This window comes from Dermacentor andersoni, chromosome 3 (assembly GCF_023375885.2).
Source record: "Dermacentor andersoni chromosome 3, qqDerAnde1_hic_scaffold, whole genome shotgun sequence".
NCBI classification, from domain to species: domain Eukaryota; kingdom Metazoa; phylum Arthropoda; class Arachnida; order Ixodida; family Ixodidae; genus Dermacentor; species Dermacentor andersoni.
The window spans coordinates 24,540,001-24,595,000 of record NC_092816.1 but is presented as its reverse complement, the minus strand read 5'-3'; the positions used below and the strand labels follow the sequence as shown (position 1 = coordinate 24,595,000).

The following is a 55,000-nucleotide window of genomic DNA, read 5'->3' as shown; positions in this document are numbered from 1 at the left end:
AGTGTTTAGAAGATAAAAATATAGCACTTGCGGTACCTTTAGCGTCTCTGTATTCGCATACGTACGTAAAATTTTGGACAGCCACACATTTCATGCTATCACTGCAGGACTATAAAAATTGTCTCTACCGCATTCTCAGTTGTATACATAATCTTCATCTAAATAGGTATATACATTCGACAATCTGTGTATACGTGACTATTCGTTCATCTGTAGCGTCCGTTCTTTAGTGGCCTAAATAGCAATCCTATAAATCAGTCGAGCAGTTTTCCGAAAGCTTGCCGTGCTTAGTGCTCCTTTCTTGTATGTTATCATCCTAGTGGAATTTTGGTGTCAACGTAGCTCGCATTTTGACATCGCTACTTGCTGGAATACACTTTTTCTAAAGATATCTTCTCTGATTTGCTATTGTACCACGTAAACTATGTGCGCTCAATTTGAGGTGAAGCTTCCTCATCGAGTCTTCCTGGATTTCTTTGACATATAGCAAACATCAAAAATGAATGTTGGACGAGAAACATGACAGCTTCCTGACTAATTTTATCCTATTCGCTGTGAAAAATACTGGACAGGTTACAAACATTAAAAATAAACCGACGATTACGATACTCCCTAATGTGAACTTTGAGCGCAGCTCTATAGGAGATTTCATTTTGTGCTATATGGGCTTGCGCGGACGATCTGTCTCATGCGGCAGGTTGTAAACGGAGAGAAGTGTGGCCCGACGGCTTCCCTAATCGGCGCATCACGAGAAGCAGCGCGTGGGCGACACGCGAGCGCGAGTCACAGCAACCAGCGCAAACAGACATCTGCTCATGCAACGCTTCGTTTCCCTATATGGTATCGGTGCCGTCGTTCGCTCTATCATCTTTCGCTGTGCCGTTCGCTCGGTTACGCTGAGGACGTGGAAGCTGACCGCAGGAACGGCCACCTGAGAACTGTGCTCTAAAATTGACCGAGACGACAACCAACACTTCAGCCGTCTGTTTGAGAGCTCCACAAAAAAATTGACAGGAATTATAGCTGTTGATGTTTGTAAAGCTTCCAAAAATCTTCGAAACAAGGGTTGTGGATAAAAGGGAAATGCCCATTTAAGTGCTTGTTATAATATCTTATTGCCCATTTTCAGCATTACTGTATGTGAGCTTGCGTCAGCCGGCCGAAGATTTGAAAGGTGGAGCCCTTATTTGGCAGCGCAAGAATATTTTTACCTGACTTAATAGGAAAAAAAGGAAAAAACGTAGCACTGGAATGTAACATGCAAGGTGCACCCACAAACTAACATAATCCCAATAACAGAGTCTATTTCTGTCAGGGTATACAATCATCGGAGTTGATGTGTCCTCCGCTGGATAATTTATGAAAAAATATCTATGCAGCCTGTTTAGTGCTAATGGTACATATATTGTGCACTTCCTTAGCGAACACAATGAATAACAGCATGGTTGTCAATGCTAAACCGTTTAAAAGGAATGTAAATATTTGATTTAAAAAAAAACTCTTCATCTCTTACTTTTTGTAACAAAATTCACGTGGTAACCAACGTGCAGAATTTGAAAATTCTTAATACGAAACTAAACTGACACTTATGTTCGCAACGCGCGGCATCTTAGGGAATAGATTTTATTATACTGTCTACCTTGCTTTTCCCCCAAAAAAATAGTGAGCTATGCAACTCAGCAAGCATTATTAATTTGTGGCAAAAGCATTGCTAATTCGCGACGCAATGACTACAGTGTGAGTAATCTATCACGTGGCACATTTACAATAGGCTAGATGAAGGCTTGCGGTATATAAACCACCAAGAGTAAAATCAAGTAGATTAGCAGAAAGCACGCTCGAAATACCGCACAACAAAGTGCGCAAGACATTTCCTTAGTGTATCGGCGAAGTTGAAGTTGAAGCCTGCCTCGCACGACGACTCACTAAAAGCAAAGTTGTTGTCTGTTGTAATAATAACAATTGGCACAACCTCTGCGATTGCCTCAATGACACACTAAGTAGTTCCAAAACGGGGTCCTTGCTCAGAGCACTACTCAACCCAACGCACACAAAAACGCACACAAAAACGCACACAACCAACACCGTCCGCCCTATCATCCACAAAGAACACTTGAATGGTGACGCGCTCCTCCACATACTGCAACAAAGATACATTGCTACAGGTCACCGACCGGAGTACAAAGACTATAAACACGAGAAAGAAACCCAATTGTACGGCGATATTACAGAGACAGAAGTGAGGGCAGCCCTACACGGCATAAGACGTAACACGGCGCCCGTAGCAGACGGCATTCACTATGCACGGCTACGCAACCTCGACGATCAGGCCATACGGCAACTCACTGCATACTACAACGACAATTGGAAAAACGGAACGCTTCCACAGGAATGGCGACAGGCCGATATTACCTTAATACCGAAACCCGGGAAACCGCTGTCCCTCCAAAATCTCAGACCCATTTCCCTGACTTCGTGTATTGGAAAACTGTTCGAGCACGTAGTTCTAATGCGCCTCCAGCCTCACATCAAAGGGAACCAATTCTTCCCCAATACCGTATTCGGCTATCCACCAGGTCTGTCTGCGCAGGACATACTCCTACAACTTAAGGAGGATGTTATGGATAGTCCAAGTAAAGCTCAAACAAGAGCCATTCTGGTGTTGAACCTCAAAGGGGCCTTCGATAAGGTCTCACATGACCTCATTCTAAACAATCTTGCATTATCCCGATGCGGGAAACGCACCTACGTTTATGTCCGAGCCTTTTTATCTGACCGCACAGCCACCATCGGCCTAGGTGATATTCGGTCGGATATCATAAAGCTTTCCGGCAGAGGGACTCCCCAGGATTCGGTTCTCTCACCCACCCTGTTCAACGTGGCGATGGCAAAGCTACCACCGCTCCTCGACACGCTTCCGAACGTGCAGCATGCCCTGTACGCCGATGATGTTACAATCTGGGTGACCAGAGGGTCAGACGGCGCCATTCAAGACGCACAAACAGGAACCAGTAAATATAGTACAAGATTATGCAACAGCCAGAGGACTCACCTGCGCAGCTGAGAAGTCGAAGTTCCTGCTTGTATTCAAAAAACGCAATAAGGCCGATATTCCACCAGCCATCACATTGCATCTCAATGGCAACGTTATTCCAAGGGTAGACAGACTACGTGTGCTAGGCTTTCACATACAACACAACGGGAATGCCACACATACCCTACACGTGCTCCGCCGACAACTTAACCAAGTAGTGCACATGATAAAGCGCATAACAAACCGCTGAAAAGGACTCCAAGAAAAAGACGTACTCCGAATTGTGGAAGCCCTCATAGTTAGCGGATTAACCTACCATTTCTCCTATCATAATCTGACTCAGACTGAGATGCACCAGCTGGACACCCTCCTCCGTACTTCACTAAAAGCAGCGCTTGACTACCCCAACATGTGTCTACGCAGCTCCTACTACGACTGGGGGTGCACAACACCATCCGCGCACAAGAGTTGCTCAGCGTTCTCCTGCAGTTTTATATAGCAGTGGTTCCCTATCTGGACTTATCTATCAGCCACATGTTTGTTTCTTGGAGCTCGCCATTCACTCCCAGCTTACTTTTTTCATCAACAGATGCTGAGAGAGAGTTGTAAAACTAAATGACCGTTTCAGCGTTGTCTTTTCTTAGTTGCGGATCACATGGTCATGCCTCTTCTAAACGGCAGAGAAAGAAACATATCCTCGCAGTATCCCGACATTACACCTTTAATTCACCTCAATCGGTGGCCTATTGATGAAAAGGCAGATGTTCCCGGAGCACGAAGTGGAAGCTGTGATAGGTCTATGATGATAAATAAGCAGAGCGCGCTAACCCAACAGAGGAAATATCAGGATGCACGGAACAAGGGAACCGAGACACGAAGACTCGCGGATGACTTATTTTAGGTCAGGGGCTTGTTTGTCGGTCTTTTCTAGCTTTGAAAAAGAGAGGAAAGCGCAGAATTTTGAAAAAGAAAGTTGCAGTTTCGCCCGAAAGGCGAAGCATCGATTGCGATACGAAAATAATAGACATTTACACGAAGTAAGAATAGCAGTGTGATTGGCCGTATAAACTTGGAAATGTTCGCTCGGGTCGCCATTGTTCGCTCGGATCGCCATCACCTGCAGTGATGACAAATAATAGCGCGTAGATCTTCGTGATCGAGATCGACAATAAGCGGCACAAAGGCTTGACATAGCTTATTTTGTTCTTCAAGTTGCTGATGAGCACTATACATGTCAGGCTCAGCGGCTATTCCGCCTGTTTGTGAGTACAGGTAATAAATTCGGTTCTAGCCCGCGGTGGCCGCATTCGATCGTCTGGGCGGAATATGCGAAACCGCTCGAGCGCCCGAAAAGCCTTACGTCTCAATTTCACCCCGGAGCCATTTCTGGTTTCTGTATTCCTATGCCCGGAAAGCGCAAAAACGTTTTTGTCAGTCATGCGCTGAACTTATTTAAACAAGGCTTGAGCGTTATTTCTGAGTAAATATGAATTTTGAAGTGTTTGCGGTGGAGGCTTGCCTCTTCGAACTAGAGCACAACTACCCAAGCTAAGGGTAACTGCGTGAACGTGTCCGAACGTTTATACAGGCAAGGACGTGTGGCCAGTCCATCGTGCACGTCTTGCGGTTGCAGCGAGACACTTCAGCATCTGATATTGGAGTGTCCTGCTTTCATTGCTTCGCGCACGTCGCGAGTGAGGGACTATCATCGCCTTGGCCTACGGTGTACGACGCCGTTTGTTTGAATGTTTGTGCCCCAGTGGTTGTGTGTCTCAATGCATCAGGCGCATCGCCCTCTTCTCATTTTCCTAGAAGGAACTAACTTAGGTTCATGTTTGTAGCCTATTTTTATTTTTCAACTGACAATACCTCAGACACTATGCTAACATTCTTTAGCAGCCTGACCTGCAGTGACTGGCTCTACCGTGTGCGACCTATATGCTGTGTGTGACATGTGCTGCGTTTGTTCTGCTTTATTCTTTTAGATTTGTCATATTACACTTTCTTTTTTTTCTTTCCTCCCCTTCTTCCTATCGTCCATTTCTATGTTTCTGTGTCCTCCTTTCTGAAGAGTAGGCAGGCGTTGTTCCTTTTCCGGTGGCAGTTTCCAGCCTACTCCCCGCTTTCCCTTTCCTGCCATTTGTTTATATGCTTTCAAATCAAATTATAATAATAATAATAACTTTGAAGACAATTGTGAATATAGACTTCATCTGATCGAGCGTTCCCTCTTTGCTGGCGAAAATGCTTACAACAGCAATGAAGAGAAACAGGCACATTATACATATAGTACTCGAGCGTGTCTCATGCAGTGGACAATAGGAAAGAGAGAGAAAGTGAACAGTGTACTGACTGGGTAGTCCATGGTGTAGTGGGTAGAGCACCGCGGTGCTTATTTGACGGAAGTGGGTTCGCAACCAACCGTCTAACCAACCTAACCTAACCTAACCTAACCTAACCTAACCAACGTGACACTGGGTATGCGCCACTGGGTATGTGCCGCTCTTCGGTGTCACAAAAAGTCCCTTAAACTTCACCTGGTGCTGGACAGCATTAAACCCGAACTTAAGGTATGCGCAGGTACGCTCTATACGCGTGGTCTTCGCGGTGACGGCGCAAGATGACGCCGTGTGTTCCGAGGGGAAGTGCGAGAACGGAACCCGGCTGCAGTGCACGCCTCATGCATGACGCGTTTTTGGGTCCGTGTGTAGATGCCTTGCTTCACTTCTAATCGCATTAATGCCGACAGTCAGTGTCAGATGTGTTCTGCCGAATTATATTGCTGTGAAAATGTTTAGCTCTTTACTCCATATACTCGTATATGGGCGTTCAAACGTACGGACACGCTCGAAACTTCCCTCTTCTTTAAGCGAGTCTTGCTAAATGTCCTCCCACTCCCGCCTCCCGTTTCCCCCTCTCCCCGCTTTCGAGTCCTCTCTAGTGCAGAAATGGAACTTTTTATTCTCTCGCTTGTTGAAGATGGCATTTGCCAATACCCCATTTTCTTTAATCCCTGTCAGATGGCTAACATTCTGCTACCGTCATATGTACATTCTTTGTTTTTATGTGAGCACCGCTTTCGCAATAACTGGCTCTCGCATAACGAAAAACCGTCTTTTTTAAGTCTTTCTGACCTCACGCGCGCTCTTCGGGTTTCAGGTAAAGGATTTTGAAGAAAGAAAATATATTGTCCATAAACGTCTTTCATAACGTATATGTGTTCTTCAAGGTCACCCCCCAAATAAAATTTCTGTTCTGTTTTCCAAATTCAGGCGAAAGCGCTCCATTTTACAAAGAAGGAAGCCTTCAGAACAAGCTTAGCGAATCTAGTAAAAACGTAACATGACCGTTCGAACTTACGCCGGCACGTGTCAATTAGTCATATGCAATCATACTAGCATTTTTCATTATCAGCTGCAAGGTTCTCGACTTAAATCATCAATTTGAAACTATGTTTTTTTTTAAATGCTATAAGCGTTTTCGGGTCGTAAGCAACCTCGATTCTGCCCTCTTGCAGTCTCTCTTTTCTAATAATATGGCGACCAAGCGACCCTCTGATCTTAAACGTCATAGAGGAATTCGCATCAGGAGATGACAAAAAACAAAGGGTGCACAACATCTTGCTTCAAAAGAGAAGGAAAAAAGGAAAGAAAGAAGGAAAGAAAGAAGGAAAGAAAGAAGGAAAGTCTGAACTAAAGGGCAAATGCTGGTGGCGTCCTTCATGTCGCGTTATAGGTACTCATGTACAAACGTATTGTTACCGGTCCACAGAGCCTCGCTCCAACGACACGACGGCGTTGGCTCATGAATGCAGCCTATACACGCTACATGCGTTGAAAGCATTGATTTCAGATTGTCGCCAATGAGTAAATGTGCACTAGCTTTGTCAGTTGCACTGCTGCTGCTGCAACGCGTTCGGATAAGGTAACAAAATAAATAAAAGCCGATAACTGGGCAAGCGAATCTGGCGTCGCATGCCGCCTCTTTGTCTCCCTGGCTTTTAGTTTCAGCATAGTATTTGATAACGACTAATACACTGGCAGAGACACGACACTGACGTGTTGACTGAATGCGCGTCCCTTTAACGTTACGAGACGGGCTGCAAGCGACTGTGTTAGCGCATCACAAAGTTATTGGCATCCCTAAGGGGCTGAGATTTTTGGAGGCCCGATCAATTTCGACTTTCATGACATTAAAGGGTTGGTGCAGCCACGGCAGCAAATGGTTGTGTTTCTCCTAAAAGCATAACGATGTTTACGGCAGCGTGATTCTTCTTTTGCATGAAGTCTCGATTTCTGTTGGACCTCTCTCGCAGCCTTCCACAGTAGCAGCTTTGCGCGCGGTGGCCTATTGTGTGGCAGAAACCGGCTGACCTGAGTGCGCGCACGTTCATTTTCAGCTTGTGCTCGACAAGATTCAAAGGTCTATTATTCATGTCACATAATCATCGGAGTGAGAAGTGGCTACAAAGAAGATGTTGCGGTGACAACACCGCGTGCTGTGGTTACTTAGGCGCATTGTTCTAGTCAGACAACATAGGTATGTTGCATTTATTCGCATGAACCTATAGTACTTGTAGATAATGGTGCAGCATTTGTATAATACTGCGTAAAAAAGGCAGGAAATTAAACGCTTAGTTGCCCCCACCTCACCCTGCGCTTCTACGCAGTCGCAATTATTTTTTCTTCTATAAGAATGCTGTGGAGAGAAAGGGTTAGATGGACACGCTGAATGAAAACAAAAGAAGCATTTTGAAAGCTTAACTGCTTAACCGTCGATAGAGATTGTGAGATGGTGTTGCAAGCTTTCGGTGCATCGTGGAAGCGTTTAGTCCGCACAAAGTCAAGGTAAAAAATATAAAATAAAAGAGAACGGTCGAAAGGTCATCCGTGCGTGTCTTGGGAATCACGTAAAGGATGGGCAGTACTTGTCAGGAGCTGAAAGAATACACAGAAAAGAAAATTCAATTTGAGAGACAAGAAAGGCATAGCCCCTAAAGCTTGTGCGGGAAACCGCGCGGCTCGCTGACAGGCTTTCCATGATACCACAGTTCCTCGACGTACGTCGCGTGCGTTGTCACCAGCGCGAAACTCTGAACATCAATTTTCGTGTCCCCTGGACGGGTGAACGAGTGCGTCAGGTTAGAATTTTCTTTTTTTTTTGCTCCACGGCCGAACCACCTTCTAGTTTTATTTTGTAAAATTGAAACAAGAAACCTGCTCCGTGACTGTCATGTTCCCGTCGCTCCCAATTATGGATTGGTTAGGGCTTCGCTTCGCCGCACACCGCAGACTTGTGCTTATCCTTTTTTTATTCGCTCTCTGAAAATGAGAAGTTAAAGCGATACAGAAGGGCAACCTTTCGTGTGTAGACTTCTTTAGCTTATAATGGGCGCCGCATGGGATCAATGAATCACAATAACGGTGCACACATTCGTTGCAGAAGCGCGGTGACATCCGGTGGCGCCACATATTTCTGCTTGGCCGCCATACACGGTGCGCCAGTACGGAAAAAGGGACAATTCACAGCAACATCGAGGTTTAGCTGGCCACCATAGTTCAGCGTAGTGCTGTAGGTTGCCGCATGCTTTTCTAACAGTAAGCTTTTCTAACAGCGCCCGGGAAAACTGCTGCTGCGCGGCAGAAACAGCACCCTGAAAGTTACGAGGGGTTTCGCAACGCTCACGTGATGAGGAGCACCACCAGCGGCGCTGCAAGCCTTGTACCCCAATGGTACACGAGACGACGAAAGCCTTGGAGATCTGTCAGCGCCCAAATAGAGGATCAGGTAGTTTTAGCTAGACGACTGCCATCCGTTCCGCCCAGACGTGTAGCTCGGCAGGAACGAGGCTGCACACGTGAGCCAGTTTATTCATTTTTGAATGCGCGGGCATTATCAGTGATGGCAGTTTCTTTATCGAAGCCTCATTGCGCAACCTCATTCGCGCATAGGTTGCCGAAAAGTGGCCTCACTTTTCATACACATGATAGTTTTTGAAATGCGGCCTTTAGCAAGATCGGTCGGCTTCTGACGGGCCAACCCTGCTTTGAAAATGGGATATGCCTTGTACTCTAGCTATCGGCGCGCTCGTGAACAACAGTGCCCCGTGTCGCCATTTTGCCCGTCTGGCCAACATACATACATACATACATACATACATACATACATACATACATACATACATACATACATACATACATACATACATACATACATACATACATACATACATACATACATACACACATGTATGTATGTATGTATGTATACAGAAAACTGCACCTGGAGTGCCCATATAATGCACGCAGCATCAGTGTGAACCAGAGTATGTATCCGGCGCCAACTTAAAACACCAACTACCCTTGCGCCAAATGAGCGCCAAATCAATTCGAAATGACTGCCGACAGATCAGAGTTCGCCGCTCTTAAGCGATCGATCATTGATCTCGTCATTCCTACAGAGCGTTTAAATTCTACATACCCACTGATAGTACACGCAGAGGCTTACGATATAAAAAAAAAGAATTAAAGGGGCATTTAGTTATTCCTACGTTGATGAATGTGAAAGAATTGTGGTCATATCAGCAGAGAAAGAGAGAGATAAAACAACTTTATTGAAAAGTTCCTGCTGGGATCGAAAGGGGAACAGAGAGGCTGGGAGGCTAGCCCCGCAGAAGCGCGGCGACATCCGGTGGCGCCACTGGCGAAGTCACGTGACTCGAGCGGCCACGTCAGCAGAACCGTCGCGACGTCACGTGACCAAGGGTGTTTGCCAAAAAGTGTGCACAATGCAAGGTCGTGGGTTCGACTCCCACCAGATATAGAGGATTAGACTTCCAACGAAATTAAGTAGGCTCAAATTTTTTTATTAATTGTACATTAATTAGCGGTGACCTAATTAGCTTCGACCTAATTAACACGAAATGTCGTGGGTTCGAGTGCCTTAACTCTATCGTATACTTAACTGTCTTAATTAACTGCATCTAACTTAACACCGAAGGTCTAGGGTTCGACTTCCACCTAAGGTTGTGGTTTCTAGTGCCTTAATATACTATATCTTAATTAGCTGTATCTTAATTACATTCATCTGTAATTAACACCAGATGTCGTAGGTCCGAGTGTCCTAATTGGCACTACATTAATTATTTGTTTTAACATAACCTTGATTACCACCGAATGTCCTGCGTTCGAGTGCCTTAATTAACACCAAAGGTCATGGGTTCGACGCCCACCAAAGGTGGAGTGTTGGACAGCCGATTTCGGTGCCATTGAATTTTGGTGCCATTACGTGGGATGGTGAAATTTTCGACCCGTGGCCATCTAAGGCGTCCGCCTTAATAATCTCCTTATCGTCGATGAGGAAGCATAGGCAAGAACTTGCCTGAGATAAAGAATGCAACCTCTGCAGCAGCTTATTCCATGTGAAAGGCTTATACGCCTTTCTATACGCTATACGCTATACGCAAATGGACGCTCATGTTTAGCTGAAGCTCTGGTCTTAGCACAAAACACAAAAACAAGCTCACCATACAGAACCACAAACGATGACTATTCTGAACCTTTGGCGATCACGATCGATAAAGCTGCAGCTTCTGTTCGACTCGATGCCCGTAAGAGACGTAAAACGCCTTCGGCCAGGGCAGGCCAGGCTCATCGATTCGGAGAGCAGCTGGCGTTCAAGCAGCATGTAGCCACATGCGCCTAGCGTTTATGGTGGACCAGCTGGCTTATCCACCCATGACAGCGTAGAAAACAAGTAAGCGATAGTTGCCTTCTGCACTGCTGCGCCCTTGATCACGTCAGCCTCGCCAAGACGTCACAGTCACACTGTGCTGCTCGCTGCCATCCCTCGCTCGCCAGCTCGCTTATACTCCACCACACTACCTGCACGTAGTGCAAGAAAAGCTGCCAGTTGCGTCTGTCAGCCAGGAAGGAGAATCGGAAAAAGAAGGGCTCTTCAATTAGTCTACCTCTTTTGCACTCCGAGTGGAGCTTACTGAATGGAAGATTCACAAAAGGATCAGCAGCCCTCAATGGGCGATCCCATTCTCCCGTCTCAAAAACACGCAGCCTGTTCTGGACCTGCATTTACAGAAATCTCTTACGCTTAGACTGTTTGTGAGAGAACATTCCCGCCAATTCTAGCGCTGGACATATCATTAGCGAAGACGACCGGCCAGTGACAAACAGCGTTTAGGAAAGAAACGCTTTGCGGATTCGGGTCCAGGTTACTTATCGGCTGACACGAGTCCTGGCCTAGGCTGCACTTCACGGGAATGGTGAGATGGGGCCAGTCTCGTTGGCTTCTTGATGTCTTCCCGATCAGCTAGATCAATGAATGTGGCAAAAGTGGCGGGAACACTTCAGCAATGTAGTCGCGTGCAACTTCATCACACCGAGACTGCTATGGTTTCGGTGCACGTAGCACAAATATTTATTGCAGATACCGTCCACTGCATAAAGAATGTTATAGCTTGTTTATATAACTCTGTCAGCTCACGCAAAACGGGGCACAATTCACCGTACACGCAGAGGAGACGGAATGCTTCGCGTGCATGCATTGAGAACACTGTACTGTGCTGAGGGACAGATGTCACGCGAACGAAACACCTCAAGCGGAAACAAAAAATAAACATATTCGTGAATTTTGTATAAGACTGCGATTGGCTCTTCTTTAGAAGGACCAGTGCTTAGTCTGTCGATGTTTTGTAGCCAAGAGAGAGAGAGCGAGAGAACAAGGACAGGAAAGGCAGGGAAGTCAACTAGACGAGCAGCCGGTGTGATATTCTATACTGGGGGTGGGGGAAAGGGGAACAGAAAGCGAGAAATAGGGAGAGACTGAGCACTGAGTGCGCGTGAGAGGACGCAAGCAAGCCAATACACCACTTACGTACTTTATAGGGAGTCTTCCGATTTAGTTTTTTTCTGTTGACGCAAGTTCTTTTGCGCAACTTTCTTGCGCAAGTGGACAATGCTTCGCTATGAATGTCCACTATCGCGCGCTATCGTAAGGGGCAGGCACCCGAACGCTAGCCAATTATGACAAAATGCTCTTTCGAAAGAGAAGTGCTTTGATTTTAGGTCCTGGGTCCGTATTAAAAACGCTCTTACGCTACAATTGTTCATAATATAAAATTCCAGCCAATCTTGATACTGGACATATTAATAGCGTAGGCAGCCGACCAATAGCAAAGATCTCTTAAGAACAAAGAGCTTTGGGATTAAGTGTACATTCCCGTTCAGGTTTCATATGTACTTAACAGTAAGTCTACATCGCAGGTCCACAAAAGGTTTCATTTTCTATCACCAGCAAGGGGAAATAAGTTTATTATGAATAGAAACCAATGAAAGTGAGTGAAGCTCTGAACGTGAGTGAACAAGAGTTGGTATTTTCACGAGCCGACATCTGACGTATTAAATTGAAGCATTCTTCTCCGAACCTAGCAACTTTTTGGCCAGCGAGCCTGTCTCTCCGTTCTAGCGGGCCGATGCCGGTGATAGAGCACTCTAAAGGCAAATTCCACAGAGTCAGCGGGTATGTACCACCGGGATGACTGGATATAGTGCACTGGGTATGAGCACTGGGGCCACTGGGCTTTAGTTTGCTTTGGGTATTATATAATTGCCATCGGAAACATTCGGTGTTCCTTAATATAAACAGGGTGCCCCGACTATCATGTACCAAGATTTAAAAGTATGAAAATACCGCGAAGCTGGACAAGACCGATGTAATGTTGTTTGTCTTCGCTTGGATATAGGCAAATTATTTCTTGCATCCTGCCTAATTACGTAATTATTATTTATTAATTAATGAACCTCTCATATATTGTAATTATATGAAAAGTGCCAATGAGAAAATCGTAGAGCAACATGAAAAATTCCCGATACTGCTTTCTATTGCTCCATATGTGTTTCATAAAAGGGTTTTTCCGATCGTGAAAGAAGCACGCGATCACACGCAAAATGCCTCGAGCGGCCAGTCGCACGGCAATTCAGGCGCAACGCTTGGTTGTTTCGTTCAAATGATAGAAGAGGCAGATAATGTATGTACGTATGCACAAAACGGCCTCATAGCCTGCAGGGTTATCTGATTGACCTAGCTTGTATGCGCGGTTGTATTAGTCAGAAGCTGGAATCCTCCAGTATTCTTCCTTGGTGTCTTTTTGCCTGTTTTTTTTTAATCTGAGGGTGGTAATCTTCAATTCACCTCATGCAGTACTTACATCTGCAGGCTTGGAGTTGCGCATGACACCAGAAAAAATGCCGAGAACCAGTGGCGCTATACTAATTCAATTAGGAAGGCCAACTAAGCTTCAACAAAGACACTCCCTTACCAGAACAGGAATTGACCTGTGTGGTGTAGTATTCGGCCACCACCTCCCTCACGATTCTTACAATTAACCCATAACCCTCAGTCCCCAGCAGTTGCGGAGCACTTGACCAAGGCGGCGGTCAGGCCTGAAATGCAGCAGAGAGTACTAAGAATCTCCGGACCCGCACAGGCCGCCAATGGAAACTGACCCTGGCAACCTTTAACATCCGGACTCTCTAGGGTGAGGCTAGCTTAGTAAGACCTTTTGATGAAGTATCAGGCATTGTTTGGGATATCATTGACCTTAGTGAAGTTAGAAGAACTGGAGAGGCTTATACAGCACTGACTAACAGCCACGTCCTCTGCTATAGAGGACTTCCAGATAGGAAGCAATACGTGGTAGGATTCCTAATACATAATGACATAACGGGAAACATTGACAAATTTTACAGCATTAATGAGAGGGTAGCAGTAGTCTCAATAAAACGTAACAAGAGGTATAGATTAAAAGTGGCACAAGCCTACGCTCCAACCTCTAGTCATGATGAAGATCAAATAGATCAGTTGTATGAAGATGTGGAATTAGACATGAGAAAAGTGCAAACTCAGTATACTATAGCAATATGAAACTTCAATTAAAAAGTGGGGGAAAAAACAGGCTGGTGAACAAGCGATTGGCAACTTCGGCGTCGATTCTAGCAACACTCGATGAGAGATGCTGGTAGAATTCGCGGGAAGGAATAAGCTGCGAATAAAGAAAATTTTCTACAGAAAGCGTAGCAACACAAAGTGGACGTGGAAAAACTTAATGGTGAAACAAAGAATGAAATTGATTTCATACTTCCTGCCGATCCCAGCATAATGAAGGATGTAGAAGTGTTAGGTGAGATAAGGTGCAGTGATAATATGTTACTGGGGTGGGGGTAGGAGTGATCTGAATTTGAAGAAAGAAAGAGCAAAATTGGTCAAGAAAAAAACACGCCAACCTAGACGCAGTAAGGGCAAAAGCACACCAATTCAGGCTGGTGATGGCAAACAAATATGCAGCTTTATAACAGTGACATAAATATGACATAGAGGTAATGAATGAAACCGTAACTAGGCTGGCTGCAAAAGCAGCAATTGAAGTGAGATTAACGCACCAACGCAACCAGTACGTAAGCTCTCCCAAGCAACGAAAAACGTACTAAAGAAACGACAAAGGATGAAACTGTCCAACTCAATAAATATAATAGAATTCACGGAATTGTCAACACTGATCAACAAGAAGGAAATAAAGAAAATTCGAAATTATAACGTAAGGAAGACTGAGGAAGTAGTAAATAAACGGACGCAACATGAAATCAGCGAGCGGAAAACTTAGCTTAGGAGAAACCAAGATGCATGCACTCAAATACAAGCAGGGTAATATCTTCAACATTTTGGAAGATATAGTAAAAGCAGTGGAAAAATTCTGTACTCACCTGTACAATACCCAGAGCAGCCTGGGCACCTCCATTGGAAGTAGTAATGAACAGGTTAGAATGGGCCTTAGAAGACGTGAAACGAGGAAAAGCGGCAGGAGAGGATGGAGTAACAGTCTATTTATTCAAAGACGGAGGAGACATCATGCTTGAAAAGCTTGCGGCCATTTATACGAAAGGTCTGAAGATTTCAAGGGTCCCAGAGAACTGGAAAAAGGCCAACATTATACCAATCTACAGAAAAGGAGACGTTAAAAAATTGAAAAATTATAAAGCCATTAACTTACTTTCAGCATTGTATAAAATATTCACAAAGTTAATTTCAAATAGGATGAGTGCAGCACTTGACTTCAGTCAACCAAGTGAGCAGGCTGGCTTCAGGAAGAGATACAGTGCAATGTATCACATGCATGTAATCAGTCAGGTAATTCAGAAATCTGCATAGTACAATCAGCCTCTCTATATGGCTTTCATAGATTACGAAAAGGCATTTGATTCAGTAGAGATACCACCTGTCATAGAGGGATGACGTAATGAAGGGCTACAGGAGGCTTACGCTAATATCTCCGAAAATATCTACAAAGATTCCACAGCTACCTTAATTCTCCAAGAGAAAAGTAGGAAGATATCTATAAAGAAAGCAGTCAGACAAGCAGACAAACTCTCTCCAGTGCTATTCACTGCATGCTTGGAAGGTGTATTCAAGCTGTTAAATTGGGACGGCTTAGGAGTAAGCTTCAACGGCGAATATCTAAGCAACCTTCGTTTTGTAGATGACATTGTCCTGTTCAGCAACATTGGGGACGAGTTACAGCATATGACTGAGGACCTTAACAGAGAGAGTGTAAGAGTGTGGTTCAAGATCAATATGCATAAAACAAAGATAATGTTCAATAGCCTGGCAAGAGAAAAAGAGTTCAGGATCGTCATTCAGCCTCTGGAGTCTGTGAAGGAACACGTTTACCTAGGTCAATTAATCACAGGGAACCCTGATCATGAGAAGGAAATTCACAGAACAATAAAAATGGGTTTGATCGCATACGGCAGACATTGTCAGCTCCTGACTGTAAGCTTTCCATTATCATTGAAAAGGAAGGTGTGCAATCAATGCATTCTACCGGTGCTGACATATGGGGCAGAGACTTGGAGACTGACAAAGAAGCTTGAGAACAAGTTAAGGAGTGTGTTGACGAGGGATTGTGTGGGTGTGCGTGTGTGTCCGTGTGCGTGTGTGCTTTAGTATATAAAACGTAAGCGCTATTTCGTGGCAATTCAACGATAATTTTGCCAATAAAAATATATGCTAATTACCTTCCTAAGCACTAGGTTTGCGGCACATTTGTAACTGCAATATTGAAGCGCAGGCATAATGAAATCATATGTTCGTAACAGAAATCCCAAAACTAGAACCCCTTTTAAGATAGATGCGCCCTCAAAATTAGCTACGGCGTACAATGTTGGAAGGTTGTCAATTTCGCCTAGGTGGCTAGCTTATCTTCACTGCTCAGGCAAAGGTTGTCTTTGTGTAATGTGTGTCTAGATTTTATGGCCTGTAGAATAAGTGAAAGGACATGGCTATTCATTTAAGCTCTTTGCAGCCAGGGCATTTGAATGCGGGAGGCGATGATAAAGCTTTTATTAGGTACGTTGCAGTTTCAAAATTTCATAACTCGCTAAATAATCATATCCATTGCTTTAACGGCAGGACGAAGCAGGCATGTCTGTACACTCAGGATTCCTGCTGTATTTAGGTTTCTTAAATAATTTATGCGACATGATATGACAAGCAACGTTAAGGAATAAATCTTTGAGCTTGAGTTAGCCAAGTACAAACGGCTTCGGTGAAAAGTTTGGTCAGTCGAACAAAATAAAACGTCCATGTTCTTTGCCTTTTCTTTGGCACTTCACCTTTGCTAAAATCAGCAGTAACTTAAACTTGCTCTTACGAGCACTTATATATAGTATAAGGACATTTATTGTGAGCGCGAGTCCCGTGCAAAATTCACAAAGCATTTATTTCGCAAGAGTTGCTTGCCATTGGGCAGCTGCCTTCGGTAATAGTACACCCAATGTCAAGACCGGCTGTCATTTTCTCTCGCGGAGACATTTAACGTAACATACGATTCTTTCCTTCCTTTCTTTTCTTTTTGTTAATACGGTCCAGCTGCTGTATTCAGTTTTTTGCTCTTAAGAGCTGCTTGCCTTTGGTCAGTCGCCCTTACTAATATTATGTCGAATATTCCGGTAGGCGGACGAAGAAGAACTGGCTCTTGTGCAGAACCCCGTTTTTCCACTGCCCTTATTTTACGAGTACTCTTGCGTGTTTTCGGGAGGCGCTACTCCCGACACCTTCGGCGATGGAAGCGGAGTCAGCTAGACGTCCGGAGGAGACAGACGGCACAACCTCAAGCGCTGCGAAAAAGCGCAATCACCTCATGAGCGACAAAGGCAGCGAGGACACCCTGCTGTACTACTCTGCTTCAGAAGAAGATCTATCGGATGACGGGGATTACTTGACAGTTGTAAGGAAAAAGAAAGAGGAGAATCGACACTGCTTCTTCGTCTTCAATAAGGACGACGGCGGCGGCGAAGACCAATGACGCGGCTCATACTATCCTCTTCTTGCCCGAGGCGCCCACCGACGACCTGAATCGGCTAAACAGGCAAACAATATCTGTCACACTGGAGGCTCTCGTTCCGAATGAGATTGCGGGTATGAGAATTAACACCCGTAAGAACAATCTCGCGGTTGATGTCAAGAACAGAGCAGCATTGGATATCTTGAGTACAGCCAAAATGCTGGGTAAGATAAATGTTCGCACCATAATACCACAGGACAGCGATACTACATAAGGTGTGATTTATGATGTCGATGTGTCAATCAACGACAACGATCTGTCTATTTTTGTCAAACCCGTCACAGCAGACACAACTATTATTGAAATCCGTCGCCTAGGAGAATCACGTTGTATGAGGATAACATTCAAGGGAGGTAGCTTGCCGTCACACGTGAAAGTTGTATTCTTTCGTCATCCAGTGCAACCGTTCGTTCCAAGACCTCTTCAGTGCAGTCATTGTTTGAAGATCGGGCATGTCAGCGGCATATGCAAAAATTCGACCGTGTGCCGAAAATGCTCTGAGCAACACAAGCTGATGCTTGCCGTGCGACTGAGTTTAAGTGTGCCAATTGCTCTGGTGCCCATGAAGCATTGTCGAAAGACTGCCCGAGACATAAGACAGAGCTGAAAGTCCCAAAACAAATGGTGAGAGACAACTCAACGCACAGAGAGGCCGCCGCCAATGTGCGACGGCGTCATGTCCACCGTCACCGCAGGCGATCTTCGTCTACTAGAAATACTGATACCGTCGTGATACAGACGCTACTTCTTGCAGCTGGTGCTCCCAAGGCGCTCACCCGCACTAGCAACACGGTGTTCGGTGACGCAGTGAGTACGTCTACTGCAAACGACTGGCCTGCACTTCCTACATTATGTCCTCCAGCACAACGAAGATCGATGGTGGACTACCGATGCCCCAACCACGGCACAGATCACGCGTGAGGTCAAGACGAGCAAGTCATCGCCATAATCAAATCTCTAATGAAAGTCATCCGCGTGTTGATAAATGACATGCAGACGACATCCGCTCGAGGTGCACTACAAGTGCTGGACAGCCTGTATCCGGTTCTTGCGAGCCTCGAGTAGCAAGCACAATGGCTCTACCGCGTCAGCCTTTCCTCAGGCAAGTCAAGGAAACGTCTGTTATGCAATGGAACGTCCGTGGACTGAAATCCCGCATTGCGGATTTTCGCCATTACGTTTTCACCAATCGATTCCGCATTATTGTCGTCTGTGAACCGAACCTACAGAAACCCGTCCGGATGTAAGGCTATGAACCTTATGTTGAAACTTTTTGTGCGCAAACAAACAGGGTCGAAGAATAGGGGCAACACTAGGACGAGCGCTGGTCCTTGTGTTGCCCCTATTCTTCGTTCCTGTTTGTTTGCGCACAAAAAGTTTTAAGATGAATCTGTTCCAACTAGGCCGACTCGCAGTTGAACATTATGTGTCATCGACTTGTAATGACATTAGCAAAGTTATCATATACATACGGTGCGAACTGACTTACGTTGTTCATCCAGTGCGGCCACATGACAGTAATCAATATGTCTGTTTGACCGTGAAAAAATAGAAACATACGTTTACTTTAGTGGGCGCTTACCTCTCTCCATTAAGTGGTTTCGATAGACAGAGACTGAGTGACATTATAGATGCGACTCATGGTCCATGGATTGTTGTTGGAGACTTCAACACGCACCATTCACTTTGGGGAAGCAACAAGGCAAATTCCAAAGGAGGAAACCGCGTGTCCTTTGCTCGTGACCATAAGCTTTGCTGTCTAAATGATGGCAGTTCCACGTTTCTGCGCGGCCGGACGTACAGTAGTTGTTTAGACTCGGCTTTTGTTTCGCGATGCCTCACTCACTTCGTCCATTGGTTCACAGATATAGATACCCACGGTACCGACCACATTCCTACCTAACTGAAGATAAAAGGCCTAACAAAATCCCCTCCATCAAATTTTAAACAAACAATAGATTGGCCTTTGTTTAAATCACTTATGGAAGATGCATGCCACGAAGGCTTTTCGTCCGCACTAGAATTTGATATTGCCAAGGTTATGCAGGATGCTATGCGTTCATTTCGGCCATTGGAGAAATACAAAGATTTTAATGAGGAAATACAGAGCCTCCGTGCTATCCGCCGTAGAGCGGAGCGACGGTACAGACGGACGAAATCGGTCTATGACCTTAGAGAGGCGAGACGCATTTAAAAGTAAATTCATCGCCGTATTGCTGTACTGCAATATCAACGCTGGAGATCCTTTTGTGAGTCTCTCGATCTGCTTAAACCTCTGTAGGTTGTCTGGAGAACAATCCGCGGACTTTGAACGGCCCGTCAACAGCGCTGTCCATTTAAATCTTTAGCCCTCCACCAAGGACGCCGAGAAGTCGACGTACCCAAAGATTACTGTGCAAGGATCACGGATCCGGTGTTCACGTATTCACCTTGCGGACCTATTCCTATTGTCCCCCCTTGCTCCCGAGATCCTCGCATGGACGCGCCTTTCTCCATCGAACAACTGGAGGCAGCACTTGCTGGGTGCAGGCGATCTTCGTCACCAGGCCCCGATGGCATCCCATACTCTGCGCTTGCAAACCTTGGTCAAGAGGCCAGAGATGCACTTCTTGGCCTATACAACGCATCATAGCGTGACGGCCTGGTCCCTACCACGTGGAAATCCAGTCGCCTTGTTCCACTCCTCAAGGCTGGCAAATCTCCATTGGAATTGTCATCTTACCGTTCAATAGCACTGACCAGCTGTGTCGGCAAAGTAATGGAGAGAATTATCCTTACACGGTTGGAATGGTACTTGCAATTTTATAACGTCTATCCAGAGCTAATGGCGGGTTTTCGACGCCGACGCTCGTCAATAGATAGTGTTATCGACCTTGTAACATACGTACAACACCAGAAACATCTGAAACGAATCACTGCACCCTTATTCCTTGATGTTAAAGGTGCGTAGGACAATGTAGATCATCATGCAATTCTGGACGCCTTAGAAGCTGTAGGGATTGGTGGACGCACCTTTCACTGGATACGCAACTATTTGAATGGAAGATCTTTCGTTATTTTGACTGAAGACGGACCAACGCCATCTAGCTATACCAGTCGTGGTGTACCGCAAGGTGGAATACTCAGCCCTACCCTTTTCAACCTGGTACTCGTTGGTCTCGCTGGCACGTTACCGCAAACAGCTCAGCCCCGTATATGCAGACGACATTTGCATATGGGCTTCAGGAGCGACGCGTGTACAAGGTCGCGCGAGACTTCAGAAAGCTTCAACGGCTGTGTCAACATACCTAAGAAGGCAAGGCCAGGAGCTCTCAGCTGAGAAATGTGCACTCGTTGTTTTTACTCGCCAAGCGATGGCCCCGTATGCCTTGCGGATTAACGACCAAACTATAGGAAATAAACGAACGCACCGATTTCTTGGCGTCATCATTGATAGAAAGTTGTCTTGGAGCCCTCACTTCTGGTACATGACAAAGAGTTTGGCCGCCATTGTGGACCCTCTCGCGTTCCTCGGCGGGAAGTCTTGGGGTGCAACAGTACCATAAATGTTGCAACTGTTTAAAGCACTGTTTTGGGGCTTCCTGCGGTACAGCTTACCTGTACTGGGAAATACACGCATTACAAATATCCGCAAACTCCAGAGTGTGCAAGCACAAGCACTCAGAACTTGTCTCGGTCTCCCAAAACTACATCATTGATTGCGACATTGGCCATTGCCAGAGACGCTCCTTTGACAGTCTACATTGATACAGATGTCCTGAGAGCCCACATCCGACACCTGACTCGGATTCCCTCCCACCATCTTGCTTGCCAGCCAGCAAAAAGGCCACATTCAACTTTTGCCAAAAGTATTGTAAGACATCAGTCCTACTTGCCATCACAATTTGCACCTGCTAAACAATTATCCGACCCGTTGTGGTGTCTGCACCGGCCGCAAGTGCAGTTGACAGTTCCAGGCATCATAAACAAAGCCTTTGCAATCTTTGAAACAAGCAACTTTGGGACACATTCACAACGTGCACAGATTCCGCCAACATGTCTACATTGATGGTTCGGTGAAACTCAACAGCTCTGCTTCTGCAGTCTTCCATCCCCGCAGAATCTGAAGAAATCAAATTAAAAACTTCATGTGTGACCACATCGACGGGTGCAGAACTCGCGGCACTCCGTGCTGCACTTGATTTCATTAAGCATGAACCACCGCAACAATGGACTGTCTTTAGTGACTCGAAGGCTGCCCTTCAGTGCATAGAAATCCCAATGCGCCAAGGACCCAATGAACAAGTGGGCTCAGAAATTCAGCACATATATCACCACAGCCATGACAAGGGACATAACATGATATTTCAATGGTTTCCAGAACATTGTAATATCAGCGGGAACGACCACGCCGACGAAGCCGCCAGATCTGCGCATGAAAGGGGTCAATGAGTCTTCATTCCGCTTTCGCAAACAGACGCTGCGGGCGGGCTACGATTGATGTCCCGCGATTGTACTTTGCCCTTGTGGGACTCGAACGTTTTCACCATGAATCGTTTTCGTTCGTTGTCTCCGGACATACGGATGCACCTCCCGCCTGGGTTACCACGAAGTGAACAGACCATGCTGTACCGTCTGTGGTTAGGCGTTGCCTTCTCGAACTCATATGGTTTCCTCATTGGAATGGCCCACAGCCCCACGTGCGACACATGCAACAGCGAAGAGACGCTCACACACACTATCTGTGTCTGCCCGCGATATAGTGCCCAGAGACAAGTGGTACCAGTACTGTACCAGTTGGAGAATCGTCCACTATCATAACTGAAAGCTTTAGGTCAGTGCTCTGAAAGAACATCCGCATTGAAGGCCTTACTCGCGTTATTAAGGTTCCTGCGGTCTACGGGGCTTAACGATAGACTTTAAGAACGCCGCCCACTATACCGCTCTATAGTCTACGCGCTTTGTTAGTGCTCGTCTCGCTTTCTCTCTATTTCTCCCTTCCACTCTTTCTTCCCCTTAACCCTTCCCCCTGTGCAGGGTAGCCAGCCGGAACTACCTCCCTGCCTTCCTCTGTACTCTCTCACTCTCTCTCTCTCTCTTGCGGTTGGCTGGGACCTGCTCTTATATATAGTTCTAGCGTAAGAACGCTTTTGACAACGGAAGCCCCCAAGTTCACCCACTACCCAGACGAAAAATGAAAGAAAGGAAAGTGGTGACTGGCACAAGAGAAATCCGATAACTTTGTGCCAGTATAATGTATGAATTTCCTTTCTTTTATTATATTTCTCTCTTATTCTTCACCGTCCATCACGACCGACCCCGGTATTAACGTGGGTGTAGAGACCACTCGCAAGGCGCGTATCATTAAGGAATAGCATTGGAACGGAATCCTTTCATGTATACCGTACACTTTGTACAGTCAAGTAGGCTGGGCCTATACTACAGCAAACATTTTTCCACCGTTAAGGGTAGTTATATGCCCCATGACTAAAACTCTATACCCTTAAGGCTGCAAAAATTTTGATTGTACAAGAGAGTGAGCCCAAATTGCACGACGACGAGAGGCGCTGTCATTGAAAGCTGGGTAACAATTCTGACAATCCCGTGCACACCGAGACACCTGACACGAGGAGAGCTTGACAGCCATAGCTATTGAAGTTTATTTAATGCGATTTTCTTGTCTTCTGTCGTAGATCATAATAATACTATTTTTTCTGACATGTGTACGTATTCAATAATGTATCATGCCAACGAGATGAGGCAAAAGGAAACAGACAAAGCATGTTTCCTGGCTAGGTCTACATCCCGGTTCATCATTATTGCTTCCCCCAAAGAGTCGACGATAAGAAACATCTTTATTGGTCTCCGTCAACTATTCGTGCTTATCCCTTAAATGTGGGGATGCTGGACATAAGAGAAAGCATCCTTAAGGGTGCAAAAACATATACCATGCAGTAGTGTCTATTAATTAAGAAGGAGAGTAGCTAGAATCGCAAAAAAGGAACAAAACAACCCGGCACAGTTGTTCTGCTTTTAAACCGAATAGACTTTCACCATCAATAAAAAAAAGAAGACTAGATGACCACAACAAATTCATATATGTAACCACAGTCACACCAGTCACAATAACCATCTTTCTTACTTTTCTCACTGGGTCACTAGAAAAAGTGGCGATAATTTTTGTTATGTTCGGTTAGCAGTGGCCATTAGATCGTAATTAGAGGCCATGCCGTATGGGCCTTTTATAGATTGGCACTTTTCCGTCAGCAAACAAACGCGAGCCTTCTGCGCTCTATAGCTAAAGCATTCGCGTGCACATCAAAGCAGTTGGATCGCGAGGCTAGTAAACAAAACATCTCGCGGGAATCGCACGACGAGCATCCCAAAGGAAATAAAGTCATCGGAACAGTCCGTGTAATCTGACGAGAAAAAAAAAGCGAGAAAAGAAACGTTGAGAAACTCTTACACGTAGTGTTCGATTCTTTCATTAGAGACTAATACGTGCTTTGGTGAGGCACTGCATTCTGAAAAAAATATAAGTCACTCTTAATTGGTTCAACTCCCCTTTCACTGATCTCATTAGCGCTACCCTTACTCCAGCACACTCGTGCGTTTCGCGAGAAACTGTTCCACAAGAAGTCAGCCAGCAAGCCGCCGTTATTTCCGTTGCTCTGTGAGGGAATAAACATCTCGTCGAATAAAAGCCCCTGCATATGGGAGCCTCTGCCTTATACCGGAGGAATCAAGCCTGATTGTGTTAGGACAATGACTTCTTTTTTTTTCCTTTTCGCTCTCTTTCGCGCGTGCTTCGTCTTCCAGAAACAGCAAAAACAAAATACGAGTTCCTAACGTCATTATTGCCGTTTACCTGAGCAATAGTGCGTCTCATGAAGGTTCTTCAACCGTAGTGCCTTTGGATAAACATACGTACGCAACCGCGAAGGGAGACTGTCACTGAACTATAGAAGGGCGGCGGGCTTTCACTCTTTTCATTAGGAAGGGCTGACATCCCGAAGCGTTGACATACGTTCTACTAGTACGGGAAGGTTGTCCTTGTAGGAAAAAAAGGATAATATAAAACGAGCGCTCTTTTCGGACAAATAGGTTTTCGTGAGATGTAGTTCAGTTCTCTCACTGTCGCCATAATGTGGCGTGAAGTAGCGGGAAAGATGGAATTATTTCTTGTGATAAAAGTACGAGCGAATGAGGACAACAGGGAGTGCGCACAGCAAGTACATTCAAATGAAATGTTTTTGTTTAAAGAAAACCACGTGACCTTAAAACGCACTTCAACGCATCTTTAAAGCATTGTCGGTATGAGTGCAGCACTTCTCGACTGAAGCTTTAGAACGCTCGTTTTAAAACCATATATGCCCTAATTGTCTTCAACGCACATCACCAGCTATGGAACTTGACTTCGGTGTCATGGCGCTTCGCTTCACACACAGTGTTCACTCTCTTCCCCTTTTCCTCTTTCCATTCCCCATTTCCCTTACTCCGAGTGCAGGGTATCAAACCAAACACTGGATTAGTTGATCTCTCTGCCTTTCCTCTCCTTGCATTCTCCCGCTACCACCTCTCTCTCTCTCTCTCATTTGTCCAAAGTTAACATCCTTGCATTTAAGGCTACAAAAATTACTGCACGCGACAGCGAATTCGAAATGTTAAGAAGCGATGATAGGCGCACTAGTTGAAAGCTACGTGTCACTTCTGAACACCTGGCGTGCATCAACATATTTGACACGATCGAGTGTTTGACAATGATAGCTATTGCAGTGTATTTGATGCATTTTGCTGTCTTATGCTGCAGCTAATCGCTAAAGAAGAAAATTTTTGTCCCCATGAACGACTCCATCTGGCAACTTAAGAAGGGGGGCGTCAGTCCTGGGAGAAACCGAGCACATTTTGTATACTTATAAGGGTGTTAAAATGGATGGTATGTAACAAGCTGATTCATTTAAACGTATGTGATCTCTCTCCTCTCTATATCAATCACAGCGACGCGCCGATGAGCTCCCGTGCTCGCTGGCGCCCTCTCCCGGCAGGGACCCTCTTATTCGCGTCAAGTTTTGTTGTGATGCTTTACACTGTTAAGCAAATAAGATAGGTGAAAACACTCAACGTGGATAAAGCTTCAATGCGACCAGCATTATGAAGGGACTTCACGCACTTTCCAGGGGTCATCTGTCTGCCTCTCTGTCTGCCTGTCTGTCACTGGCTCACTGGGTAGTCCTTGGTCTAGTGGCTGGAGCATCGCGCTGCTGCGACGAGGGAACCATGTTCGCAACAAGTCGTCAGGCCAACTTAGGTCACGGGCATGTGACACTTCTGACGTGCTGCTCATGAGTTAACCCGTTTCACGCCAACCTGTATTACTGCTAATGGGCCACTACAGTGGCCCATTCGCTGTGCAGGCAGCTTTTCAATGAACCTTGTTCCCCTCAACTTGAGTCAATGGGTATGTGAAACTAGGTATGTACCACACTTCAATGAACATCTTTGATGCCAGTTTGGGTACCCGCCATGGTTACTTCTGGGCTTTGGTGTTGTACTACTAAGCACAAGGACGCGGCATCAAAACCAGGCCACAGCGGGTGTATACGGATGCGGCGAAATGCAAAGACGCCCGCGTAGTTAGATTTAGCTGCACGTTAAAGAACCCCAGCTAGTGAAAACTAATCTGGAGCCCCCGTACCACATGCCTCATAATCAGATCGTTGTTTTGTCACGTAAGACTCCACAAATATTAGTTTGGGTCCCTGGGAGTGCCACTCTTAATGGACGTCTTCACCAGAAACTTGAATCATTGAGTATGTACCACTGGTTACGTGACGCTCTTCAATGAACCTGTTTGGCTTGCCAACTTTGGTCACTGGGTAAGTGGCACTGCTTATGTGCCGTTCTTCAATGGCAAACATTACTTAAGTTTATCCGGTGGTGACTGGAGTCAAACCCTCCTCATAAATATTCAGACCATCTTATGGGAAAAAAGCTTGAGCAATTCCACTCTGTCAATGTGGATGACCAGCGAAGCTGTCTAGCATACGTCTACATGAAAGCTAGTCGCGGCGAGATCAGCCACTCCTCGACGTCATTCAGTTTTGGCACACGGTCTCGGATGGAAGGGTGTGCATATCCGTGCGTGGTGGAGAATCGGGGCACGACGCCTTTGCGTAGGGAATACTTGCGTGTCCTACAAACTGTGAAGGTTGCCGACGTAGCCTTCCCATGGCAACTGCAGAACACAAAGGAAATGCGCTGCTCGGGGGTATCCATTGCTTACGGGTGTGAGTCAGTGCTTGCGGGGGCAAGGGCCATTGATGATGAAAGTTTTCGACATGCTGTCCTTCATGTTGCATGCGTGATTAGAAAGAACATAAGCACTGTTCGCTTAACTTTGCTTAGTGCTCATAGCCTCTGCCTTACATGAGCCATGAGCCATTGCATTTTGCAGCGAGGAGTGTGGCTGCTTACGGGGGATGAGCCATTGACGACGATAGTTATTGTTGGCACACACAAAAAACACGCGGAACCCTAGCCATATACAGCTTCGTCGTAATATTTATTCACACAAGCGCCATGCTGGATCTTCACTGCGATGGCGCTATAGATGGCCTCAGAGGGAAGTGCGGGAAAGCATCCCCGCTGCATACACACCTTATACATGGTGCGTTTTGGCAGTTCCACTACGGTGTGTCAATACATTGCTTCAGTGATAGTCGCAATGACATCGGCCTTCATCGTGAGATTTCTGCCAATTTTTTAAAAATATAAATTGGGCATTGTAATCAAGCGGTCGTAGCGCAAAGCAGAAATTTTATTTTCACTATTTATTAGCTTATCAAGCATTAGTGTCCACTTATGAGCTTGATTCGATTTTTTTTTATATTTTTGTCTCACACTGTACCGCACGATTCTTGTCTTACATGCACCACGCTGGTGAGGTTTGTCCTATTAGTTAGGATCAACAACTAGTCCACCAACCAAGCAACGTAAACAGGGCACAGCAGGAATGGCAATTTCCAATTCCCTTCACGCTTCTTGACTTTGCTCATTTTCTTTTTTCTTAGGGCCTTTCCTTTCAATACCCACCTTGCTCAACTCCGCAGACAGCTGGGCTGTTTTCTTCATTGTTTTAGATTTAGATTATGCCCTAGGACCCCCTTCCCTAGCAGCATTATAGGTTAAACATATAAGCCTTGTACTGCATGTATAATATCGCATGTGTCTGTGGTTATTTGCCTGCGTCTCCGATACAGCCTTTCAGATTTTTAGACAGCACCATCTTCGGGGAGGAATCTGACCGGACATTGCCAATAATTCTACTCGCATTAAAAGTCGGCATCAGAAGCCGCCGTGTGAGAACAAATTGAGTTCAACAGAATAAGGCTAGTGTACCCGGTTTCATGAAGAATGTTATAGAGCGAGTAACTAAACCAAATGTCTACATCCACACCTACATGGTGAATTGAGCGAGGAGCGTTAACGTACAGATAAGTGAAAAATATGTCGGCAACAGTAAAATTGAAGAAGTTGCCTACACAGAATTCCAGAATGTGGCAATACGGTACATCGCTATGCATTGCTTCAGTGTTATAGCATTTACGTCAGCATCAATCGTTAGATGCGTTCTGCCGGAATCTTCTTTTTTTCTTTAATTCAGTATTCCGCGCAATTTTTTTCTTTATTTTTAAATTTTTCTGTACCCTATATCTTTTATTTCTAAGTGGCAATTTGCAAATTTTTGATGCCTTCTCCGTGTACATTTCTCTTAACCACCCGATTCCTAGCATACATAAAACACTGTGGGTATGCGCCACGAGCACTCTCGACAGAAAAAAGGAAAATAAGAAGGCAAAGAAAAGAACCAAGGAAGAAGAAACAAGACGATTCCTCGTGCAGCACGTGTCACCTTCAGCGTGGACTCGTACAAGGTCGCATCAGCCGCCATCGTCGTTCTCGGCCGCTTTTTACGGAATTCTACACTGACGTGAGTTAACCACGCCCTCTATTTTGGCCTTTCTAAGTACCCTAACTGCAATGTGTCGTGGTTTTTTCCTGCGGATACCTAGAAGTGGTAAAAGGAGTAATTTTTTCGAAGCTGTGAAAGGAATCCCAGTGCTGCCATAAATTACGGAGTTTTGGTTCTCGAAACCATACACTGCGTTTTGAAGGACTCCATAGTGGTGGGCTACGAATTAATTTTTACCACCTGAGGCTCTATAATGGGCACCCAAAGCAGAGTAAATGAGTGTGTTGTTTGTTGTTGTTATTTTTTCATTCCAACCTCATCAGAACGCTGATGCTGTGGCTGTGAATCGAGCACGCAATTTCGTGCTCAACAGTGCAACGGCATAGTCGCTGGGTCATCGTGGTAGGCGTGTCCTATACAATTACGACTGATGGGAGAACAAGAAATCAGTCACTTAATTTTACACTTGGTTTCCACAATTCCTCCTCGCCACGCTTTCTTTTACAATGAATAATTTCACAAGCAAATGAGTCCAACTAATCCCCAATTTCCGGAGACTTCTTTCATTATGTGAACTTGCGTAATTTACATGAGTTGAACTAGTTGGAAAAATAAGTTACCTCAGTTCATCGCGTTTCATGTAGGACGAAGTCCATCGACGTAAAGAAGAGTCAACTGATAATAGGTGAGGGAGGGCGTCAGTGCTTCATTTGAGCTAGAACAAATGAATGACACACACAATTTCTGCCCAGCAAATACTTTGCCTCCGAGATTTACAGCGCGCACACCGCTCAATACATTTACAGCGCGCACCAGTCAACATAGCTCAGGCATACAAGTTTAGCATGGTGACGTCACGTGCTCGCTTTGACACGCGTCCGCAGGGCTCCTCCCAGACGATCATGTGGTCCGGAGAGAACCAAGGCTCGGACTTTTCCGTCTCCTCCTTCGGCATATCGGTGCCGCAGCTGGTCAAGGGTTCGTCGCAGCTGCTGGCGCGCGATCAGCCCGGCTCCGGCAGCGACCACGACGTGCACTGCGGCCTGCTCGGCTTCTACCCGGCCTTCCTGCAGAGCTACCGCACGCCCCGGTGCTACCTCGTTTTCCTCTGCGTGCTCGGCATGACGCAGGGCTTCGTCGTCAACGGCCTGGTCTCCGTGGTGACGCCCACCATCGAGAAGCGCTTCCAGCTGCTCGGAATCGAAGCCGGGGCAAGTCTGCGGGCTATGGCTTCACGACTCTGCGGTTGTTTCGTGTGTCGTACCGCGTGTGATAAATTGATGTGCAAAGTGTATATACCTTTGCTAAATGCGTTTACGTAAGACGCGAAAAACAGTCGATTTGTGCATTTTATTGTTCTGCTATGCGCAAATCATCGGGACATAATTGCTATTGGGAGGTCATTATGAGGCATTTGCTCGCGCTGCTGTCATTGTATATGTAGGGGGTCGAAGACGTTAAAAAACGCTGTACGTTTCACCTTCGGCTCCCGTCCTTCCTAGCATGCAAATAAACACCTGCTCCTCCCTCTCTACAAAGCGCACGAGCTGCGACCGGCTCCTGACAGGCTGCCCTGACGCAAAAAAACTGCAGATGATCCAGAGCATGTTCAACGTGGCGTCGTGCGTCATGGTAACGCCCGTGAGCTACCACGGGGGCATCGGCCACAAGCCGCTCATAATGGGCATCGGCGCGCTGGTCATATCCGCCGGCTCGATGGTGTTCGCCTCGCCGCACTTCCTGGCGCCGCAGTACATGGCGCTGGACAGCGGCGCCACCGACGTGTGCCCACAGCGAGGCCCCGGACAGTGCGGCTCCTCGGCGTCGTCCGGTGCCACCAACGCCAACGCCTTCAAGTACTTCTTCATGGTACGCGTGCTTCGTGCGTCGTTCAGCTGCCGGGAAACACAATGTGCGCCGTTTGTGTTTGGCGATGCATTTATTAATGAGGCCAGAAATGATAATAGGGCCGCTGAGGTATGGCATGTGAAACCACAATCAATCAATACATCAATCAATCACTCAATCAATCAATCAAGTGGCAAGTGATCAGCAAAGTAACTGGGACACATTTATACTTCATACAGATAATTTACGGCAATACGAATAATGAAACAAAGAACAAGTATTTCCATCCAAGGATAACATCTGCTGAAAGTCCAGTAAAAATTTCAGACAATTTATCCGATACAATGTACTTTAGATCAACACGAATATTTCGCACTCTTCAAAAGATGTACTCTGCGTTGAAAGTGTTTCGTGATCCATCTTCTTTCATTTAAAATTTATCGTGTGTTCCATTAAAAGTTGCGCATATACCTAACGATGCTGGTTTCTTAACCAAATACCTTCTAACAGGCTTGTTTGAACAACGTGCTTGTACTGTGATGTCGCAAAAGCTTGGTGCGGGCGCGCCATGGGCGACCTACTTTCATTTAGCAAAGTGGCGTTTGCCTAACTTGTATCTTTTACAAACTTGCGATTTCGTGCAGACTGTGACTCGCTCGCTTACGCTCAACATACCTCGAGTTCTCTTTTAGATGCATCCAAAGTGAGTGGAGTCCGTCTGTACTGTTACAAAGAAATAGGTAACCGACGGTGGGACCAAATCTCTTGTCTATCAGCACAGCAGCCCAATGCTTTGATCATTGGGTCGCATGCTTCTTTCGTACCAAACACATTCTTTGAAACAACTGGCCCGTGAGTCACGGGCCATTTTCCCGCATTCTTCTCTCGTCACAGCTAGCGCTTTGAGGTGCCATGTTTCACTGACACACTTTTTATTGCAATAACAATTATCCACCTTTTCGACTGGAACGACCTGGGCTTCGCCGCAATGCCCTCTGTGCAACATGAAAAATTGCAAGATGAACGCATATTGACGGGGCGTCTACATAGCTGGAAAAGTCTATTACCATGAGCAACGAAAAAAAATCGCGCAGTGCAATATAGAGCAGCCAAGAAGAACCGAAAGTGCAAGAAAACCGACAGCAAGAAAAAGCTGGAGACAAAACAACACAATGCCTGCACTTCAAAGGATGTTCCACGTCCGACACCATGACGGCTATTGGCGCTGGATAACCCTCTCAGGGAAGGTTTAGCGTACATACACACGCACATACACATGTTAGGCCGTAGCTTGATTTGTCGCCCGCCTCATTTGAAGGTTGTAGGTTCGGCTGCCACCGGCGTCGAGTTTTCTTCCACTTTTATTTCTCTTTTGCGCATGTTTAGATTTTATTGCAAAAGCAGGTAACTTCCTTTATGCGTTCCTTAGCTCCCTTGTCTGTCTGCTTCATATATGCTTGTTACAAGGGCTTGGCAGTATCGAAGATACATGTATTTTTGATTCAACCTTAAGGACTGTTCGAGTATATTTTATTTATATCATTCTGCACCCGGTAAGACATGTATCAGTGAGATAAATGTGTACTCTATGAGATACACGGCACACGTATGGCAAAATTCACAAGGCGACCCCGAGCCACTAACGGCAGTTATAGCTTATTGTGAAAACGTTTATGCCAACTCTTCTTTCTGATTGCCAAACATGACTGAAAAAATGCAATGCTCTGCGGCACTAATATTATTACAGCTTTACTCATTGAATTTTAAATATGGTGATAACGTGAATACTCTTACTGCATAGAGGAAGTTAAAAGGCTACTCATAACATACGACTTTTCTAGGGACTTTGCGGCTAAGAGTTTTATATACTACATTTTGCACTGAATAGAAACAGATTATGCGGATGAATGCAGATCTCTGAAGATATTGAGTAATCTGAATGTACTTTGGGGCGAGCGCCTGATGTAGACACCGCTAAAATATGGTCGCCGATCGACGCTGTTAAAGTGGTTGGACGGCGAAGTTTTAAACGACAACAAGAACGATTACCCATTGAGGCGTAGGTTGAAATTACTGACGTGGTGTCATTCACATTCATTTTACTTAATTAATATCCCAAGACGTTTCGACGGCCTGCGACTTCGCGTGCGCCGCTGCTTCGTGCACCTACGAAGAGTGGACCAGAAAGAAGAGAAATTCGCCGCGCCTCGAATGCACCCTGCTCTTCAGGAGTCCTCACCATACATGTCCGCACGACTTGCCACGCGACTGGCCTCTCGAGGCATTTTACGTGTACTCGCGGGCTTCTTTCATGCTCAGAAAAACACTTTTATGTCGCACGTATTCAGTAACAGAAAGCTGTATCGGGAGTTCTAACGCGATAGCTCTAAGAGCCCCGTGTCGCATAAAATCCGTCATCGGCGTCCCGTGTCCAGCGTCGACCATCTCGGAGCGAAAATAATTCGATACCACGCATACTCAACCACGCAGGCCCTTCGTATAGGGAAATGACATATTACTGAACTAATTGAATTTCTCATAGTAAAATGCATCAGAAAAATCGTAAAGTACGACTTACGCACAACTCACAGGTAAGATAGTGTCAATTTATAGTTTGAGTATACCAGAAAACATAATTGTGGTACGCGGAAACTCAAGCCAGCGTTTCCACCATTTATGGAGCGGCGCGCCCGGTTCCTTGCAACACCATCCAGATGGCGCTCGCCTCCGCGCATCCGCGGCCCACGCAAGAGGCCGCGTTTCTACCAGAAAGCTCGCCTTCATGCATAGCGTTCGCCGCCAGGGTTTCCCGATAAACATTACGGTTACATAAGATACATTTGCCGAGAAACGTGAGGAGCAGTCGGGGATCTTTGAATGCTATCGCGTTACACTCTTGAAGACGAAGCTTAATCATCCTTGATATTCTTCATGTTGCTCTACAATTTTTTTCAATTATCCTTTTTATCTAACTATAATAGAATTTCAATAATTATTTAAGGCTAATTATGTAATTAGGCGGTATGCAAAAAATAATCTGAGTATCTCAAAGCGACTGCAAACAACATTATCTTGGTTCTGTCCGGCTACGTGACCTTTGCGTACTTTTAAGAATTGGTGCATGATAGTAGGGACATCCTGTATATGCATACAGCAGGCTTTCTTTACATTGTCCGAACCCGCTATGCTGTTTCTCCATGTGGAACTTGCCATTTTACACCGTTTCCTCTGCCACTGTCGAGGAACCTGTTAACGTAACATTTAATGGTTAGTTTCGTGACACATTACCCATTTTTCCTGCACTGTGAGCAGTTGCGAACGCTTTACCACAATATGACCACTTTCCTTTGCCACTTCGCCCACTTTGCATGATTGCGGGATCTCGCATAAAAAAAGAGAAAAAGAAAAACACAGTGTCAGCATACCCAGGGTGACTCAGGTTGTCTACTAGCTTGGGCCACTAGGTATGTACTCACTGCCAACTTGCTGAACAGGCAACATTGGCCACTGAGCATGGGCTCGAAAGGAAAACTTGCTTCCGGCAGCTGTCTAGCGTAGCCTGCAGACGTGCTCACTGGTTATGTACCACAGGGTACGTGCTCAAATAGACAACTTCGGCGCTGACACGTGATAGTGGTATGTGTCCATTCCTGGACAATCTCCCAGGACGGATGTGCCAAGGTGACAAAGTGTTTGCAGACTTAGGCACGGGAATAACTATATACAGGTATATTTGCAAGCACCTATGCTTGCAGAACTGCCCAGAAAGAACAGTCCGCGCCAGAGTTATAACATCGTCGTCCTCATCGTTTCTTCAATCATGATTGGCAGCTGCTCTTGATCATCGAAATAAATGTTAAATGTTCCGCAGCAATATATTTGAGTGATAGCGCCCAATCTGCAACGGACACCTCCCTGTCTAGTGTGGCCGCTTCATGGATGTCCAGCGAAGTTTCAGTCTGGGCACTAAGGCTAGTGACGGACTTTCAATTGGGATGCAGTGATTAGAACACGGTATACTTTGTCGTAGAATCATTAGGAATTGTTGTGGGAAACGATAATCCCACTTCGTTTGTCTGCTGATGCGCCCACAAGGCTTTGTGATTCATGGATGGCATGGGAATATGCAGCACGTAGCAGAGTAAAGCTATTCATGACTTTGAAAATCGCCTTCGACGTTTGCGGCGACAGTATTTGTCCAACGCCCTGCGATGAGAGTGCGAAAGGGTGTGACTTCTGCCAAATGCGGGAGATCGCCGAGATTACCCGCACTCGTTTGCAAGCATATTTGTTAATTGCCCCGAAGAGCTAAGTGCTGCTGATAGACTGCATGCTATCTTATATAGAAAATTATCTGCCGTTGCATGATCTACCGTTCCTTCGTCTGACGGGTACAAAGTGAAATTAGGATGCGCATTTTGTAAGAATATCATAGCGGCGTCTGCTGCTCCACCTTGGTCTTCAACCATATTAATTTACGTGCGCTTTGAACATTACCCTAATGGTGATGAAGATGATGATCTCCGCATCCCCAGTAATATTTGGCGGTGACATATGCCATCGAGCTGGTTCGTTTACTTTCTTTAAGTCTTCAAATACCCTGATACACTCAATTATATTTAGTAACGTTTATTGAGGACAAGAAAAATTGCTGGATGGCAAAATTTATTGTTTATGAGCATTTTTATGTTCATAGAATCCATGCAATGTAATAACAACGTAATACAACGTAACACTGAGATTACGCATTGAAGACGAATGTTCTTGCGAAACGATGCAAACTAACACAAATCTATATAATACACTGACTCGATTTACGACTGGACTGCAAAGCAGTGCATTGTACCGTTAATAATGGCGGCATGAAAAAAAGAAAGATGATTATAGCAAATGTATTTGCGCTTACCTCCTGCACGTCCGGCTGACCCAGTATGTGTTGCGTGATTGCGTATAACATTTCGTTAGAATGTTGAAAAAGCTATGTACTTGTTAGTAGATAAATTGACAGGAAGGATGTCTTCTAGCTGCAGAAATAAATTGGCATGTAAACACCTGTAAAGTTGGAGTGACATCTGCAGTCATGTTTTGAGGAAGAATAATTACCTCATGTATCGAAGTATTTCAAGATACATATGGCCAGCATAGTATAGGATACAGTTAACCCTCATGTATCTTGCAAGCGTATCTCTAACGTTTACCGCCTCAGTATCTTGTATCTCTCACGATACATTTGCACAGCATCTTTGCCTAGCCCAGGTTGTTAATAAGAAATAATTGAAGCCACTCGGATCCCTTGTTTTCTCTCGCTCAGAAGGAAGAGATTTTTTGAAAAAATCCAGTAGCAATGAAACAGATGGGTCGAGAAAAAGCATTGAGATGTCTCTAACATCAGATGCTTTGTAAAGGTGATATAATGTCCTCTTTTACGACGCAGGCGGGGCATGCGCTGCATGGCATCGGCTCGTCGCCATTTTTCACCCTAGGCGTGGCTTACCTGGACCAAAACACACCATCGGCCAGCGCATCTTTTTATATGGGTAACTACCTTGGCTACAGAGCAATGCAAATTTCACCAAATGCCCACCTCATTCATATTAAGGTGAAACGCCGTAGCACTGTCATTACAGAAGTGTGCGACGCTGCTTCAACGTGGCTCGCGACTCTACACAATGCAGCAGAATGGAGACTGACAGAAGGAACACACACAAAAATGCACTGACGCTAATACCTGGGGTTTTTATTTCGAACGAAGCAATGACTAGTTACAACAGCTTGCACGTCAAAATATGAGTTTTTTGTTATTAAGATCGGTGAGAAGTACGGCACATGAGAAAAACTGAGAAGACTTTACCTAAATAAAGCGCAAGATACGTACTTTCTCTTTGTCCATTGCCATTCTACATTTTTCTACGATGTTTATCGTCACAAGCCATGCTACCTTTAGGCAACCAAAGAATCAATTTAACAGAAAATTTCAATATTTAGGGCCACGTAGCACCAGGCATTTTGTCTAGTTTCTCAATCATTTATAGAAATATGACAATCGGTAAATAATTATCTAGTTTCTTAATCACATTAGGCGAAATTTTGACACATGACACGCAGCTTTATGCAAGCGTGTGAAGCTAACAAATAAGTCAGTGAAAGCACAGGTGAAATTATTTGCAGTTTTAAGAAGTGTAGAAATGATAAGATGAATACAAATGAAAGGGGACGAAAAATCTCAATGCCCTTCGACTCACTGATGAAGTAAGACCAGTGAGGCTGTGTATGTGGGCCCCTTAATGGCGAACAGCACCTCCGCCGCGGGTCGGCCACGCATTTCACTATTTTCGGGATCGGCCCAACTATGGGGAGTGCTTAACGCCTGCTTCACCTCCACCGCGGGTCGGCCCGGCATTGCACTATCTCCAGGATAGGCCCATGTATGGGGAGTTTTTTTCTTACCATGCCAACGACACGAAAATTTCCTTGGGCGGTAGAGGTATACAGCTTCGCTGTGAAAAAAAAAAAAAAAAACAAGTTGCCGCCGGTGGGAGCCGAACACACAACCTCCACATTGCGCGTACGTTGAACTACCACTTGTGTTAAGGCTACGGCAGTTCGACCGTCCACATCTGGAGTATTAACGTATATGTACGAGATATGCCCCACTCATGGCCATGGTGGCGGATATGGAACATTCATTTCACCGATGGCGTCACGTAGTACGTGAACGTTAGGAGCAGGCAGCTGACCAATAAACCCTCGTGTGCTATCTAAAGGCATCAAACCAGCCGGAGTCGAGACTCTCGCTATGTGAGGAACAAGAAGAAAAAGGGTAAAGGAGGGGCCCGGATGTTTCTTAGCCACAACTATATGAACCGAAGAAAAGCGTAGGAAAAACATTTGTAGGTCGTTGGTTCGGGCTTACACACACACACACACACATATATATATATATATATATATATATATATATATATATATATATATATATATATATATATATAGTAGGCAAAGAGGGATTCTTCAGGCTACCTTTCAAACGTAATATATATTATTGAAAGTTTTGCCATTCTCAAATTATGCAACAAGAAAACATACACCGGCTGTACGCACTCGTCTTGACGGGAGCCTCGCAAGTGCCCTCGACACGACATACTGATAATCTGGAGAGTTTCGACGAATGAGGGGCAGCAGAACCGAGGGATCCGACTTTTTTTAGTCACAACCATGCGAAGCAAGTACATAATGAAGCAAAGTATCCTATATAAAGGAAATTATTTGTAGTTTTAACCAAAGTATTAAAAATAACAAGCTAAAGAGATATAAAAGTGGACGAAATATTTACAGGAAAATCTACAATATATACATATATATAGATCTTGTCAGCTCTTGCATATGTGTTGAGCGTTGCATATAGATATATAAAGATTGCACTGCTTTCTGCTTAGGGCGTTCCTGCGTTTTCCATATCCGAAGCACTGGAGCTGAGGTTTAAGCTCAACCAAAGAACATAGACAGGTAGCTTTATTTCGGTAGGCGGGCTTATGACGCAGGGTGTGAGACCAGGCTAGTTGGTATTCCATTGCTGAAGTGGCTAGCGCGATTGTAGACACGGGGTACAAAAGGGCGACAAGGACAAGCGCCCTTATGACGATATTTGCCTATGGTGTCTGGCGTAAATGTGTGGTTTAGGATATTGCCGCTTTGGGTCGATCTGCCTAGGTACTTCAGCAAGTAACACCTGACGAAAGCTACTCCTTTATTATAATCTGCACTTGCGAAGACCAACGCAATATTTTAACGCGATTGCGTTAAGGGCTTCGTGTCGCACCAAAAAATTCGATGTCGGTGTCGGACGTCGCTTGCCAAAAAATCATTCCGAACCACAACTACGAAGACCCTCGGCGTGGCGCAGGTGCGTTACCGAACTAATCGAATTCCTCATAGTAAGATGCGTCAGAAAAATTGTAGAGTACAACTTAAGCACAACATATAGACATGATGGCGTCGGATTGTAACTTGAATATACCGGGACACAGAATTTTATTACGTGGAAACTCAAACACGAACCCCTTTTCCTAGCGGTGCGGCCCGCTCGGTTCCTTGCAACCACATTATTGCGCTCGCATCCGCGCAACCGCAAGAAAGCTTCGGTTACCAGGAAGCGTGACAAACAGTCAGGATTCTTTGAAATCTATCGCGTTCCACTCTTAAAAGTGAAGCTTAAGCGTCCTCCAAATTATTCTGTGCTCTGAGGCGCCTCGGTAGCGAAAGATACCATTAAGCAACAGAGATATTCAGTGCCCATGGGACAAAAGTGCGAATAGCATTTGCACACATTCATTCAAAAAGGCTCTCTATATTGTCACATTTTATACATATATTTCGGTATTCTTGCTACGATTGTTATTATGGGTAATATTCAATATGTCTAATACGCACAGGTTAGCATCGGTATAGGACTACAAATGCCGCTGGAAAATCACTATTTGTGAGCATTGTCGTCCTCAGGTGCGTTACGCGTCATTATTCTCTAATAAAAAATCTGCGGATCCCGCGAATCCATGTAAGTGAGTCTTTGTATGCTATATGCTTTGGTTGACGATAATTAGCGGTGATGTCGGTGGCAAATGTGCAATTTCTTCAGCGTTTATTCCAATACGATGGCTGTGAGTTAAACGTTACCTTGCGTACACTACTGCAAGTTTGTCTACGTAGTCCACAGAACACACAGGGAGACGTGTTTGCTTGAGCCGTTGTTATGCATCATTGTTCATACTCTCTGAGAGTGTTGAGCATTATCATGGCCAAACATGCCACAACGCATCGTGGCAGAGGTGTTAAACTTTAACTCCATTAAGTTATGGGTCTGTGCTTATTTCAAACAATTATTATAACTGCATGCATAAGTTATATACGTTAATTCGTGGTCGGCACCACGTTTCGCTGCGTAGCGAACACGCTCCTCTTGCGCGCGGCGATTCTTTCGGGCATGGGTGTCCACGACGCTCTGCGCACGCCTTGGAGCCATTTTACTGGCGCGCGTTTACGCGCTCGTTCTGCATACGAGGCCAGCATGACGCTGAGACGTCAGCTACAAGCGCCTACTTCAGGCTATGAATGATTGCAATGTTTACACTATCACAGTCGAGCACGCAACTTCCACAGCCCAGCACCTGCATGTTTGTCGCATAGCAAAGCAAGCACGGCACATGTCATACGTGGAGTGCTGGCTTGCTCGTCGGGATGCGCGGAGGCGAGCGCCTCCTGATGGTGTGGCAAGAAACCCGGCGGCGCGCGCAAGAAAGACAACACCAGCAGAAGCAGCAGCCCCCGGAACGTCAGGAGAAGAGACAAATAAATCTTCGCTTTAATACCGGTGTCAGTGAAAAGTCAGCTTAAAGCTTTTAGGCTTCGAGAGCTTTTCAGTTCGGGCATGTATTAACGAATCATGCGCAAAATAAACGCTAAGCGCTGATGGCGGGAGGTCCGTCCGCACGAACTAGCACTGCACGTCGCTCGAGGTGCTTGCGACCTACGTCCCTGGAGAGCGCCAGGACTCTGTGTACAATGCCTTTCATGTGTTTTCTTTTGAGGGATAAATGCCAGTGCATAAGAAGCCTTGATCTGTAGCACTTCGTACTCTGTGAGGAGTGCATAAGTCTTGGCTTACCTATCTATTAGTTTCTCCGTACTTCTGCTTCGCCATTTAGGTGAATATGCAATGAAGGGTTCTGCAGATATAAGCGCGAGCCTTACGTCAGTGGTAGTGCCTTCAGCGATTGCGGTGCCTAACTTCAGTGCTGGCGCGTTTCTCTAAACTCACAAAAGTGCTCACAGGGATAAGCACTATAATGAAGCGGTCTAAACAGCCAACACGTTGTTTTGCAGGTATTTTTTACGCCACATCTGTCCTGGGACCCGCTATGGGCTTCCTGCTTGGCGGGTACTTCCTTTCAATGTACACGGACATAACCACCGATCACACAAAGTAAGTACGTTCGTACTTGCACGGCTATATTTTGAGTACTAAGCTGTAAAAGTATTTGGGGAAAATTTGTTCATATGAAGTCTTTCTGGAAAGTTTTTGACTATGAATTAACGTGCCGTGATGTCCGTGCTTTTTCCAAGAATCGGTATCTTGTCCAGTCGTGGCTTGCACAGATGTGAATTGCAGTGCGTATAGGCACTGCAATTCACATCTGCATTCACATGTGTTCCGTCTTTACCTTTTAGCGATAGCTCATGTTCCCGCGCAAGCTCATTTACGCATCGTCCAGTCTGGCCGACATATGTCTTTTCGCAAGCTAGCGAGATCTCAATACAACTCCGGTGCCACATTTCATATACGGCTTGGCGTGCTTTTTACTGCAACCACATTTCCTGCTCCCATCAAGAAGTATGCGTTGGCACAGCTGGGCGAGCTTGCGTGGCGCAGAAAATGCGGTTGGCACCCCATGTCTGTGCATGGGAACATGAGGTATCGCTAAAAGGTTTAAAACTGAGCACATTTGCCTACGCTATTCAATTCGCATCAGCGCAAGCCACGACTAGATAAGATACTGATTCTTGGAAAAATCTGGCACACCAGGCGCGTGAATTGTTAGAGGCTTATCACACTAAAGAACGAGGTTCATAATGTAGTAGCGATACTTCAGTTTTACTCTTGCGTGCAAAGAGATAGTTTTTTGAAAGCCGGCTCTGACTGGGCTATGGCTTTTGAAGCTCTTTGACATGTGGCGCATTTGGTTGTCCGTATATATTGGATTGTAGTAGAGAATAGAAAATAGCCGAAAGCTTGCGCTCCCCTTGTCCCCTTCCGTCCTTCCATGTTTGCGCTAAGCGACCATGATTTCTTGTGGTCTACTGAGGAGCAATATGTGCGGAAGGTAGGCTACGGGCAGAGAGTATAGGCTACGTGCGTATGAGGCTATGTGCGGAGTGTAGGAAACTTGATTAACCACAGTAAAATGCATCAGATCTAAGGAGTTTGAGACTACATACACCGAAGCTTCGTGTGAGTGCGCAAAGAGTCGAAACACAAGTGCCCATACGCACGCACAAACAGCCACACACAAATACACATGCAAATTAGACCGAGCCTTTTGTTAAGTGGAGTTGCCGACTACTAGCGAGTATGACGGACGCTTTGAACGCATCAAGGTTTTAGACGCAGCATGCACATACGTGCGTAGCGCAATTTCAATCTATTTTATCCGCGTAGAGCGTTTGATTTCTTGGTTACGGTGCAGCCGTGGATGCTCGAATGCGAGCTTCCTGGTTCTTTTTTATCCTTTCGCCCCCACGGCCGGCGTCGCAGCCGCGGATGCGTGGAGGCGAGCGCCATCTGTCGTTGCTAAAGGAACCCAATGGCGCTCGCGGCGCGCGTTCCGCCATAACTCGTTGGCTTATTCGGCAAGGGAAAAATCAGGCCTCAGTTGGCACGGTCACGAAACCCGGCGAGGTTCACAAATAAATACTTCGCTTTTAATAGTGCGCTGTGTAAAAAAAAAAAATACTGAATGACGTGCGCCGCATGAACAATGCCGTCATTAATGAGGATACGCAAGGTTTGCGGATTCTTGTCCCGATTCTGCGCACAACCTTTGAAGGCCACCTCCGGTGTACGATAAACAGAAAAGGACATTTACAGCATTTGTTCTTTCCTACGCACTAGCTGAGGAATTTCTTCGGCAATTAACCGACGGGCTCACATTAATAAGGATGGCACTTAATAAACAGTGACGTTATTATGGCTTGTTCCAGGGCCTCTAAAGCGCGTCTCGCTGTCAACACGTTTGGTCTTCCTTGAAGCTATTGCGCGACATCTTTATCTGCTTCATGCCTATGGATAGGGATACTCCAAACACTGTTAGTGTCTTCCAAAATGCTCCTGCTTCGCTACCACTACGCTTCGCTCGGAAATATATGCAGCAACCTTGTTCAAGTCGTTTCGTGAGTTTCTCCCACATAGGCGTAGAATCGCACCGATACCGAAAAACAGTAGTCGACGCAACTGGTCTGGCACAATAGCAGACGCAAGTGTAGGTGACTCCGCCTAGTGGCTAAACACACCGTGAACCATTCTTTCACGACACAAACTGGCAAATTTGCACACGGTGGTTTTCCCTAAAATAAGGAATATTAGTTAGCTTTTAGATAGGCCTTCTAGAAATACGTACAAGCTCGAAGATGCAAGGAAGATGCAAAACCCTTGCTGAGCTTGCTTATAGCATTTTAATGTACTTGATCGTAATACCTTTCAGTCTCGCGTAGCTTTGGGTGGTAAATATAAGCTTGAACTTGAACTTCTACATTATTTCACCATCAAATAATGTTCATTTGTGCTTCGGCGACAGAAAAAAAAAAATATCTATAATTTGCCGCGCAGTTAGCTTATATTGGGACAGCGAGGAGGAGGATGTTTGTAGCAAATGCTGCAATTCCGTCGTTTATTACGCATCAGCACAACAAAGTTGTTCAGTTCATTTTCGACGTAGCCCTTTAGGTCAACAGCGCAAGACAAACGGGAGCCTAAGTCTGGAGCCAAGGTTTCGACAAGGTTGACGCTGATCTGTTCTGCTGATCAAGTCAAGCCTCCATCTTCCTCTTGCTTTTTCATTTTGTTCATATACTCTATAATTTTGCTTCGATGCTCGACATGAAGTAACCTGTAATAGTGCGTAATCAGTGACGCGCCATGTGAATTGGCAGCTCACTGGTGCTGTTGGTAAAAGGCCGTGCGCTTCAGCCAGCAGCCCTTCGCGCCTTGCATCAATCTACCGAACCATATCCCCCCACTCCAATGAAACGTACTCTATAAACTAAGTTCTCGTAAGTTTGAGACCGGGTGTGGCAATAAAGACGGTTATAAAACCTACACAATATTTCACTATATATTTCAACAGCTCGTACTCGGGCCTTATCAAAAGCGTTTGCCTTTTGTTAGCTTGTCCGCCCAGCTAAATACATTGCGTTCTAGAAAATGGCAGATGCGTCAAGTTCTTGTAATTTGTCCGTTTCGACAAAGGCTAGTAGCGTATACTGCACGCATCTAAACGGTAACGGACATTTACTGTATGACAGTATATACATTTCTGAGGTAAGCGCTGCAAGGCTCTCCAGCAGTTGCTTGGTCCCCTCTCATAGAAACACTCCATATGAACAACCGAAGAGATTCAGCCGCTGTGCCGGAGCTCAAGATGTAATAACCTGTTTTCCTTTTCAGGCTAGGCATGGACTCTTCAAGTAACAACTGGGTGGGCGCATGGTGGCTTGGCTTCTTCGGCGCCTCCATTGTCGCTTTCTTCACTGCCTTTCCCATCGCCAGCTTTCCAAGGGCGTTACCGAGTATGCAGAAGCCTATTTTCAAACGAACGCATTAACTGTGACTCACTACGTCCCTCAACGCATTCCCCAATGAGAGTGCACGCTGAAAACGTGACTAGATAGATCTGCGCAAAAATGAGTGAAGCACCACTTTGAGTTTTGATAACGGCTTACTTATTACTAACGGCTTAAGTTATTGATTCCACACTCACATGGCATATGATTACTGAATACTATACAGTACCTGAATGTTAGTACAGGTATAGTATCGTAACAATAGCGCACTTCTGTAGTTGTACAAATTAAATTAGACCAGTGAAGTGTGGTAAAATAAAGCTTTGACGCTCTTTATTCATTCTTTGTTCAAGGCTCAGAAGCTAAATAGCATAAAAGTAAACGGGAAAAAGAATTCCGATGCAACAAGAAAGTTTCGATAAACAAAATAACAATTAACTACTGATATCAATTTGGTCGATTACAAACTTCATGAGACAGAACACTTTCATTTGTGGGAAAACAATTGAATCGTTTTCTTCGCAAAACCTATCGACAAAACGAATAAATTTTTGGTGTGCTTTGACTTTTCTGTTTATTGTTCACGATAATAGATTCTTTATAATGTGTAGCTTTGTAGTTTCAATCTGTGAGAAGAGTGGCGCGTAGAGTCAAACAGGGTAGATTATGCTGCCGTGTACAAGTGCGAAAGGCGTATCGCGAACTTCCACACTTAATCGTTGCAGCGGCCATAGAACGGGCAAAAGATCTGTCGAGGCTGCAAAAGGAGAAGCGGATGCAATCCCTGAAGCAAGCGCCGAGTGCAGCCAATGTGCAAGCTGCGCCGGACGCCCTGGCTTCATCGGATTCGCAGGCAGCGCCAGATGCCCAGGCTGCTATGCCGGCCTCACAAGTTCCGTCTGAAGCCCAGGCTACTCCGGGCTCGCAGGCTGCGCCGGGTGCTAAAGGCACGGCGAGCGCACACGAAACACCAAACCCTGGAGCCGCGAGCCGCCCGCACGATATGCAGGTTGCGTTGGAGGTGACTACCGGGAAAGAGCAGAAGAGGAGCTTTGCAAACCACGTCAGGAGGCTCCTGTGCAATCCAACATTCGTCTGTCTCACGCTCGCTGCGTGCGCTGAAAGTGAGTTCTAGAGTGCCAGCAGCCTGGACGCCTGGAATTTTGTACTCGCTATAACGCCCTTGTTAGTGCTATAGCGTGGTGGGGGGCGGTCATTCTGCAAGCCGGGTCTGCGTGAAAAGAAGTGTACGTACCATAACGGACAAATAAAAGGTGAACATGATCTTTCGAAGTAGCCCATCATTCACTAGTAATAACTCGAGAACACGATCTGGCACCACCGGTCGCCAAAGATTGTACATGCATTGTCTTTACATTAGGCGTCCCAACTGAAAAGATGCCATTGCACGAATCGGCGAAAGCGGGAACATAAGAAAGCGTTCTAGCTAGCCCTACTTTGCTCGCATTTCAATTGTCCATGATCGTACACGTAAACTACAGCAGTCTTTGTAGGTATCCATTCTTCGCCATTGCTCTGGCGCATACCTGCCCTGTTGTGCGAGCTTCTTTGAAGGCATTTGCTTTGTCATTAATATCGTATAACTTGTGCAGTTCTACAATTAACGCCAACTTTCTGGTTGGTTGGATCATTAGAACAAAATGAAATGTTGAATTAGTTGCGTTTGATGATTGAGAGCACGTAAACATTTCAGTGTTGCAGTGTATTATGGTGATTTATAAGTTTTCATGTGTTTTCTGTGCCAAGTTCTACGCCATTTATGATGGGTCTTGTGCTCCGTGCGATATTGAGTGGTTATCACAGCGAGTATGGGATGGGAGGGATGGGGAATATATATTCTGTGTATACCACTAGCGAATACATTAATCACATATCCGGCTCTTGCGGTGAGTAATAATTGACACTGGAAGGAAGGTATGTTATTTTATACGCTACCTTGAAGGTGACTCTGTAAAACCAATTTTGTTATACAGAGCAGTAAGGTAATAAACTTACTTTTATTTTGCGGGCCACACAGTGCGTTCACCTCTAGTGGTGTGTAAATGGTCATCTGTTATGGTCTCTGTAATGCCGTCACACCGTACAATGCGATGAACCAATCGGAGAAGTCAACATGAAATTCTCTAGCCATCAGTGGGCAGAAATAACCAGAGTTGCCAAACTTACTTTGAAGAGAGATTACGGACCAGTGGCTGCCAAGCTGCCAAGGGCTTAAGAAACGGGATTCTACAACACTTCAAGTTTAGGTTCCTGAAGTCCAGGCTCTAGCTCTATTCTATATACAGGGCGTCGCAGCTAACTTTAGCCAGAGTTTGTATATATGCGATTGCCACGTAGGTGGACAGAACCAAAGTAGCGTTGTTTGCCGTAGCTTGAAGATACTGAAATATATTTTTAATACCACCTAATTAGATTATTAGTCCTAATATATTAATAAACTTCACAAATACTATAATGAGATCAAAAGTGGCAATGAATAAAAAGATCGTAGAGAAACATGAACTACACATACAGCTTTCTGTTGCTGAACCCGTGCTATATGAGTGTTTTTCCGAGCGTGAAATAAGCCCGCGAGTACACGCAAGACTGCCGCGCGACTGGCCATCTCGAGGCACTTTGCGTGTATTCGCGGGCTTCTGTCACGCGCGGAAATACTTTTATGTAGCACGCATTGAGCAACAGAAAGTTGTATCGGATGTTTTTTTTCTTGTCGCTCTAAAACTTTCTAATTGACGCTTTTCATGTAATTATAATATTTGAGAAGTTGATTAATTAACACTACCTATGTAATTAGGCGGAATGAAATAAGCAAATTTTACTGTGTCCAAGTGACGACAAACATTGCCTTGATTCTGTCCCGCTATGTGTCATCCACACATTTTCAAACTCTTGATAAAGTTAGCTGGAACACCCTGTAGAGCTAACATTTTCTCGGGCGTTTCTAATCTAAGACGCGAGCGTTTTGACGAGTAATTGCTCTATTGAAGCTCTTAAATGTGCCATTGGCTAAAATCTTAACCTCTCAGTTTCTCATGAGTTGTTGTCTCAATTGCAGCTATGATCGCGTCAGGACTCACCGGCTTCGCAACGAAGATCTTTATCTCCATGTTTGGCATCTCGTCAAGCCGGGCTTCCAGCCTTCTAGGTGGGCTCAGACTGCACCGCGGAGAAATTTATTTGACTGCGCAAGATAGCTGTTCATCGAACGTGCAATTACATTTGCATTTACGTTTTTGCATCACGATTGCACTATTTATGAAACACATTTACCTATGTGGATTTTGCCAGCTCATGCATGCGTACATGTAGGCGATCGCTATGCAGCACCACAGCGGTATCGCCAACCTATAGCAACAAGACCACATTTGTGTTTTCCTTGCTTGAGAGTGGCAGTCCCGAATATGTATTCAGTTGTTCGTTAAGTCGCATGATTAGGTCAAGGTAACGACTTTGCGAATCCTCTCCCACCGATCCTTAGCGAGTGTATAAAGCAGCGTTTTTAGATAGCGCTCACCACACTGCTGCGTGATTGGGCGTTGGTGTCAAAACCAGCGTTGCTTTATTGCATCTTGTTAGTCATCATGCTTATCGGTACCAATTTTCTCACATAATAAGGTGACGAACTTTTTTGGCCGTTCTCTATGAACAAAGTTTCTTGGCTTTATTTTTTCTTCTTCTGGCACCTATGTTTTCAACCGAAATCTAGGGTTTTCGGTTTTCTGAATAATCTTACTCCCACTAACATCTTTTCTGTGACCACTTTTCTTTTTCTTAGTGAGCTGAAATAAACATTTTGTTATAATTGTATGCTATCTGTTTTCCGCATTTTCATCACTGAGAAACAGTCAAAATTCATTACAACATACAGCGACTGCTATTGTGATGACATGTATCGATTACTACTCAGTTGTCGTGATAACTATTTCGGCTATGACTTTCTTTAGAGGACGTTTGATTGTCTTTCTGTGCACTTTTGTCTCAGTAGAATAAAATTATTGCTTGCAGTGCCTCGTGATTCTGCGCTGTAGATTACCTTGACGGTGTTGGAACAGATTATCTTGATAGCCTTTGACTCAATCTTCCTGCTTTATTATTTTCTGCACGACAAGCTGCTGTGCCTTTGACTTGATCTCCGCTGCGTATGCGCAATGCAGGCATTGTGTCAGTGCCGAGTGCTTGTGGAGGAACACTGCTGGGAGGCTACGTTGTAACGAAGCTGAACGTCAAGTCGTCCACGATCGTGCGCTACTGCGTCGTGCTGTCGTTCGTACCGTGGTTCACGCTATTTGTCTTCACGCATTCCTGCCCCAGCAGTCATAGAGCACTTGTCAACCTCACAACCAATTCCGACGAGTAAGATTCTTGAGTACTAGCCGGAAGCGATTAAAATCATCCTCTAAGTTAGAATCTCACGCCCAATTTTGGCGATTCATGCTTACTGTGCGTCGCTTATTAGGACTCTTTCAAGACGGCAATTCGCTTGAGTGATCTACGTGCATTCGAAAACATTCCATTCATTCATTCATTCATTCATTCATTCATTCATTCATTCATTCATTCATTCATTCATTCATTCATTCATTCGTTTGTTCATTCATTTTTTTACAAAATGTCTAATGGTTGAGGTATTACTTGAAGTGAGAAACGTGTGCGTGTGAAAGCGTATGTTTTGAAGACAAGAACACGACCCTATAACCTGAAAACAATACTTTCTGGACTGTAGCCCACGGGAAAGCAGATCGCACCCACGTTCGAAATGAAAAAAAAAAGTGAGGGCTGACTTCGCCTGAAGCACTTATGCAGTCCTGAATTACATAAGGTAATGTAGAGATAAGGTAATGAACTCCAATACTGTAGTCCAATAAAGGTCTCACATGCTTCACAATATTTTTGCTTACCGACCTTGTATGGGTCGTGTACAATCTCAATATGAGCACATACTCGGCCGAAGTTCGTCTCAGCGAACTCTCAGACAGTATTGAGGACACGAGAAACTTTATCTATTGCAATAATATATGCAGCTAGACTGTAATCCGGGAAACACGTACTAATTAACAATAACACGTGCTTAAATGATGCACATCAATTAAGATAGTAGTGATTATTAAAGAGCAATACACACCTGAATATATATAAACGCAGATAAACTGGCCAATGCAAGTCAAAAGTCAGATTATCAGGATGCAAGGCATAAGTGCGTATAAGCACACAGTTGACATAATCGACGAGTAGCGACGTAATCTTTAAGCTAGTGCATTCAGCTGTAATGTGTGCGTATTATTACCATTTACAACCTGCGCATAATGTGAGATCCCTTGAAGAAATTAAAGTAATTGACGGTTTGGCTACGGTGACGTGGCCACACTGTACGCAGCCGGAAGCTCACCTTCCGTGACCTCGAGCACAGCTGCAACGCGTACTGCAACTGCTCGGGTGTCGGTTACGACCCGGTGTGCGGGAGCGACAACTTCACCTACTACTCGCCCTGCATCGCCGGATGCGGCAACGTGAGGAACTTCAAGAGGACTAAGGTGCGAACCCGAAGTAAAACAACACTGGCGGCCGAGGAGAGGCCTCGTCACATGTTGCGAATTCTGTGTGATTCCAAGAAGCAGCGGCCACAGAAAACACTATCCCGCGGTAGCTGAAGCAAAGCGACGAAATTTCGTTGGACATTTTCACAGCAGCGGCTGCGTCTGACCAACACCTCTTGGTCAAGGTGTGGCCAATTGTAGTGTGTCAGCCGTGTGTGTGACGCACATGCTGAGGTGAGAGCGGCAGCGCACGCTCGCTGCTTGCACTGCGGCGGTCGCTGCGTCGGCACAGACTCGAATCCGAAACGCGCGAAAGAAATGTGTCGCGACATATGCTTGGGGCACGACGCCGCTCATCGGAGCGTTCCGCATCGCAGATTCGCAGCATGTGAAACCAGCAGAACGCGGACTTATGCCAAATATTGAGCAAATACTATATAGTGTTGCGCAAATAGGAGCGTCATGCGTACGTTACTGCATACCAAACCACTAGCTCGTTTCGTGCACAAATTTAACAGGCATGTGGCACTTTGCAGTGGGTTCTATTCAATGACAACGTATGCGGACGTTAACTGCCCTTCGCTTCAGCGAAACGCTGTGCAGTGTGTTACTTCGCGCAAGAATGAAAGTACACTCCCGTAAGTGGTAGATAGAAAACACAGTACCAGACAGTAAGCGAATCGGCATATAATAACATTGCCGACAGCATAGGCATTAGGCTTTGTCACGAGAGGTTTCTCGTTAAATAGGTGGTTAAGGGCAGAAGGAATGAGAACTTGCAAAATTTGAGAGCTGTCATTTAACACTATGCCCAAACCTAGCCTATATCGTGCCTCAACCATGCGTATTGTTGAAACAGGCCAGTTCTACCGCACCTGTCTTGCTCAAGCTGGTCATCAGGGCCCATATTTACACAATGAATCTTACGCTAAGACTGTTCGTATAAGAGCACTTGCCATGCAAGTGACAAACAGCGCAGCAAGGCGAGAACGAGGATAACACGCCAACTAGCCTAACGTCGCTCATTTTAGTAGATGCCAACTAACCGTGGATGTCGAACACATATTTAGCGCAGTTTGCCGGTAAGTGGCCGATGACGCTCAATAACGAACGAAAAGCTTTGTGAATTCAGCATTAATCTCATGCGCAAAATAAAACAGTGCAGAAAGGAAGCCAGGCGTTCCCACGTGGCCCCTCTCATAAATAATAGCTGCTAATCGAGTACGATAAAGTTGTTTAGCTTCGGTGGTTTCCGACATGGTAACAGCATGACGTAGGCCTCACTGTAACCGCCTTCTACTGCATACTGGAATTTGTGACGATGTTTCCTATAGCATTGCGGTTGCGTGCAGCTGTACACCCACTGCACGTGTGTGAACGGTCCGACGCTGTTCATGGCCGCCGATGAAAATAGAAACGAAACTGGCAGCTACTACATGGCCAGACGTGACCCGTGTGCCACCGACTGCCGCCTCATCTTGGTCTACGCTGTCGCCATATTTATCGCGCTCTTCTTCACGTTCTTGCTCATCGTGCCCGCCCTTACGGCACTGCTACGCTCGCTCGACGAAGACATCAAATCCACCGGCATCGGCGTCAATTACGTCGCCATCAGACTCTTGGGTACGTGGGCACGCTCTGTATGGGGCATTCGTCTGGACTTCACGATGTATTGGGCGCCTAAACTATTGGCCGTTGCATGTGAATACAACGTGGTCATAAGTACTAGACTATAAAGGACAAATGTGTCATCGCAAGTTGCAAGATAAACTGATACAATCTCACCGATGCTTGCCTTTCGTGGAAATCGAATGCAGCTATATATATATATATATATATATATAATGACGGAGATTGCGGTGGTGACGTCATTAAAGCCTGAGAGTGCCTACGGAAGGCGGTCATGAAGTGGCACCTCGTTAGGTGGAGAGCGCTGTTTGCCTGCAAAATTGAGCTACATAAAAGTAAAACGACGCTAGTAGGCAGTTTATACAGGCCGTTTCACTTAACTTGAATCAAGGATTTGAAAAATGGTTAGTCGCAGCTTTATAGAGGCATCGGCATATGGCTTGTCATGTGGCGCTCCTTGGACGAATTTTTTTATGTTCCCTTAATTAGCTAATTAGTATGAATTATTCAAAAGCTTGAATATTCACTTTAAGGCCAAGTGCCTTTCGTTGCGTTGTAGAGGGGATACAGAAACGACCGCTTCAGTTTTTTTGTGCCAACGTACATTGTGCGTGGCGATATTTCTGGGCGTTTAAACAAAGCCCGCGAAATATCAAATAAGATCACGTGACTGCGCTCATGCGCCATCGTATTGTAGCGCTCTAAACTTGGTGCGAGAGAAGCCTGCCGCGGACCGTGGCGAACTGAGCCGTCGCAGCTCTAGGCATCGTCTTCACAGTGCGTGAGCATCTTTGGCGGTGGCCTATAGTGTTTCCAACAATATGTTAGAGCGAACTCTCTAGCGCTGCAGTCATTGACCCAACATGGAAATGATGGTAAGCACATGAACTTTTCTGATCTTCGTGCATGTGGATTCAGACATGTTTGTGGCTTTATTACGCTTTATATGACTGCATTGCCGTAAATTTGAAAGCAATATATACTGTTCGAAGTGTTGAAGACGCTGCAAACACACAATCGCTACTAATTGCGACGATTGAGCTTGTCGAAGCGGCCAAATAGAAACGGGTCAAGCGTCTCAAAACACTGGCATGCCAGTGATAAATTCATAAGGGCGTTTCACATCGCTTGTCGATGCATGCGTCCGTGACGTAATGGTTTCAACATCAGGCTTCTTTGCTAGAAGTTCTGTATTCGAATGCTGCCCTCGGACAATTTTAATAATGTTGATTTAGTCATTTAATACTTAGTACGTTGTTGAAAATGACAAGGTTACAAGGTCATGAAGCCGTTTAGTGCCAGAAGGACGAACTTTAGACAGATCCATGTAGGCTACTACCCATAATTCCCATGCTGGCTCAAACGCTCCCATTGCAGCTCCTGTAGGCACTAGCGCCAGAGTTCCCTCCAGTAATTGTTGTATGAAACCCTGTGGTGGTAGTACACGGAAAGGAAGTGCCGTCGTCCCTGATAAGCGATAGACTCGACGCACGGTTGAGAGCACTGCAATCCAATAGCGCACGAGCGCCGTCACGTGGCTTTGTTTTATATTGCGCGAGCTTTCTTTAAATGCCCCCCCCCCCCCCCCCCCAAAACAAAAGAAAACAATCGCCACGCAGCATGAACGTTGCCACAAAAAATTGGAACGGTCGTTTCTGAACCCCCTCTACAACGCAACGAAACGCACTTGGCTCTAAATTGAATATTAAGAAATTTGCATAATTGATCTTAGTTAACTAACTGATTAAGTGGAATATAAAAAACTCTAAAGAGCGCCACATGACGGTAACTCGTATGTCGTTGGTTGCATTGAGGTGCGTTTAACCACTATTTTAAAAATCCCTGCATGGTATAAGTTGAAGTGATGACTCAATGTGCTGGGATGAAGAGGGATTGTACAGAAACACAAACATAGCTCTTGAAAACACACCGCTAAAGCGTAGAACATAGGGAGACTACTGCAGGCACAGACACACAGACGCGATACGTTATGCACAGATACGAATTCATAACTATTGGCGTTTTGCCGACATGGTGTTTTGCCATGTCGCAATATTTATGATGCCTGCAGCTCTTTCGAAAGGGAGGCTTAAGAAGTACAGTAATGGAAAGAACAGACACTGAGAGATATTCTTGGGCGCCAGGGAAATGTCTTCGTGAGCCTTTTCACCTTTGGTAGCATATTCACATGATAGCTGACGTTGTACATTGCAATTTCGAAAGCGCTTCGATCTTTTTCGTGTGAATCACTGCTGGCAATATGCGAGGCATGTGTATATAGTATGCTTGCTTAGAGCGCGTAAGCGACATACTGCGCATCAACGAAGGCAGCCAGGCTTTTTAGGTAGTCTAATGACCATGTTTTCAGGCACTGAACTTTTACGTATGAGCAGCTGCCTTCACCCGCAATTTATCTCTATAGATTCCGAGTCGAATGCGCGCTTCCACCCTCTTCGACAGGCACCATCCCGGGCCCGATAGTGTTCGGTCACCTGATCGACCGCAGCTGTTTTCTGTGGCAAGGCACGTGTGGTGGTGGCTCGGGTGCCTGTGCCGTCTACGAGAACTCGGCCATGGGCATGAACCTGTTCCGCATCATGTTGAGCGTCAAGTCGGCATCCATAGTGTTCTTCTTCTGCGCCTCACTTAGCAGCAAGACGGAGGTACGCTCAATCATTTCTACAACCCCGTAGTGCACGCGAAGTAGAGGTAAACATTCTGTATCATGCCAAGGCCTTCGATACCCCGCATGCGCTGCCCGGTCTTTCAGGATTATATGCATGTTTTATGCATTTTCGAGTTACCTTGAAACTTGCACCACGCATCAAATGAAATTGAATTAGTTAGCTGAGTCGGCCATACGACTCAGTCGAGGAACGGAGAAAGCATAGTAGCGTAAAATGGCCGCCTTCACATTCTTTCTGCCTAGCAGCACGTCATCGTCAGCCAAATGGTTCAATATTCTTATAGCTCGCACCCTGCCAATCTTCGTCTATGTTGGTGGCCACCGCGAGAGGCTGCTTGTGGCGCCGCTACAGGCTACTGTGTTTTGTTTGGTGAACCAGAAGTGACACTTATCATGTCGCTGCGGCTGTGACGGCCCCAGGCTGGAAAGACGTGGCCAAAGTGCATTTGATGCCGTTGCGATTCCCCGAGCGTCTTCTGAGCGCTTGATGAATTCACGATTTCACTTTAAATGTTGATTCAAACCGTGGCGAATCTTTTCAGGCTAATTTGCTGACCGCACCGGGAGTGACGCCTCTGACTCAAGTGGCCGAAGATGACGTGTCCTTCAAGAAGCGAGGATCCGGCGGTTCTCTCAACGCGGAAACCGTCGGCAAGGAGGAAGTTAAGGAAGATGGCAGTGACAAGTTGAAAGGGGAGAGCGGCGAATCCAGGGATGAAGTAGCGAGAAATGACATCCCTGTATCCAGGGACTGAAGCATCCGTAAATGAATTATAAAAAAAATAAAGCAAGCGCCAATTAAGGAAGCATTAAAGAGGCATGGTGCCTCTCAGTTGGGCAGACGTTATACTACAACTCGGCGCACAGGGCTTGTACAGCGTTTTTCATAGCGAAGCTGTGTACCTCTACCCCCATTTCTCGGTCGTGTGCAAAAACAACCAATCACAGCGGGAGGCATCCGCCGCGTGTGCCGCTATGTTCCTTGCAACATTACCAGATGGCGCTCGCCTCCGCGCATCCGCGGAAGAGAGTGCCATGTACCTCGACGTATACATAAACGAAGGAAAGACTTGCTCAAGCACCCACCAAGAGAATCTCAGATTAAAGGGAAGGGAAATGCTGCAACAATGGTACACAGAACACTTTGGGGCCACAATAAGTCGAGGTGGCGCGTGAAATCCGGAAAGGCGTAACGGTGATAGCGCTAACCTTCGCAAATATGCTATGCTTAATATCTGATATTTTGTGTTCAAGTTAACTAAAGATCGGTAGGCCGGTTGGCTTTGTGAGCCCATGGTAAAACTACAAATGAGGCAGCGCAGAGTGACATGGGTTGGGTTTCTTTTGAAGTAGGAGCAGCACAGAGGAGAATGTTTTGAAGAAAGACTCGGGAACTTGGATGAAAATAATTGGGCAGCTAAAGTGCACAAGTATCTGTACTTGAAAAGCATGGACAGAGAGTTGAGGAAGACCCCAAGTTGGCAACCAAGTGTACGGTAATCGAAACTGCAAATAGACAACCAGGAGTAATCAAAGTGTGAGAAAAAGATAG

General features: G+C 45.5%; 2 protein-coding genes across 2 annotated transcripts; both read left to right on the top strand.

Annotated features, from left to right (window-relative positions):
* Positions 1–29,300: 29,300 nt before the first annotated feature.
* LOC126520750 (solute carrier organic anion transporter family member 4A1-like) lies at positions 29,301–53,243 on the top strand. The gene is made up of 11 exons (XM_072286701.1): positions 29,301–29,609; positions 29,992–30,267; positions 35,681–35,783; positions 40,126–40,225; positions 43,463–43,584; positions 44,304–44,702; positions 46,655–46,744; positions 47,754–47,952; positions 48,974–49,130; positions 50,486–50,756; positions 53,185–53,243. Exons 1-11 carry the CDS (start codon positions 29,301–29,303, stop codon positions 53,241–53,243), a joined length of 2,085 nt encoding a protein of 694 aa, XP_072142802.1.
* Positions 51,490–54,290, top strand: LOC129387931 (uncharacterized). The gene is made up of 3 exons (XM_055077751.2): positions 51,490–51,637; positions 53,223–53,425; positions 53,991–54,290. The coding sequence occupies exons 2-3, from the start codon at positions 53,336–53,338 to the stop codon at positions 54,201–54,203; spliced, it is 303 nt and encodes a 100-aa protein (XP_054933726.2). The 5' UTR covers positions 51,490–51,637; positions 53,223–53,335; the 3' UTR covers positions 54,204–54,290.
* Positions 54,291–55,000: the final 710 nt, after the last annotated feature.

Bases quoted from the DNA above. Each gene is read 5' to 3' on its own strand.
- LOC129387931 (XM_055077751.2), top strand. From the start codon at position 53,336: ATGGGCATGAACCTGTTCCGCATCATGTTGAGCGTCAAGTCGGCATCC. The intron at 53,426-53,990 runs GTACGCTCAATC...GAATCTTTTCAG, and splicing joins CACTTAGCAGCAAGACGGAG to GCTAATTTGCTGACCGCACC.
- LOC126520750 (XM_072286701.1), top strand. From the start codon at position 29,301: ATGTGGTCCGGAGAGAACCAAGGCTCGGACTTTTCCGTCTCCTCCTTC. The intron at 29,610-29,991 runs GCAAGTCTGCGG...AAAAAACTGCAG, and splicing joins TGCTCGGAATCGAAGCCGGG to ATGATCCAGAGCATGTTCAA. The intron at 43,585-44,303 runs GTATGCAGAAGC...TAATCGTTGCAG, and splicing joins CTTTCCAAGGGCGTTACCGA to CGGCCATAGAACGGGCAAAA.